Source organism: Brassica napus, chromosome C7 (genome assembly GCF_020379485.1).
Source record: "Brassica napus cultivar Da-Ae chromosome C7, Da-Ae, whole genome shotgun sequence".
In the NCBI taxonomy this organism is placed as follows: domain Eukaryota; kingdom Viridiplantae; phylum Streptophyta; class Magnoliopsida; order Brassicales; family Brassicaceae; genus Brassica; species Brassica napus.
Window position 1 is genome coordinate 26,234,417 of NC_063450.1, and position 72,089 is coordinate 26,306,505.

A 72,089-nucleotide genomic window follows, 5' to 3' on the forward strand; every position below is an offset into this window, starting at 1 on the left:
TATCTATCATTAAGTGTTCTTTGTTGCCTCCTTAAAACCTTAACATGGAAAACCTAATAGGACAAAAACCATGATAAGGAAAAATGGTACAACTACAAAACATCATCATATTTCTCCTCCTGGAAGCATCATCTTAGGGAGATGTATTCTCATCATATATATAATCCTTTTAGGAATTGTTATAAGCATATTCTTAGAGAATAAACTTGTTTGATTGTGAGATAATCTCTTAGACCATTGGACTCTTGCCCATAACATTACTTTCACACAAGATCATATATTGGTCTATTTGGAATCCATGTCCAAATTTCCTTTTTATAAACAATCTTCTAAACATGTATATTGTACATACGAGCTATTCCCCCTCTTCTTATAAAATTAAATAGTATTACCATTCATCTTATCATACAAAATCACATCTTTCAATCATGAAAGAGATCTGTAAATTTTCCAATTTCATGGTACTTCGTGAGTAAGAATTATTTCCTTTATATACACAAAATACTCTTGCGGTAATGTTCTCGAGAACTAGTATTTACTGCTTTTAGCAATCCAAATTCTTAGGAGTTTACTGCTTCTTGCAATTTATATTATATTGAATCATTGACATCATTGTCATTTTCCAGTGGTTTTTAATTCTTCCCAGACTATAGAAACTTGAAAGTTGATGCTTCCACCACATGATGATGTGTTTTTTATAACAATTTCAGGTCTTTGTGAGAAATTTTGTGCAACTACTGTTTTGCGCCTCACAATTTTTTTTTTCATCATTTCATTGATTCTTTCACGTAAGATCCATTTATATGCCACTGGTTTTACACCTTCAAGTGTATGGACTACTTGTCCAAATACTCTCTCTTTCCAAGAGATCTGCATCTATTGATTCTTTTCATTTTCGGCCATTTATCATATTGTGTACACTTTTCAATAGATGGTTTATGATCCCCATTCTCATCAACTGCTACATTGCATGCATAAATATTTAACGATGTCGATTTGATATCGGTTCCATATTGTTCAAGACATGACATATCTATTTGAGATTTCTTTATTCTCAGGTACCTGAATTTCTTTCATGTCATGTTTTCTATCTCTTCTTGAGATTCTTAATATTTCATTCCTCGATTCTGCCATTCTCATTCATGCTCCTTTTTTCAAAGATTATTATATTTGGAATCGATAGGTCTATCACGCTTCAGGTGATCTTTAGACTCATTAGCAGTTTGGAATTGTCATTCTGGGACATCTATATTAACTAGAGCATTTACAGCTGGTACTTGTGACTTAATCACTTTCTTAGGGTCAGTTAACGAGTCTGGCATCTCATATGTTAATCTTTGTAATAGAATTATCTCTATACATTTATTTTGGACTTCTATTTGCGCTCTTTAGTCCGAGGATCAATGATAATTCATTTCAACACGTTAATTCTCGAACTGATTATTTTCTTCCCCTAATGTTGGATAGACTAACTTTGAATCTTTAAATAAATCTTGTAAAATCTTCTAGATTTTATCATCAGTGGAGATTATATCCAACATATTCATAACCTCCTTTGAGGTCCCATCTTTTATTGATGTGGTGGAGTAACTACAACTTATCCAAATTTTCTAGATGGGGATCTTTGGTTTCTGACCCAAAACCAATTTGATGGGGAGAGTTCTTAGTTACTCTTTGGCATTATGCAAATCAATGCTGCTGCATCTTATGTATAAACATTAGATACAATATGTTCATCATGTATCCTCACATGCATAAACTAATCATCAAAGGCTTGTGAATTCACCAGTATTACCAATTAGTCTTGCAAACATTAGGCTGCAGATCTATGACAAGGGTACATGCGACCTTCTTGTCGATGCATTAATTATAAACATATGGTGGATGATCAGTCCACCAGTGGGTGATCAAGCCCACAACATCTCCTTGTATAAATAGACTCCAAATCTTTTGATTGGTGAAAACCGTATTCTTATATTGCCTTATAAGTAAGCAGCATATAGAAGATCATTCGTAAGAATCTTCTGGTTCTTCAATAAATGTTTATATGATTATCTTTCGCATTATTAATAAACCGGGATGGGATAACGGTCTTGCCAAACATTACACGTTCAGTAAACTTTTGGTTTACTATTACATGTATCTCCATTTTCTAATCATTGTGTAGTACAATACAATAGTGCCTTGGGTAATACTTGTGATTGAAAGTATTCAACATTTCCCTTTACTTATTGTCTCAACATTGTTAGATGTAAAATCCCTTGGTTTTATTTTATAAATGACTCCTCAAGTCTATTTTCAGTATGAACATACTTCTGGATGTTCCACTTACTAGGGATGTGAGATTCTCTAATTCTCCCCCTCGAGATGATAACACTACATTTTTGTCAATCTCAAATAGAATCTCAACTGAAAATCAACAACATACTCAACTTAAGGTCATGTGTAATATCTTAGATCCTTTTGATCTTTGAGACTTGGGAAAGTATAAGTTTTGTTCCCATAGGCATACATGTATCTGCTCTTCTAGAGGTTCCAATAATCTTGATACTACAAGACATTGTACTCACAATAATTTTCTTTCATCTTTAGATGGTTAAATCATATCATTTCTTTTTATTACCATCTTTATTTTCTCAACTTCAAGTAAGAGTAGGAGTTTTAAAAAGAAACTCTTTGGATCTTGACCTTACATTAATAACTTATTTTTTTTCTGAGTCTCAAGAAGACAAGATACAAGTATAAACTTCTTTAATCTCTTTTGTCTGTTGGACAACATTACTTGTTTGAATATGTATTCTCATCTTTGCATCATTAAATATTTTTCGAAATTTTTTACTTTGAACTGAACATCCAAAGTAGTTGAATTATATTTACAGAGTCAAGGTCTTGTAATCTTTAGATGCAAAATACATAATGAGCTTTAAGTTATCACATTCAGGTGATTATACCTCTTTGGATTTGTTTTCCAAAACTTATGATTCTCTTATAGTCAAGTCTTAAACTTAAAACTCTCACATATATAAGAGTAATAATAATAAATTATCTCAATTTATATAAAAATATGTATAATCACAAGTATCTTATTATACCAAAAAATAGATAATACTCTATGGACTAGATTATTACTTTCATGGTACTTAACAAGGTTTAACCAATCAATCAATTTAGTGATTAAATTTCATATCACTTGTACCACCTTTCACACAAATTATTTTATCTAATCAAGTTTTAGTTAACCTTGTTTATAAAGCATAAAAACAAAACACTTATCTTGGAGAACTGCAGCGAATATGGGAGATGAGATATTGTTCGCACTCCTCAAGTATTATCTTCAATATGTCTCATCTGTTAATCTTAATTCATTTAAAATTTTACTTATGACCATAGGGCATAGCACAATTTTTAGTACATTAAAATATATATATATATATATGTATAAGGTACGTCCAAACGATTGAACTTTCTATATTTACCAATATACATATATATAAAATATTATAATATTTATTACACATTCATACCAATACCACATAATAATTATTTATCTCGATTGGAATGGAGATTATGTTGGAGAGTTTCAAAACTGAAAACGGAGGCCACATCAGAGACCACGGTCGGCAAAAGTGATGAGAGATTTTAACCAAGTTAATAATCTCTAAGCAGGACTGCATGTTACTTTTGGAGATTAGTCGAGCATGCCATGAACGATGTGAAAAAAATAAAACTAAACGTAGTAGCAAAATTACGATGAATAATTAGACATGTAAAACATGACACCATAAATATAATATATCCTTTTAGATTCATTATACAACTTACGAGCACCATAATAAATAGTATAAACTAATAGACTTAAGTAAATAGAAAATATAACTTATCTTGATATAGAATCTGAGATGGTCTCGTAAAACAGAGATGGTGTACGAGACAGAGATGGTGTACGAGACGGCTTGATTAGGGTTTCTTATAAAATCTGTTTGTTTACACGGCTAGGGTTTTTGCTCGGATGATTAGAGTTTCGTGCTGATAACGTGTTGTAAATAAAGAGAGAAAGAGGGACTTACTTGTTCTTATTCATAACATAATGTGCCCTTTATATATAGGAAATTACAAGAGGTATAGACCGTCATAGATAAATGGAAAGATTACAAATCCTAAACCAATAAGAAAAAGGAAATCCTAATCATACAAAGAAAATGAAAAGTATGAGAAAAGGAAAAGTCTAAACCGCATTTGGTTATGGCATTTACTTAAACGGTTCATAACATAAAGAGGATTTTCCATAATTGTTCACTAATTTATTTATTAAAGTTTTCAAAGATTAGTGATATCTTATAAGTAGTAGAGAAAAAACTCAGAAAGAAATAGACCCCCCAACCCCCACAGGAAATCTCTTATATATTAAAAGAGAAACATTGTCATTTAAAGCTTTCACACTACATTGGACACGTGGTAGTCTAATGTTACTTTGAAAATACGGACACTGACGTGTCGCCTTAATAGAGCTCCTCGCAATTATGTTTCCTATTTTTCTTACTATTAAACGCAACCACGTTTTATCATTTAGCTTATGCCGATGGACATGATGGGAAGCTCATTTTGCTCATCCCAAGTCACATATCCAATTACTGAAAACTGAACTAATTTTTTTTTAAACTATAAATTCATTATTGTAAAGGATACACCTCAATCTCGACGAAAACATATACTCGCAACGTAGCAGCATCATCGAAAAATTGATTTCAGAAAGGTATATAGTGAAGAGTTGTACTCATGAAGTGTTGAGATGAAACCGGAATTGGTTGGTCTCCTTCTTTTGAGCTTTTACGAAGTTGTACTTCATGAAGTGAAGAGTGATTTAGACCATCCGTTTGCATTGTTGAGGTATCCTAGAACATCAGTAAGCATTAAGATAAGGAAGTGACAGTAAGCATTTACAGCCTCAGTTTTGTTATATGATCGTTACCTTGCGCTTCAAACATCTGCATCTAAAGAAAATTCTTCTACTGAAACAAGACTTGGTTGGTCTCCTTCGTTTCAGCTTTTACGAGGCTGTACTTCCTGATGTGCAATCACTCTAGGAATGTAACGGAAATGTGGGATCAATTCACGATCTTCTAGCTGAAGTGCCGTCAAACCTCTGCATTCTCCCTATGCCCCTACAAAGTTTCCTCTTATTCCCATGCCATTGACAATGTTTCATCTGTTCCAGAGAACACTAAAAGTTATTAAAAACGGAGCTCTGATTCCATTCGGTCTTAAAACAGAACACAAACATCACAAATGCATTCTAATTTGAGTCAGTTAGTAAGAGGAAACTTGCATACCTATAGTTGAGTCGAAATTCATTTGTGCTAGCCCAAGAGATCATCTGTCAACATAAGGTTTTTTTCTGATTTAAAAAAACACTGAAAACTAAACTGAGACTCCAGTTTGAGGTATGGGTTATTCTGTAGTAAGGTTAATTACTCGCCTTTGGTATTTGTTGTCATTGTATATGTTTATGCTTTTACGTTAATTATAGTGTCATTGCACAAAAATGTAAATAAAATATAAATAGCTATATCGTATAGGTTTACGCTTTTACGTTTTTGTGTTCCATAACTCCATAATTATGAACTGTGTAAATGTTTATCTCACCATCATACGTTTAATAAAGAACTTTAATAATGTGAACAAATTTTATTTTACGTATTTTTAATAAATTTTACTCCACCTTTTCAATATATTGGCGCATATTAAATTTCTCATTGTATCCATAAACGATGAGCGAGTGTCAATAAATTTCTGAGTTCTTAGCAAGTAATTAGATGTAACACAGAGATAGAAAGATTGTGGATGCTTATTGATTATAATTGTTAAGAAGAATCAATTAACAATTAGTACTTTCCGATTTTAATTTTCTACCTTATAAGATACGTATTATTTTTGACATGTATATAAGAAAGCTCTTATGTACCAGATTGTGGATAGCTCATAACCAATGGATTATAATTTGTAATCTTTCCATTTATTTATGACGGTGTAATCTCATATATAAGGAACTTCTATGTTATGAATAAAGATAGACTTTTCCATTACTTTTATAACACGTTATCAGCACGAAACTCTAAATCCCTAAGCTAATACCCACATCGAAAAACCCTAAAACCCTAACCCTAGCCGGCGATCCGACGAACCCTAAACCCCGATCGCGTCTCTTGTTCCCGCATATGTTCCAGCTCGTGTCCCCGATCAGCTTCAGCACAAGGCGTTCCTGATCCTAGCTCAGACGTTCGCGACCCGAGAGCAGCTCCAGCACGCGACCTCTTCCTCGTTCACGACAGCATCAGACAGCTCGCGTCCGATGATCAAGGCGTTCCCGATCAAGCAACAAAGGACGTCCGCGACCCGATAGAAGCGACTCGATCCATCCAACTCGCGTCCCGTTCGTGTCCAGCTCGCGGCTCAACTCTTTTGGTGGTCCGATTCAACAATCATCTAAGGTTAAAAGGTAATTCAAAACCTAAGAACCCATAATCGAACATGGATTGATTGATAAAGAATGAAACCCTAAAACCCTAATCTTTATGAATCAAAACCATAGGGTAATAGATCAAAAATTATAATTGAGTAAATCGAAGCTCTAAAAGTTTGATACCCCAAACCCTAAATCATGTTCCTACATGATTAAAACCCCAAAATCGGTTTTAACAAGTTAAAATCCGATAAACCCTAACCCTATATCTATAAACCCTAAATAACATAAGTATCACAATTAATTATACTAGAATTATCAAATCACATATTAAAACCCTAATCGAATATTTTGAAATCAAAATTGTTTTTGGTTTTTTAAATCTGATTGAATCTGATGCTATGTTGCTAGAATTGTTTGACCGTTAAATTGATAGATTTATTTTCTCATCCTGCTTGGTTAATTGTTCATCTGATTTAAAATTGTTTAAACCGACCATCCTGTTAAAACATTGATTGAATCTGATAGGTTGCTAGCTTGCTTTGCATATATAATCCGATAGGTTGATATATTGGTTGAGGTTTACTTGTTTAAAATCCGAATGATCTGATTGCATGATTCTTGAGGTTTAATATCATCTGCTAGGATTGATAGTTTTGTAATCTGGTCTGTTTTAACTAGAAACCCTAAATAATCCGTATGATAGGTTATATTGATCCGATTTGAATGTCTTTGATAATTGAGAATCTGTATGCTAGGTTGATAGATTCATGATAAAATCTAATTTCTTGAGGTTTAAGATTGTATGCTAAGTTCAATTAAATTGATTGATCTGATTATATGGTTTTGAGGTTTGATAAATTCGGATACTAGATAAATTATTTACACACGGTTTATGCCTTGAAACTGATTCATTGAAATTCATGCTTGAAATCTATATTCTAGTATTGTTAAAATCAGCCTTGAAACTGATTGAGTGATTAATAAATCTTTTTACTAGTCTTGCTAAAATCCATTGATTCTTAAACCCTAATTTCATGATTAATTGAATCTGTTTTTGCTAGTCTTGATAAACCATAATATTATGAGCACATAGAAATAGTATTGCTGAGACTTGCTAGAAATTGACTGATTGATTAAATGCATTTAAGATTGAGAGTTTCATTGTTCTCACAAGATTGAAATCCGAATTGATTGTTTTTAAGAGTAAGGCCGCATGAAAATTATACCTAAATATTGAGTGATATATGATTTGAGATGTCGAAAATCAACCTGGATTTTGCTAACCTAAATCTCTTTGAAGATAATTATTTAGGTGGGTATTGGATACAAAGATTATCCTAAAGTCAAAAAGACTTGGTGAATGTATCATAGAAAGCAATAATGCCAAATGAGAAAGATTGATACATGGCAATATTAATTATTAGCCATCATCTTATTAAGAGTCTCAAAGATCAGTATCTGGCTATAGAGAATCCTCTAGACCTTTGGACAGAGTTAAAAAATTGAGATATGATCACCAAAGAACGGTGTTATTACCAAAGGCCATATTTGATTGGAGGAATCCAGAATCCAGGAATATAAGTCCGTGGATGAGTCTATTGCTAGCTGGGAAAAATAATGGATTACTGATGAGAAACAGTGAATTGAGACCTCCTGGATTAACCCCATTACCTGATACCAATAAGGCCGCAGAAGAAAAAAAAGGTAACTACGTCCAGAATGATAGACCATACGGCCATGGCCGTGGAGGGTGGAAAGGACGTGGCCATGGCCACTATAACACATTTGGCCGTGGGAATCATTATGGCAGAGGCCGTGGGTATCAACCCAATTTTAGCCATGGTCAAGGGTGTGGCCGTGGTATATCCTTTAAACCACAAAGCTCGACAAAATCAGTATGCCATAGATGTGGAATGGGGAACAATTGGGCTAAGATATGAAGGACTCCCAAACATTTTTGTGACCTCTATCAAAGAGAGTCTGAAAGGGAAGAATCCTGAAAGCCACTTGGTCTATAAAGATGGTGAAAATAATTTCGAACATGATCAAGATGATCTTATGGAATATGAGACTTATGATTGCCTAAAATAATCAAGTTGATAATCTGATTTCGACATCAAACTTGTGTGATTGCTTGTTTGTATGCTTTCTCTGATTTTTATCTCCTTGAATTTATTTCTATTACATTGTTTGCTTAGATTAAATGAATGAATAATTTTTCTATATGAGTATACTGAAAAACGCCAATATAAGTACTAAATCAGGTATCGCCAGTCTGAAAGAAGACTATGATTAGGCTAATATATTATTGCCTAAGGGTATGCATCTAGAAATCAGTGATGCCTTATACTCACCCAGCTCTAAGAGCAAGAGCAGCCTATTGAGTTTTAAAGATATAAGAATGAATGGTTTCCATATTGAAACAATGGGCGAAGAAAACAAAGGGTTCCTTCAAATATATGTATAAAATCGCCCAAGGCCATAATAAGTCCTAAAGACTATACATGCATTCTCTACTGACCTAGACTATGCATATATCAGTATGGTAGAGGCTATAAGCCTGCGAGTATATACACTTTATGGCACGACCGGATTGGCAATCCTGGTCCAAACATGATGCGAAAATTGATATTCAAAAGGCACACATTAAAAGATAAGAAGAGTTATCCCAAAGAATATCACGTGTGTGGCATGTACACAAGGGAAACTCATTAGGCCATCACCAGTAAAACGGCTACGAGCCTCTTTTTCATAATAAAGACTATACTGGTGAATACATGTCCCAAGCGTTTAAATGATTGTGGTATGTCCATGGGGGTAAGTGTGGACAATTCTGTGATACATGTCCATACCAAGAACGACTTGGCCGAAATCTTTTAAAACGCAAATAGCTGATTGATAGACCATAACTTATGAGGTCAAAACTCCCATTCACATCTTGGGCCACACGAAATTTACATGCACCTAAGTTAATATGCATCAGGCCATTTAGTGAGCATAGATATCTCCTATCACAATTATTAACGGGTCAAGAGCCAGACATACCCCATCATAAGACATTTGGATGTGCTGTCTATGTACTAATTTCTCCACCACAGAGAACTAAGATGAGACCTCAAAAGGAGGATGGAAAAATATGTTGGATATGATTCTCCCACAATAATAAAGTACTTTGAGCCAACTATGGGTTATTATATTTGAGGCCAGGTACACGGATTATTTTAAGACCAGGAGGAGAAAAAATAATAAAGCTGGTAAAAGAATGGTAAAAGAAATAGAATGAAATCAACCATCAATGTCTTGGCAAGATCTTCGGACTAAAGAATGTGAAATAGACGTCCAAAGATTATACATTTACAAAGCTAGCTAATCAAATGCCAGACACATTTGCTGACCCGAAAAAGAATGACTAAGTCATATATAAACCAGCTTGTAAACCACCAACGAATTTGATGTCCAAGAAGAGACACAGTCAAGTAGCTACAGAGTCTAGACAACGTATGAAACGTGGTAGACCAATTGGTTCCAAAAGATAAGAATCCTCGGAAACAAAAGAAAGGTGCAGAGAATGATAATCAAAATCCAAATCCGAGGTTACTACAGGAAATGTGGTTAGTAATAGCGGACGAAAAGCGCTATCATTTTGGTTTAATAGTGTTTCCTTGGACGCTCTGACATCACCCGTTATAAAAAGTCCAACCCTTTTAATAGCGATTTTCCTCTGTGCTATTACTAAGTGTATAACAATAGCGCTTTTGTGTTCGCAATTGTTAGTATTTATAATAACGTTTAATAAATGTTATTAGAACCAAATAATTTGTTTTTTCTTAGTAGCAAAGATAACAAATGTTTCGTGTTATTAATTAGTTTTATAATTATCCCAAAATTAATTAATAATAATTATTGAATTGATTTTTAAATAATTAATTCGAAAATATGAAATAAAAACAATATAAATTATTAAAATTCCAAAAATCAATATAATTATTCAAATCCCATAACACAACATTATCACATTCATACAAACCATCACACAAGCATACAACATATCATCAATCTACCACTAATAAACCTTCACAATCATCCCTAACATATACACTATCATCATCCATATCATCACCCATATCATCAACTTCTTGGACAGGTAAAGGAGCACCACCTAAATCCTCTTCTGTTTCCAACTCATGATAACCTCTAGGTGGTGCTCTCATAACAACATACCAATTTGAAGCATCATCCTCCCTAGAGTAGAAAACCTGTTTCGCTTGAGAAGGTAGAATGAATGGATCTTTCAAATAGGCTGCTTGGTTCATATGAAGGTTAACAAGAGTGAAGCCATCTTCTTCCTTCACACCATTCGCTGTGTTTGCCCAGTTGCATCTAAAGAGTGGCACTTTGAACATGTGATAGTCGATGACCAAAATCTCCTTTATCACTCCATAGTATGTAATCATATCCGCGACCTGTCTCATATCTCTTGCACTTGATCTACACATGCTAAAGGCTTCATAAGTTACTCCACTGTTTTGTGTCTTCAGCTTGACCGCATCAGTATGAAACCGTTGGCCATTGATGATGAATCCTTTATGTGCTAAAGCAACATTTCTTGGTCCAAATGCCAACCACCTTATCTCCTTAGAATGACTATCTTTTGAGTCTAAATGAATCTGCCGCAGGAAATCAGAGGATTATCATCAAGCCGAGGTACTTAAATTATAATCAAAACATGATAATATGTACCACAAACCAATCATCAATCTACAAGCTAACCAGTCATAAAATACTAAAAATCCAGACAGTTTCATCAAGCTATAAGCTACTGAGACATCAATTCGCTAAAATATGGACATGTTCTTCAAGATACAAACCAGGCATCATGATACAAGCTAACTAGTCATCACCAAACAAGCTAACCAGTCATCACCAAACAAGCTAACCAGTATTTACAATAATAATCAAGAAAAGAATTTGGAGTTTGTAACCTTATTTTTAAGCCATTCTGTAAAGTGTTCAGTATGGTTTTTCCATAACAAAGTTTCATTTTTAGCCAATCGAGCATCCTTAGCTTGCAACTCTTCCAAATGCATCCTGATTTTAAATTAAACAACAGTATATGAAAATGAAATTATGAGTAAAACAAGTAGAAGAAACATAGAGAATTACTTACTCAAGAAAGGGATCCAAAGATGCCATGTTCATTAGCACATATCGATGTGCAATGTCTCTATCTTTATCTGACAGGGTAACCTCTATACCCTTCTGCAGAGGTCGGCCTTCAACCACCATTCTATCAGCCTCAACATCTTCATTACGATTAACTGCTTCTTGAACTGGTACTGATTCTTTAAGGAACTCTAAACAAAATGCAACACATTCTCCAGCTAAATACGCCTCAGCCATACATGCTTCTGGCCTTGCATAATTCTTAACAAAAGCCTTTAGTGTTTTCATGTACCTATAACTCAGGAAATATGAATATTAGTCAAACATCATTGTGGGAAGTGGATATATTGAAGAGAGATGTTGATCAAACCTTTCGAAGGGATACATCCATCGGAAGTGAACTGGTCCTCCCAACCGTGCCTCTCTTGATAAATGTAGTGGAAGGTGAAACATGATATCAAAAAGGGCTGGAGGGAAGAAGCGCTCCAGCTGACACATTGTCTCCACAAACTCTGTCTCCATGGATATAAGTTTCTCTGGGTCAATGATGCGCTGACACAACCTGTTGAAGTAACTGCATAATCTATTTATGGCTATCCTAGGACCCCTATGTAACAACCCTCTTAATGCAGCTGGTAACAAGTTCTGTACTAAGACATGATGATCATGCGACTTTAAACTACCAATATTTGGAGGGTTAACTGAAACACTATTCGCAATATTACCACAATAACCATCAGGGCCTCTAAACTTAGCTAACCTTTGGCAGAAAATGGTCTTCTCTCTCTTCGATAACCAGTAGGCAGCAGGAGGTAAGTATGTTTTCTTTCCCCTCACCTCTGTGTGCAAGTGCTTTCTGATTCCAATATCTTCTAAGTCTTTTCTTGCTTTCAACCCATCTTTTGACTTCGCACTTTGCATCAACAGAGACAATATAGCATCGGACACATTCTTTTCTACGTGCATAACATCAATATTGTGACGAACAGGCAACTCCTAACACATTAAACAAGAAACTGTTAGACATATTGATCTCTTCTTCCAGTAATCAGATAATATAGGTCAGTTACTATAGTTTACCTTCCAGTAAGGTAGATCAAAGAATATTGATCTCTTCTTCCACCGCCATAGTTCATTTGATTCTTCACACTCTTCTTCTTGTAACCTCTCATCATCTTCCAACTCTAGTCTTTTCCTTTTTTTTCCTTCTCTAGAGGTCTACCAAAATCATTCGTAAAAGCTTGTAGTGTCTCATATATCTCAGCGCCTGTTTGTATCCTATTAGCATTCCCTTCCTCCACAGTGTTGTCAAACCAAGCTTTTTTATATCTGTAACGATGGCCAGGCGGTAGTCTCCTTCTGTTACTCATGTAGACAAACTTGCGGCTAAACTTAAGCCACCTTGCAGGTGTATCCTTTCCACATACATTGCAGGCTTGTTTCCCCTTTACTTTACATCCAGACAGTGTTCCTAAGGCTGGATAGTCACTGATACTCCAAAGCAGCAAGGCTCTGAGATTAAAGTTCTCCTTCGCAAATGAGTCATACACTTCAATACCCTCAGCCCACAAATCCTTTAGATCGTCTATCAGTGGTGCTAGGTAAACATCAATGTTGTTACCAGGAGCAGTAGGACCAGGGATCAACAAAGTCAGCATTATATTCTCAGCCTTCATACACATGGTTGGAGGCGTGTTATAGTTCACTAACAACACTGGCCATGTGCTGTGATTGGTGCTTTGCATGGAGAAAGGGTTCATCCCATCTGTAGAAATCCCAAGTCGAAGATTCCGTGGATCAGCAGCAAAGTCTGGCCATTTAGCATTCACTTGTGCCCAAGAGATAGAATCAACAGGGTGCCGCATTGTACCATCTTCAGTGGCATTGGTATAGTGCCAACGCAGATCTTCAGCCATCCTTTGTGATCTAAACATCCTCCTAAACCTGTCCTTGATTGGAAAATATCTAAGGACCTTTGCCGGAATCCCCACCTTTAACTCATTACTGTGCTTATCCATTTCCCATCTTGAAACTTTGCATCTTGGACAGCTTTCTAGGTTCTCATACTCCTTCCTATACAATATGCAATCATTCTTGCAAGCATGAATACTGTCGTAGCCGAACCCAAAGATCTTCAGAAATTTTTTGATTGCAGCTAAACTCTTGGGAAGAACATTGTCTTCAGGTAGCAAATCCTCAAGTAAAACCAACAGCTGATCAAAGTAGTTCTCCGACACACCACTTTTAACCTTGAATCTGTAAAGTCCCATGATAGCTGAAACCTTTGTGTGCTTGAGACAATCCGAGTATAATGGCGTTTGAGCGTCTCTGAGCTTTTTCTTAAACTCAATTTCCTCTGGTGCTTCATCGTCTTCGTTGTCAGTTGTCGGGTTTGGACCACCTTCGTCCATGGAGAATATTGTCTTAAACAAATCAAACGCCTCTGTTTCATATTGAAGAACACTGTCTTCTGCAGAATCTCTTTTTTCTCCATGAATACTCCAACGAGAACTCTTATACTTCTTATCCATACCCCTAATCACCAAATGCTCCACAATTTTATCCAGTGACTGATGGCTCAGATTGCGGCAGTCTCTACAAGGGCATAGCATTTCAGACAGACTTCCCAATCTTTTTGCGGACGAATTCACAAAATTAGTTGCTCCTTCTGAATACTCGTGGCTATTCCTACAAGAATCAGACAAAAGAAGTTAGCTTTATTTCAATCGGCGAGTAGAAATGAGATCGAGGGATTTTAGGTTATACCTTGGAAGCCAAATCCACGACTTATCCATTTGAATACAGGAACAGCTGGTTTGATTTTAGCTCGAGAGATACATGTGCTTTCTTTAGGGTTTTTTCGATTTTAGATCGCGAGACAGAAAGGAGTTTCGACAGAAAGAGAGATGTTGTGTTCTGAAATTTTCCGAGTGCAAACAGAGACAGAAAAAAATGAACGGTTGTGATCAAAGATATGGAGAGAAATCGGACGGTCTATGATTAATCTGAGTGCAATATTAGTAGTTGCTCCTCATTGGCTCAAAAAATAAAAAGAATGGCTAAGATTGAAGTTGGGAAGACACATCCATCGGCATATGGTTTGCCACGTCTGCAATCTTGGAGGTTACTCCTTATTGGCTCAAGGTATTAATTTCGTTTGAAATCTGGAAATTAATATATAAATATGATTTTGAAGCAAAAAAAAATTAAATTAAATCTTAAAAATCAAATATTCAGTTTTCCAATTTTACAAAAAAAAAATTGTATGAATATAAATTTTTTATGTGAGCTTTTATAAGATTGATCAATCTAGCTCATATGTTCATAAACACTACTACTTATTTGTATGTACAAAGGCTTTAGGGTATAGGGTTTGAACAAATGAGTGTTTATAAAATTTATAACTAATCAGTTTTGTGAAATTAAGATTACAATATCCTTTTAAGAATGAACAAAATTGTGAAATCAAGTACAATTAGGGTATAGGGTATAGGTTTGTACTTTAGGGTTTAGGGATTTCACTTTAGGGTATAGGATTTTAATTTTTGGTCTTCCCGTCTGTGGATTTAATTTTTAAAGCTTATGGTTTAATGTAAAACCTTATATCATAATATAATACATAATTTTTGTTTTTTTGTTTGCTAACTGTTACATAATATCATACATGATTTCAACCGAGTAAAAAAGTACCTAAACATTCGATCACACACTAGAAATACATAGCCGATGAGAACCAACTTGAAAAATGTTTCAGACGACAATTTTAGACAAACTTGATTTTGTCATTTGGCCATGCCACAACCGAACCCATTGCATCAGATATGTATTCAATCTCTGAATTTGGCCTCCAGACTTTTGCATCACCGATCTTAGCCACATCAATCCACACCTTGCTTGCATTTGGACCTAGGGGTACAAAGTGGCACAACTCATTCGGATCCGTTGAAGCTACCCTTCCTTCAGCTACCTTACGTCCAGAGTTGTTGCAATCCAAGAGAGTGCACTTCTGCTTCGGACTTCTGGTCGAACTAGTGCTGCCTGGACTCTACAACTCAAACAAGATGACAGAAGCAAGTTCCAACATCAATCAAGGACGCAACATCAATCATCAGGCAAATAAAAAAATTTAACTTCATGTCAATTACATACCACTGCTTTTTTCTTGGCTGGCTTCGAAGGTGATGCTATTTTCTTCCCTGCACATTTAGTTGGTGTTACTTCTGTAGCAGGTGTAGGCATGACTTCAACCTTTAGGACTGGCCATGCTATTTTCTCGCTAAGTGCATCACCAATCAAGAACATATCAGCGGTTGGCCTCCACAAATATGCTTGATCATTGAACACCTTCACTACTTCGACACTAACAGCATTGGGACCCAGAGGTATGTTGTTAACCATGTCTTTGGATTTTGAAGAGCACACGAGACCTTCAGCAATGACCTCGTCCTCATCATTGGTCCAATCATATATCTTGCATCTTCGATATTCACCTTCCTTGCTTTGCTAAAACAAGATTTGAAATTAGAAATTTTAGTAATGATTAGAGATGACTCAATTGTTGTAAGAAGAAAACAAGATTTGAAAATTTACCATAGATAAATCTTCAGAACAGTTTGGATCCTTATCCAAAATCACTTTATCCATTGGCCAAGATATCTTGTATCCCACAGCTTCATCAAGAGTTAACACATCCGTAGTAGGCCTCCAGAGTGAAGCTGATGCGCTTAGTGCATACTTAACTACGATAGCCACTGCATTAGGACCAATTGGTATACGACCAATTTTGTACTTCGGTTCAGCATAGCAGAATTCTCCTTCACCAACAACAACATCCTCTGATTCAATCCAATCCAGTATTTGTACTCTGACTCCTTCTTTGAATCCACCACTACTCTCAGATGTTTCAGCATCAACATTACTTTTCTGAGAAAAGGCAACGGAAATCGTAAATGTCTTAAAACTAATTGACCAAAGGCAATGAAAAGGATTACCTTACTTGGGTCTTTACTCTTTTTTTTCTATATGAAAACAAACATATCTCACTACCATTTTAATCTAACAAGCTGATCTACAATATGTAGATGTTTGACTACTCTTTTACCATATCATCAGCTAAACGAAGCATTCCTTTGCGGCTGGTGGTGTGAGGAATCTGATTTCTTCTCATCGCTCTGTACTTGTTACTCGTTTCCTACAATATAAATATGACATTGATTATATCCATCAGACATGACCTTTAAGGATGAAACTTACTTAGTTGTAGATAACTCACTGTGAAAGATTTGGTAGTCTTACTCTTAACCCAAGTGTTCCACAGTTGAAGGGATGGGATGTTGCTCGGTTTTAAAGCTATTCTCTCAGCTGCAGTCTTCGCCACACGTACTTGTGACACCAGCCTTGACTTCCCAGCCCTCCACACATTTCCCAGCTGCTTGAAAATAACAGCTTTCTGCCACTCTTCTTGCAAGTTAAACTTCCCCTGCATCACAATAATCAAGTTAAACATGTTTATAATTTCATCTTGCGGTTAAACAAAACATACTAATATATATACAAACCTGAATTTCTTCCCACATTGTTGCTTTAGTCGCTGCATCAAGTTTTCTCCAATCGGCAAGTGTAACCGGAACATGTTCCCTCACAAGAGGACCAAGAAACGACGATAGGGTTACTGAACCAGGTCCAACATGCTCACCAATGTCATTGAATGTGACCATAATCTTATCATTGGGATTTTCAGCCACTCTACGCAACTTTGTAGGTCCTCTTTTATTTTTTTTGAAACTTCCTCCCCTGCTAGCTCAACTCCTTCAGTACTAGGAATCTCATCATCTTGCGCAGTGCCATCTTCTTCCATATCGCGAGCTTCTTCTTCGCAAGCTTCCTCTTCGTTCCCTTTCTCATTAAGAACTCCATCATCTTCCATATTGGCCGGTTCTTCTTCATTCTCTTTCCCATTGAGATCTCCATCTTCTTCATTCTCTTTCCCATTGACATCGCCATCTTCTTCATCCTCTTTCCCATTGACATCCTCTTCATCGTCTTTATCTTCTTCAGACATTGACTTCTCAGCCTGATCATCTTCTACTTCATCATCCTGAGCAGGTGTTACATCTTGTACTTCATCATCCTTAGGAGGTGTAACATCTTCTACCCCATCATCGTCAGATGGTGTTACATCTACTATGTAATCATCTTCAGCAGCCACTTTCTTGATTCTACTACTTCTTCTCGTTGGCGTTAAAACTAAATTCTTTTTAGGGGAAGTCGTTTTCTTTGCTGTTCTTTTCTTCACTTTTAGTTGCGGTGCCTTGTCCTCTTGATCTACTACCTCCAAGCCTTGATTACGTTTACTCCGACGAGAACCAACTTGTCCTCTTGTCTTTGCCATTTCTGAAACTGATAAACAAATCCAAAATCAAATCAAGCCATTAGATCAAAAAATCTAAACCCAAAATCAAATCGAAACCTTCAATCATATTCAAAATCAAACTGAAACCCACAATCATATTCAAAACCTAATCGAAACCCACAATCATATTCAAAACCTAATCGAAACCTAATCGAAACCCACAATCAAAATCGAATCATGTGTTAACGCGGACATGCATGTGAAAAGAGATTTGAATCAAAGAGAAACCCAAAATCAAAGAGATTCGACTCGAGAGAACCAGTCTCTATTCTAAACTCAGAATCAAATCGAAACTCATACCAATTGAAGCTTCGACTCGAGAGAACTCTGAAGAACTTCGATGAGTCGGTTTTGATTTTGAGGAATGTGAAGAGAGTGAAGTGAAGAGAATGAAGTCTCGGTTTCGATTAATACTTAAGTTATTTTTAATATATTTTTTCATATACGATAGCATTTAGTTTTTGATTTGCAATGGTAAGGCGCCTCCACTTACCAAATTAACGCGGCTGAATTATTTTATTTTCCCGCGACTACAAAGATAGCTTATACATTTCAAAAACGCTATTATAAAGGCCCGTGTTTATATACAATAGCAGAGAAGCAAAAAACGCTATGCTACGACGCTATTAATACCCACATAACCATCCCAGACATGGAGATAAGGCCGGCCGGCTCTACGGTACAGGTACCAAACAATGTAGCTTGGGACGCCAAGCTGCAAAGTATTAAAGGTCCTGATAATAATGAATCTCAATCGATTATATCATGTTTGGAACATAATGGAACCAATAAGGAATGTCGACATAAGATGATTTATTTGCATACAAGGTAGCACTTGAATTTATGAATATAAGCGAGGATCATGAACCCACGTCAATATAAGAGTGTGCACTCGTAGATTAGATTGGATTGAATGGAAACGTGGAGTTAAATAGTTTAAGGAAGAAATGTGTATTTGGCCATATGATTAAGACGTCATATGATGTTAAAACCAGTGGATATAAATGGGTCTTGTGAGGAATAGAAATCGTGAGATATAAAGCTGATGTTGCACAAGGATTCTCACAAAGACCGGTAATAGATTATTGGGAGACATACTCCCATGTGGTGGATGCAACTACTTTTAGATTTCTTATAAGTCTGGCTATATAAGAGAGAAAATTAGACTTGCAGGAAGTTGATGTAGTGACTGCATATTTATATGGTCCACTGGATAATAAAAGTACTAGAGGGTATTGAGCTGAAAGTACAGCAAGTTCTCGAGAACAATATTGATAATCATCAAAGTATATGATCTGAATATCCTAAGAACCTCTGGATACAATTTCCCAAATAGTTGAATATCTCAAGAAAGAGTTTGAGATGAAAGATCTTGGAAAACAAAGTTTTGTTTGGGATTACAGCTTGAGTACATTAACAATGAAGTCCTTGTGCATCAAATAGTATATACAGAAAAGGGTACTCAAGAGATTTAATATGAACCAGTCTCACCCATTATCTAGTACATGGGCGTTAGATCACTTGTTTTGGACACTGATCCATTCAGTCCAAAGGTGGACGATAAAGAAGTCCATTTAGTCCTGAGATGGACGATGCAAAAGTCTTGTTTTAGATACTGATCTGTTTAGTCCATAAGAAGGACGATGAAGAAGCCTTTGATTTTTGTTTATTTTATACTAACCAGCCCAAAGAGGGGTTATTTGGTTTTGTTAATTTGTTTTTCAGACAGATTATGTTTTACACATGGTGGTACACGCATATCACAGCAACATCATCCAAGATTTCGTGTGTGTGTATTTGAGGTCGATGACTCAATATGTTCGATCAGATTGTGGCATGGCCGATGGTAAAGAAGAACCAACTATCATGTTCGAGGACGAAGCATATTCTGCCCAAGATCTTCATCACCCACGGATTGCAGAAAATTGGAGAGGTCTAAAGGACCTTCAGTAATGTCCAAATCAGGGGGAGTAATGTGTGTTGTACTTTTTTTCCTTCACCATAGTATTGTCCCAATTGAGTTTTCCTGGTAAGATTTTAATGAGGCAACATTAAAGCACATTACAAGCTCTAAATGGTTATGGCATCTAAGGGGGAGACTTATGAACCAAATTGTGGATGGCTCATAACCAAGAGATTATGATTTGTAATTTTTCCATTTATCTATAACGGTGTAATCTCATATATAAGGAACCTCTATGTTATGAATAAAGATAGACTTTTCCATTACTTTTATAACAAAAGCCCAATATTACCTTGACCTACAATTCAAGAATAATATTTATCGCGTATACCTCTGTATATCTTTCTAATAAATATCGTAAACCCTAACTACTCTGTATATAAGGAACACGTGAGTAGAGTTTCATTCACATCTCTACAGCCTCTAAAACCCTGAAACCTATACCTGGGAGAATTATGACTGCTATCAGTTCTGTATAAACCATCCAACTCAATCTGGCCTAATGATTGAGATGACACTAACGTGAATGTCTCTTAATCTTCACCTTGTAGAATAATATAAATGTTTACTTTGGCTATTCTAGCTCCATGCATAGCAAGCTGAACCAACCCACATTTACAATCCCATTCTATATTCGATGCAGTTCTTCTTAATAAATTTTGAGCTTGAAATTTTTATTTGTTACATCTATTAATTTTCAATACGAGCATATGATAGATAAATACTGACAGATAACTTTCCCAAAAATAACATGCACACTCATAAAGTGTGTTGCTTATAGAGCTCTAGCCCATAATTTAAATGAATATACTAGCGTTTTACTACTGCAGATGTTGTTTAATGTGTTCTAAGATTATGACGAATTGAGTGGGGAGAAGGTAAACTATATTTATTTGCACTCTTTGCTATTCATAACTTTTAGTTTGTCTACCAAATTGAAATGAAAGTATGCATGTACAAATTTTTTTCTTCAACTATTATCTAGATTTGATTTTATTTTGCATGCTTTTATAAATTATAATATGAAACAATTGGTTTGACATCGGGATTCTCTAAAATTCATATAACAAGTTTTTTTTTAACTGAGAAAAAAACGAAAGTATTTTAACCAAACCAAAATTAATATCGATTTGGAATTGTAGTTATATATATAGGAGATTAAAAACCTAAAAACCCGATACGAAACTAAATAGACATCCAGATTGAACATCATTAATTTCTTATTAACAAAATAAATAATTTCATTCCGCGCAAGAGGCGGGTTACTACCTAGTAAAAAGTAAAAATCTTGTAAATACCAAATTCATAATTTGAATGAATTCTATGATCCCCCAACCCTCACATGAATTGTTTGTTCCCTCCCATATCTTTGCTTAATTTGCATGGGACACAGCTCAGTATACAGTATACAGATTGGATCAACAACAGAATGAATCTAGAAAATAACATTAAAGCAAATATAGAAGAACTACAAAAGCTTGGCTTAGGTGGAAAGGGTAAAAGATTATGAGACTTCTGTTTTTTTTCTTGGTTATGTGATACTTCTGATTATAAAATATTATCTCATTTTATAGAAGTAAAAATATGATGTGTGCATGTCGATAAAACTATAATCTAAATAAATTAAAGACTAAATCCCATGCATAAGTTAACCTGAAACTAAGAGGGTCATGATAAGCATTAAAATCATACAGTTAATAGATAAACTATTTTTCTACATCCATAAATACCCATTCCCTTGTCTCAGTTGTCCTTAAACACTAGTGTATTTTTTTTTTTGCCGAGACATGAGGCTCGAAGAAAATGCGAGAAATAAGAAATTGGAGAAAGTGGATACCTATGAAGATAAGTTTACGGAGGGCATGTATGCACATGTACTCTCTCTTATCCTGGTTCACATACATTGTTGGGACAATTTGTCTGTGCATCTTCTATCAACTCTTGTCTGTGCATCTTCTATCAACTCTTGTCTGTGCATCTTCTATCAAGCCAAAGGGCGTCTGTGCATCTTCTATCAACTCTTGTCTCTTCTAAAAATCACTAGCATCATATACTTCAACTATCATGTTGTGAATTAAGAATATGTTTGATCAGTTAATAATCCAAGTTGGCTTTTACTCAGCTAGATTTCACAAGTAGATTTCATATTCTTCTACTACCTAAACGTACATGTAATCTTTATTACTTTTAAAGATAAGAATCTGTTAAAGTATTTACTAGGGTCAATGAGATTCTTTTGCTTTACCAACATCATATTTAAATAAGACAAGACAAAAATTCAATTGGATCCCATATGAACAGAATAAATATGGAAGCGCACAGTAAAAACAGTACGACGATTGTTATCTTTTTGGCGGTATATTGTGGATAAATTTTCTACAGTACATACATAAGGTACGCTCACTATCACCTGCATGTTATAATTTAACCTAAATTGATATACAATTATGTTTTCGTAACTACCGCAAATACGATTTCCTCTTTACCTTTGACCTATTTGTTAATAATATTATTGGTCTTTTGATAATATTTAAAGGTCCCCAGATATTAAAAGGGCAGACTAGTCGGTAGGAAGACAAGTTAATCTAATACGCAAAACACTAATACACCATATATAGTCTTAACTATTGAGTAAGTCTTAACTCTTGAGTAAGTTAAAAAAGCAAGGTTTAAGATGATTAACAAAGGCTAATCACGGTTTAAAATAACGCTCAATGCTTTAGATACATATAATAACACAATACAAACATTGTAAAGGTAACCTACACGGCGGCGGAAAGTCTCTCTCCTTTGCCGGATCCGGCGCCGACAACGAAGGTAGACCTCACCAAACTCTTCTCTTTCTTCTCGTCCACCGTAATCTGCTGCTGTCTGCACTCTAAGCTACAAAACGCCCCATCTCCCCTGCTTAAATTATACCAATTAAAATCGTTAATTCCTTATTAATTACATCCAAAACCACTAGGTTAGCTTAATTATATATGAACGATTAAGTGAAAAGGTAATTTCACGCAAATATGAATACTTATACCAATTTAAATCGTTAATTGTTTATTAAATATTTAAATCCGTCTAAAACCATTAGGTTAAGCTTAACTAATGATTAAGTAGAAAGATAATTTCACATAAATATGTGAAAGAAATAAATACCTATACATATAGATGTCTCGGCGAGGAACAAGAAGGCGTTTACAGAGGGAGCAGGATCTCAGAAAATCTGCTCGGGCGTGAGTGGAGTGATCTGCTGAGTGTCTCCTCTGTGTACCTCTCGGTGAGACCGTCGCTAAGAGCCGTTGATCTAACAGTCCATGATGAACCTGGCGCTGTTCATCACCGGTCACTAGCTTACCTTTCGGATTACTCAACATCTGAACTTGATGATCGGACGGCTCCTCTGGCTCGTTAGGTAAGTTCAAGTCGAACTTTATCTCCGACAGACTCGTCGTTCTCTTTATCTGTGGTCTCTGTCTCTTCCCTAACAACATCTTATTCTTGTTTTTTGATTTTTTGTTCCTCTCTTTTTTAGGGTTTATGCTCTGAGTGAACAGAGAAAAAGCTTAAGAAAAAGTGGGAGGAAGTGAAAGAGAAGACTAAAGAAGATAAAAGAAGAGCCATAAACTGAGGAGTAAATCTGAACCATTGATTGTTTCTGATCTGATTCTTTTTTCCCATCATGTTGACGACACGTCATGATTCGGATTCTTATTCGTTATTATTACATTTGTCGTGTTTCACAAAATATTTTGCATTTTTTTTCAATTATTTCGTCTAACTTCTAATACTCCCTCTGTTCCCTCCGTTTTTTTCATGTAGGTAGTTTTAAGTCACAAATATTAAAAAAATTTATTAATTTTTTTAAAAGTAGCATTTGATATATAAATGAAATGTAGTTAAATCAATATATATTATTTGAGTGGTTACACTATACCTAATAAAAGTAAAAATTACTTAAAATTATAAAAACTACTTATATTTTGAAACAAATAAATTTTACTTAAACTACTTACAATAAAAAACAGGAATATAATTTCTAAAAAAGAAAGTCGAAAATATTGGTTTTTAGTTCCCAAGAGCATGATTAACCCTGTAACTCCTTATGGTTTTCTTATTTTTTTAGTTTTTTTTTTTTTTTTTGTCCGACTAAATAAAAAAAAGAGAGAACCAATTGCGGATCACCACGTATCAGTGGGACCCGCGAACAGTACAAGAAACACCCTAAAACCATTTCTTATTTCATACTAGGGTCGGCCCGTCCTACGGACGGGATATAATTTACTTGTAATCAAGATTATTATTTTTATATGATTTGTGGTTTGTGTTTTAGTTTTACATTTGCAAGAGATGTATATGAGATATATTATTTTCTTAAATTTTAAATTAACCAAAAAAAAACTAATTTTTACTATTAGCATAATCTCTCTCTCTATATATATATATATTTGAAACTATTGTTTTTCATATCGTATTAGTTCTAGTTGTTTTTATCCAAAATTGGAGGTGCGGTTGGACAAATTTTCTTTCAAATGTGTCAACGCTGTGATTGTTTTTTTATTAGGTTAGCATGTGTCATTTGTGGAGAAGAGAGTACATATGTTATGGGAAGTGAGTGTTCTAAATAAGGCATAAGTTAGTGTTTGGACAAAATTACAACGCTTCAATTTCATGTAAGAACATGTTTAGTATTCCACACTCAGCTCATTCGTCCACCGTCCTCATTTTATTGCGATATATGCAGACTCAAACTTGGAAGTATAATAAGAAAAATGCATTCTATTTATATATCAAAACTCAGCCAATTTTGGAGACACAGAAGCAACCAAGTTAAATAGAATTCACAATCCAGTAGCCGGTACGGGAAATATGTAATTGAAATATACTCACAAATCACAATCATGCATACTCACACAGGATTATATATCCATAAGTGTCTGCACTAACTGTTGTATCATTGAGATCAGGGCTAACACCCTTTTAGGGAGCCACAGTAATGAAAAATCAACACCAAAATGTTGAAAATTATTATGAGCTAAAGATAAATAGATCTTTTAAGAAAAAGTTCACTAAAAAAGTTATCTTCCTTCTTCTATCTTCTTCCTCTTTTCTCTTCTTTTCTGTTTATTCTGTTTCTCATCTCATTTTTTATGTTTCTTATCACTTTTCTGTCACAATCCGTCAAGTACAACGATGGGCTTAACAAATCTTTTTCATCACCTTTTTGTGTTGTTTATTAAGAGAAATGAACTGATGATTTTCTTAGAAGAAAACCTTCATATTTATAATGGAGGATAACATAAAGAAATGAATGAGGAGATTCATTGAATGCGAGATCGTGTGAGAAGTAGAGAGTAGGTATTAATGTGAATGTTAATGAAGATGCATGAACCAAGTTAATTTCCGCAATGGCTCCAGATTAAAGAAGCATATTCGGCTTCCGACTGACATTGATCGGAATCGTTCGTCACCGGTGAAACCGTTGGATTTCTATTGACAGTTGACTGAACGGAAATTGTTGCTCGACAGCCACTTTCCCTAAGTTTCATATACCGTTTTTATTTTTATTTTAGAGAATATGTATTTGGACCGTAGTAAACACATAAAACCCATTAAATTCAAGAATTAATGAAACATTGACTTTTGATTGACCGTGACACGTGTCGGCTTCTCAAGACTCGAATTAGTGATGTGTCCGCCTATGTGGACAGCCTCGGAGTGAAGGAAACCCTTCTTTATATATATAGTATAGTATACTCACAAATCACAATCATGCATACTCACACATGATTATATATCCATAAGTGTTTGTACTAACTGTTGTATCCTTGAGATCAAGGCCAACAACCTTTTAGGGAGCCACAGTAATGAAAAATCAACACCAAGATGTTGGAAATTATTATGAGCTAAAGATAAATAGATCTTTTAAAAAAAAGTTCACTAAAAAAAGTTATCTCATTTCTTCTATCTTTTTCCTCTTTTCTCTTTTCTCTTTTTATTCTGTTTCTCATCTCATTTTTTCTGTTTCTTATCACTTTTCTGTCACAATCCGTCAAGTACAACGATGAGCTTAACAAAACTTTTTCATCATCTTTTTGTGTTGTTTATTAAGAGAAATGAACTGGTGATTTTCTTGGAAGAAAACTTTCATATTTATAATGGAGGATTAACACAAAGAAATGAATGAAGAGATTCATTGAATGTCAGATCGTGTGAGAAGTAGAGAGTAGGTATTAATGTGAATGTTAATGAAGATGCATGAACCAAATTAATTTCCGTAACGGCTCCAGATTAAAGAAGTCTATTCGGCTTCCGACTGACATTGATCGGAATCGTTCGTCACCGGTGAAACCGTTGGATTTCTATTGACAGTTGACTTAACGGGAATTGTTGTTCGACGGTCACTTTCCCTAAGTTTCGTATACCGTTTTTTTTGTTTTTTTAGAGAAGATGTATTTGGACCGTAGCAAACACATAAAACCCATTAAATTCAAGAATTAATGAAACATTGACTTTCGATTGACCGTGACACGTGTCGGCTTCTCAAGACTCGAATTAGTGACGTGTCCGCCTATGTGAACAGTTTAGGAGTGAAGAAAACCCTTCTTTATATATATAGATAGATAGATATATCTTTGGAAATCGTTTCTTGTGTTTTTTGGTAGGATCCACCCGCAAAATATGGCTAAGAAACCTCTCTGTATCTGGGCTACCTGGGTCCACTATACGTGACTGATATGTCTCTTTGCAATAGTATATAGGCCTCCAACGTTTCACCACTCCCCAAGCCAGTTTCAATATAAATATAAATTGACTTATTTATAAATAATAACATTTAAAAATTTATGAGCTAATAAAACTAATATTTGAATATGATAGAAATAAAAAGTTAAACACAGAAAAACGTGAACCAACAATCTTCTTTTGATTGGTGCATTGGGGGCACTAGTTTGCAGTACAAACAGAGTGGAACATTGTACAAAAGTGGTCGGTCTCAACGTCCATGATGATTTTAAGACGCCAACCAAATACTAGATGACTACTAGATGACTCAACCAAAATAAAAATAACATAAAAAGTTCGTTAATTAAAATAAGGACACCAAAATCATACAATAATACCTTAATCATATATACCAAATTTGTCAACACTGTTTTGAGGTTTAATAGTTTAGAAAGAAAACGCACACACAACGATTGCCAAACCTATCTAATTGGTACATAAACCACCAAACTAGTTCCTATTGTCTAGAAATGATTAAAGAAACCTGATATATAGACAAGGATGGTGTGAGCCTCCCCTTCTTCTCTTTCTTCTCTCTCTCGAACAAAACTCTTATCCTCGATCTGTTTTCAACCTCCAGCGCTTGCGGTCATTCTAGACGTTGCCGGAGGATCCCCTTCTTCTCCTTCTTCTCATTTTCCTTTGCTCCTTCTCCTCTCTCCTTATCTCCTTCCGATATGTAGGTTATTCTAGAGGAAAAGACACGCCGGCGACAGACTGCAGCTAGATCCGGCGTTTACCTTGGCTCTCTGGTGTCACCACGAGGTCGGAGAGACAGAGGCGAAGTTAGGGGTCGGCGTTTAGAGCTTCCGCGAGGGCCTCGTTTTTCCCCTTTTGTTTTGGCCCTCCTTCGAGACGGTGGCGCGTGCGGGGGAGATCCACCTCTGCGCCCAGATCCGGTGTAAGGTCTTTCAAATCTTATATAGTTTGGTCTTTGTGAGGAGTTTCGTCGGGTTTTGGTTTGGTGATGTTCCTCGGCGTCTTGGAGCTTCCCGGTCCTCTGTTCTGTCGTTCTGAGGGCTCCGGAGGATAAGTCAACCTCGGAGGCGTGTGTTTAGCTGGTGGATTACCAATGTGTGTTGGTGTCTCCGGCCTTGGCGTGTTGATATTGGAAGTGTTTTGGCTTGGAGTGGTCGTCTATGGCCATCCCGACCCAACTCTGGTAGTCTCTCTCTCAGCGGTTCCCTCTGCTCGGTGTCCTCACCAGTCCCCATTGATTTCAGCCGGTTATATATCAATGGGTTTTGCTCTTGGTTCTATTGTGTTTGGGATGTTCTGTTGTCACCAGAAGGTCCTATTAACGTTGTGAAGATATCCGTGCTCCGGTCCTCGGAGTCGGCAAGTAGCGAGGTGGTTCGAGGCGTCGATTTGTCTCTGAGCTTCGGCTTCCTCGGTGACACCGCTTGGGATTTCAGCGCATCCCAGTGTCTCTGGTGTTCACTTGACTCCATAGGCAGTGTTGTATCTACATCTTTTGAAGGTTTAAGAGCTTGGACTGGTGGTTGATGCGGCTGCTTTATCGGGCTTGTCTTGTCCGTCTAGGGAGAGTGAATCTGTGGCGTCTTTGGTGGTTTTTACTGTTTGTCCTTTGTTTGGGTTCTGCAACGGTTTAAGTGGTGGTATGATGGTGGCGTGGTTGTGTGTGGTGAGCAGAACAAGCCTATTGTTTCTTCAGAAGTTTCAAGTTTCTCGTCACCTCTCTATCTCTCAGTCTTGAAGGAGTCCTTCTCGTGACCTTTTAATAAGTATGTTCCGGTTGTTCGTCTTATTCGCTCGTCCCTCGGTGGCTTCTGATGAAGCAGTATAAGGAGGTTGGGGTTTTAGGCCTTCCGATGAAGGTTTCGCTGGAGAAGGGGGCTTTAGTTTCCGGTGTCGGTCTCTCCTATTTTTGGAGTTTCGTGCTAGGCGTTTTGGTTCTGGCTTGGTACCATGAACGGTGGGTTCAGGTATGTTCGGTCTTGTGTTGTTGTGTTGGCCACTTCGTCGCTTACTCTCTCTTGTGCTTGGTTGGTTCTTGGCAAGAGTGCCGGCAGTTCAAAGATTTTTGGACTTACTGCTATTCCCCTTATCAAAGATTGTCTTCAGATTCAGATATATGAATGTAAGGTTTATTTAAGTGGTTGTATGTGTTGCCTTTTGTTTGGGCTCGAGGTTCCCTTGTATGGGCTATGTTTCCAGGGATGGTAATCTGTATCCGCCGGCTGTTGAAGTTCATCTTGTATGTTTTAAATTTCATCAATCAAATTCAGACGGAAAAAAAAAGACAAGGATGGTCTAACTAACACCTAGATGCATAAACCATTATTAAAAAAATACAGGTCCTAATCCCATATGTATTGTGGACCCTCTTTTCCTTCACAAATGGGCATCAACTTCTGTTTCATACATAATTTTGTAGGGAGAAGTGTTATTCATATTTTTAAGTATTATTAGTTAGGCGTTTTGTCAATGTTTCCCCACCAATAATCATGGCCAGAAAATCCATATATAGTCGTCTCCCATTGCTTTACGTTGATCTGATGTTAATGTTTGGATTCCGACTTTACTTGACTAGATCAACATTATATGTATAATTTGTTTTGATCTGATCTGCATAGTTCAGTGTCATTGAAAAGAATGACTAAAACTAGTTCTTGTTGAAAATAAAAAAATTAGCAAGTTAATCAAATCATGAATTATCGATATATAAGTTACAGCTCTAGCAAGGAAAAATATAGAAGTTGCACGAAATGTGAAAGCGAGTTTTGATTTCAGCGAGCACTAACGCAACCTTTCTCATTAACCCTACCATGTTAAATGCTTTTCCCGTTTCAAAAAATGAATATATATATTTTTTTTAAATATCCTAAAATATAAAATTTTAAAGTTTTTAATCTATTTAGACGTCTATTAAACAAGATTTGAAAAGATAACTTGGAATCACTAGAGAATTGGGGGGGGGGGGGGGGGGGGGTGGTATATGGGATTGTATCTGGGAATGTATGAAAAGATTTGTGATTCTAAGATTCAGGTAGTCTCCTTCATACAAGAGCGTATGAATGGAACGATTGACAACTGGTCGAGCAAATTACTATCTCTTCGAGGCAAGGAAGTGCAGATTAAATCAGTGGCACAAGAGACTCCAACATACGTGATGTCCTGCTACTTATTGCCAAAAGGAGTATGTTAAAAATTATCTGCAGCTGTGTCGAGGTTCTGGTGGAGTACAAAAGATAATAATCAAGGAATCCATTGGGCAGCATGCTCTTCTAGCCAAAAAGGTGTGCCGCCTTCTTGTGTATCCTAACTCGCTCCTGGCTCGGATTCTTAAAGGTCGATATTATGACCGTCTTTTGGATGGCAAAGTCTGATGGCGGCAAAACATGTCCTAGAAGATGGGGTCTGCAGAAAAATTGGAACAGGGGCATATACGAGTGTTGTGGAGGACGTTTGGATACCATCCGAAATAGCCAGACCAGTGCGACCAGGTCATTTGAATTTCGATCCAGACCTTTAGGTTCATCATCTTATAAACTATGAGAATTTCCTCTCTGAGGTGATTCATGCTGGGAACATTCCTCAAATTTGATCAACTAAGATCAGTAAAATATGAAGTCAAGATGGATACTTGGAAACACTCAAAGTCAGGTCATTATACTGTGAGATTGGGATACGAGGTGGCTGTGGAACAAAGGCAAAATCAGGTTCACACTCCGATGATAGAACCAAGCATAACAGCCTTGAAACAAAAAGCATGGAAGCAAAAGACGGCAAGGAAAATTTAACATTTCCTATGGCACGCGTTATCTGGTTTTGTTTCATCGGCATGTAAACTGGCCGCGAGATATTGCGAAACAGATTCAACTTGTCATTGGTGTGGAGCTGAGGCAGAAGACATAAACCACATTCTGTTTGAGTGCCCATCGGCTGCTCAACATTATTAACAAGGAAGAAGCTAATAGATTGCCAATCAGATGCGCACATAATAATGTTTAGCACCTGAACTGGATGATATCAAAGCTAATAGTGTGGGATTTCATGATATTGTTTTCTCTTCTATCCTTCGATCTCGAAACCTCCGTGCGGACTCCTTAGCGAAAGGGGGACGATCACGTGCTCAATGTTTATTAAGTGTAGACGTATTCGTTCAAAACAGGCAAGCTCATGCAGCATGTCTTAACGAACCAGAATGATATATTAATGAAAGTTTGGTTGATGAAAAATAAGAAAATCTATACAGACGTGATCAAAAACAATCCATGAATCCAACTCTCTCTTCTGTTGTTGTATTTATTTTATGTGCGCATCTCTGTCTGAGTGTTTCTATCAGAAACTAGTTGGGATATTGTGACAATCTCAATAATATTATTTGTGTTGTGAACGAAGGGTTTTTAGACTGAATATTTCGTGTGTCTCTGTATATTATTACTCAATCAAAGTGTTCCCTTATATAGGGATTACAAGGAATAGGAAAAAGGAAATTATCCAAAACCTAATACAACATGAAATAGGAAAAGATCTAAAACAGATAAATGGAAACTTCCTAGATCTAAGGTCGGCCATAGGATAGGCCGACTCTCTCTCCTCAGCCACCGTCTCTCTCTCCTCTTGGACACGGCTGTGATTGGGCCTGGTCATGGCTGGGCCTGGTCGTGGCCTGATGGGCCCTCTCTTCTTGTCTTGGTTAATGGCAATCCACAATGTTCATAACACTCCCCCTTGGATGCCATAACCATACAGGATTTGTAGTACGCTTAATGTTGCCTCATTAAAACCTTATCAGGAAAACCCAGTGGGACAAAACCATGATGAAGGAAAAAGAGTACAACACGCACTACTCCCCCTGATGTGAACCTCGGTGTAGGTTCTACATACTACGCATCTTGATGCCTGATCTATCATGTCTGTGTAGGAAGGGAGTAATCGGCCAGTTTCATTACTGTACCGTAATTAAGACCACTTAGACCTCTCAGGTCGTTTCTCATGTCCTTTGACATTGAGTGTCCCGTTTAAAGCATGTGTGCTAAGCAATGTGAACCACATTGTCCTCGGGAGTCACATATTGGTCTTTGCAAAACGTGTTTGCATCTGTCCATAGTCTAGACGTGACTGTCTACTTATCAAACTCCTTTACTTAGGTCGGACAGACCAAGTATTTATGGACAGCATACTAAATATGGTTTATCATTCGACCATGTTTCAATCTGGTCGATCTATGTCCAGGTCATAGACCTTGTCTATACATGTTCACTACTTGTTTCATGAGTGTTCAAGATCAATTATTGCTGTGGCTCTTAGGCCAAACACACTCATGGATGTGGACATTGATTCCTTTGCCTTAGGTAATGCCATATGATGGCGTCTCATGACCTTAGTTGTTGTGGATCATATCACACGCTTACTATATATTGTTAGTTCATGGATCTTGACTCCACAGACTTACAATACTTTTGGTATCCGACCGGGAAAGGTAGATCAAATATCTCCTATTATCCTCACGACAAAGTCTTGTGTAGGTTACACAGCAGCTGTAAACTATTCTGCTATCCCGGATCCTTAAGGGATCTGATGTCGGATTACAACCTGTTGGTTGATCTTTTATACTAGCCGTGATCAAAGGATATGAGTCGGACATCCTTGGTAGAAGGGGCCGAATGCTTACAGCCTGAGGGCTGGACGCTTTTGGTCAGAGAGCCGGATGCTCTTAGCTGGTGTGCTGGACGTTTTTAGCCAGACACCCGTATAGATTTCATTCTATATCTACTAACCTCTTTTAGGTTTAGTATAAGCACAAGGAATTTCTTTATAAATTCTCATATATATATGGACTGTTATTGGATTGTCTTTTACACAACTCCAAGATCAATGATCATGTGTGATCAATTTCTTTTACATACTATATGCAGCTGCTTTTGCTTCAGTCCATGAATCAGCTTAGGAACAAAGCTGTTCTCTTATCTTATCCAGTGATCCATATGCTGCTTACTACATTTAATGTATCTATTTTCTTTCTTATGACCAGACTTGGTTTAATATCGAAAATCTGTAGCAGCAATCACCACATAGGAGTTCATCTCCTTATAATTTGTTCCTTTGATCTCTGTGAGTACCTTGTGTAAATAAGCTATGATCTAATGCTGTTAATATGAAGACATAGACACTCTAGGCCACGTGATCATGTGTCCTCTCTCACGGTTTCTTTATCTCACAAGATCCATCTATTTCACTGGTTTATCAGATGGCGTTTCTGTATATGTACATGGCCAATACGCTCATCTCTCTTTAGATACTTTGAACCTCCACGTTTATCTTTCTATTTTTTTTATAATCTTTATGATTCTATGATTGTATGATGAGTACTCATTCGTGGGTATAAGATCCTCGTTTATGTTCAAGTGCTATTCTCTTATGTATCTTTATACAAATGTGTGTGTCGACACTTTCATGTGATTCCACTATGTTCCAGACATGATCTGATCACTTTGAGATTTCATTATCCAGGACCTTTGTTACCTAGCAGCTTGGCGTCCCAAGACTACTTGGTTTGGTACCTTAGATGTGTAGCTGGCCAGCCTTTATCTCTATGTCTGGTATGGTTTCTCTTATCATGACTTCGGATCTGTCTATGCACCTTTTCTTTCTATCCGAGTTTCTTTATTCTTATGGAACACTTGGTCTATCTTGCATAGACTCTATAGCAACTTGATTATGTCTCTTCTAGGACTTTAAATTTCGTTTGGTGCTAAGCTGGTTAGTCATTCTTTTTCGGGTCAGTGTCTGGCATTTCGATTAGCTTCTCAATTGGCTATCTTTATATTATCTTTCTTTGGACGTCTTGTATCATAATGTATAGTCCGAGGATCTTGCCAAGACAATGATGGTTAAAACCATTCTTATCATTCATTTACTCTTTCTTTATCCAGCTTATAATCTTTCTCCTTTAATGTTTGGATAGTCGGATCCATTTGATCATGCAATCCGTACTTGGCCACTATTTTAATCACCCATGTTTTGGCTCAAGCTTTCTTTGAATTCGTGGGAGAAAGTATTACTCCTATCCAACATATATTCCCAATCCTCTTCTGAGGTTCCATCTTAGACGGCACATATATGTATGTGGTGGTTTTATCTCAGAATCTCTTAAGATGGTTTGTCTGGTTTTAATGACCCGTATTCATTCTTTAAATGGGAATATCTATGCTCACTTATATGGCTTGATGCTTATAATCATTCTGTACATGTATATTCATAATGTCCCCAAGCATATAGGTAATGGCCGAACCTTTCATAGGTAATGGTCTTTCCAGCCGGTTATGGCCTTTGCGGCCAGACCGTTGTCTCTCATTGTCTCTTCGGCTTCTTTGGCCGAGTCATGGACTGTGTGCGGACAAGCCTGCACTATTCAGACAAGTCACGGCCAAGTCATGGCCAAGTCGTGTAATGGACAAGTCACATGCCTCTTTGGTTTCGCCGTTTGTATCATGGCCTCTCTTTGGCCGGGTAATGGCCCTTTATGGTCTAGTAATGGCCAAGCCATATATCATGGTGTTTAGACCATAGTACACGAACTTGTAGTATTGATCATGGGTTTATCCTCTCTCTCCCCCTCATGACCATACTATAAGGTCGTGGTGCTTTGGGATAATTAAGCCTAATGAGTTTCCCTATGTGTACATGTTTCACAACGTGAGATCTTTACGGGATAACTCTGTGCCTTTTCAATATTAATCTTTTGCATCAAGTTCTATACTAGGATGGCTAATCCTATCATGCCATATAGTGTAAAATTTCGTGGTGTTTCTCAATATGATCACCACATCTCTTGCCTCTTATCATACTGATCCTTAGCATAGTACAAATCAGTAGAGATCATCGGTATAGTCTCGACCACTTTCTTTCAAAGGTCTTAGGCGTTTTATTCTTAAAGATCTGAAGGAACTTTGTTACCTTTCTTGCCCATTGTTTCTTAGTTGGAAACCATTCATTATAACTTCAATGGACCACATTTCTTTGGGTGTATATAATTCCTTATAGGCAAATGCCTTAGCCATAGTTTCCTACTAGACTTTCTATACCATTCATGATTTCTTACTTGGTTTTATGCCCTTTAGGCAACTCTTTAAAACATTCATATGTTTAAGTAAGATCAGGCAAGATTTAATAAACTTAAAACCAATTCCATATAAATCGTGAATGATCCTTAGGTTAAGGTAAACACGAATGCAATCATAAAGCAATAAGACTAGTCGTATCGAAATTTGGTCCTTTTTGAAAATCAGATCAGTATAAGTGGCGAAGCCTTCTACAGTATGACTTTCGACACATGGAATGTGGAATAAGACTTCTCTAGTAACTCTTCCTTGGTTACTACTTCACCACAAAGTCTCAGCATCGAGACTGTCTTAAACAAGACTGAGTTTTACTCATCCATGACTTTGTAATCCAAGAATCTTAGATTCTTCTAGTCATTTCTAGCTTTTGGAAGCAACACCGTTTTCTGGTGGTAATTTCTATGCTGTAAAGCATCCCCAAAGTCTAGTGGATTTTCCATAGTGATGTACTGATCTTTTAGACCTTCAATGAGATGATGGAATACTGTACCAATTCATTCTCATTGTTGTCCTTGGTGATTGTATCACCAAGTCCCTTTTCGATATCTGAGTCACATTGTCATTTAAAATTTCAGTTCACAATGTGGTCATGTAGCCGCATGATATTTAACAAGCTCGGCCACAAACAAGTCTTACGCATCTATGAAAACAATCGATCATGGTGTGAGTCAGGTCACACGGCCATGTCTTGTGATACAACGATCTCAAAGATCGGTTCATGAGATATACAAACAAGGTCGCATGATCATTCAGATATGATGTCTCTTTAGACCATACGGTCATACATTGTGATGCCTTAAGCTTCACGGTATTTATGTGATACAACAATCCTAAGGATTGGGTCATTATGCAATCCGGTTTCTATAACCATCCGGATGCTTGGCCATACGTCTTTGCCTTAGACTTTCACGATTATTATGTGATACAACGATCTTAAGGATCGGATCATGATGCAGTCCGGGTCGTATGACTATCCGGATACTAGGCCACTCGGCCTCTTAGATGTACACTAAGCCCCACGGCTTTTAATCAACCAAGGGCAATGGCCGCAAGTGTGTACAATGTATTAGGCCATATGGCTATATACAATAGGGGATTATTAATCTAAATGTATTTAATCCTATTGCATAGTTGCATTTCTATTAGGTTTACTAATGTCAAGGTTTAGTAATATTCAGCTAGATTTTAGAATCAATCAATCTAGCAACCTAACTCTCATTCAAAAACCATTTTTAAACTTTCAATCTTTTAAAACTTTTATTAGATTTAAGATTTCAAAACCTTTAGGAAATCAAAACGAGATTTAGGATCTTAAAACTTTCAAGTAGCCGATTAAGGGTTTCAAGGCCTTAGGATCTTTAACTTTGAAATTAGAGTTTCAGTTTAAACAAGATTCAAATTCAAGTTTTGAAACAATCCTAATTACAGCTCTAGGTGATCAATCAAAAACACTCAAGTTTCAAATCCAATTTTAAAACCGATTTTCTAATTAGGGTTTTAGGGGATTTCGAAAACTTTGATCTTTGATCAAGGGGATTTGAATTGAGATTCAAAAACCTTTAAGGCTCTGATTTTAATTGATCAATGGATCAATCTCTTTCTTAGGTTTAGATCGAACTTATAGAGCTTCGATTTACTCATAGGGTTTTGATCTATTATCCTATGGCTTTTAGTTTTAGAGATTATCTTTTAGGGTTTCAATCTTTACAAGACAACCAAATTCGATTCTTGTTCTCAGAATTAGGATTACCTTTGTCTTGCAGATTGTAGAACCCGGACCTCCAAGATGGACTGATAAACCTCGGACGCGAGCTGGACAGGCGCTGTCTCCTATCGGGTCGCGAGTTGGACGGTCGCGGGCTGGAGGCGTCTCGGCTGCGAGCTGCACGGAGATCGAGCCGTCTTTGATCGCGTCTTGGGTTTGGTCATGAGCTGGTTGATTGTGAACTCGAGCTGCCTGTGATATGAACTGGAAGCTGCGGTCATCTAGGATCAGGAACACCTTATGGCTGGAGCTAATCGGATGCTAACGAGCTGGAACGCGAGCTGTCCTGATTGGGTTTGCGTTTGATCGCGGATATGTGCTCTCATTGTTGCACCAATTCCTCTCAGCTCATGAAACAAAACAAAAGGGTATTAGATTACATGAACACCATATTCTAAACAAGGTATCATCAAATAACTGAGGTATGATAAACTTATCTTTCAACATGATTTGAAATTGGCTAGAAAACTTGTAGGTCCGGATTAGGGTTCCAAAGAACTAAGTCGGCGTCGTCTGTTGTTTCTGCGATTGTGGGCGCGTCTGAGATCGGATTGACGAACGGTTTTCGCAGATAGATTCGCCTCGTCCAGAGCTTCAATTTGATATGTGGCTCGTCTTCTGGTTCCCCGGGGTTGGAGAGATACATCGATTTGAAGTTCCGCCTGATTTAGGGTTTATGTGTGACGGATTTTAGGTTAGGGTTTTGTCTCAGGGTCTAGAGACTATCGTGCTGATAACGTGTTGTGAACGAAGGGTTTTTAGACTGAATATTTCGTGTGTCTCTGTATATTATTACTCAATCAAAGTGTTCCCTTATATAGGGATTACAACGAATAGGAAAAAGGAAATTATCCAAAACCTAATACAACATGAAATAGGAAAAGATCTAAAACAGATAAATGGAAACTTCCTAGATCTAAGGTCGGCCATAGGATAGGCCGACTCTCTCTCCTCAGCCACCGTCTCTCTCTCCTCTTGGACACGGCTGTGATTGGGCCTGGTCATGGCTGGGCCTGGTCGTGGCCTGATGGGCCCTCTCTTCTTGTCTTGGTTAATGACAATCCACAATGTTCATAACAATTTGAGAATTTATTATGCACTCATGTTAATTCTTAGAATGGTTAATTAAGTAGGTACTTTTAATAAACTAAAAATATTTTATATGATTTCCATCAATATAACTACTATTTTATTTCTTTTTTCTTAATAAAATTTAAATAAAATTTTAAACTAAATTTTCTTTTTTTTTCAAAAGCACATAAATAAGAAAAAGGAATATTTGTAAAATATATACGTATAGTTTTTATATATAAACGATTTTAAATTATATTACCTTTTCCCAAATAAATAAATAAAAATAAAATATCTAGAAATTTTTAAAATGTATTTACTTATGTACATAAAACACAACTTCACAAAAAAAAATTGAAAAAGTAAAATAATTTAGACATTAATTTATATAAGATAATAATATTTTATTATGATTTTTCTATCAAACGATTAATAATAAAATAATTCAAAAAACATAAATCCTCATCTAATATCATATGTTCCACTCATTTAAAGGTAGATTTATTAATTTTAGATATGTATTTTGGTGTGTTCTATAAAGGTAGATCTATCTAATCTTCCACTCATTTTCTTTGTTTTAAGTCATTTGAACGTTTTTGGAGATGCAGGTTTTTCAGATCTGGATTTGGATATGCAGGTTTTTCATATCTGGAAAACTTCTGGGCTAGAAGACTTCCAGACGACTTCCAGACGACTTCGAGGAAGACTTCCAGACGACTTCGAGGAAGTCTTCCAGACGACTTCCAGGAAGTCTTCCAGACGACTTCCAGGAAGTCTTCTGACGTAGTCTTCTCTCATGTCTCCCTTTCATAATAGATCTGAGCGTTTTGGTAAGTTTTTATGTATGATTTTTTTTTCATTTTGTAACCTCCTGTTGCATAATGTTCATACATTTTTTCCTAACTAAAACTCCCCAAACCCGCTCTAGTCTCTTTGACTTGAAAACACTAAACTTTTTATGAATTTTTCATTTTTGTCTCGTGTCTTTCTCACTAATCTATCTTTTTGTTGCAGGTTTTTAATCAGATGGTTCTCATCTTCCACTTGAATATGTACTTTGTGTGTTCTATAAAAGTATGTCTATCTAATTTTCCACTCATTTTCTCTGTTTTAAGTCATTTGAACGTTTTTTGATATGATATGCAGATTTTTTAGATCTGGGTTTGATAAACATGTTTTCAGATCTGGATCAGACTTTGGAACACCTATGGGAAGTCATCTCGGAAGTCTTCTAAAATATAATGCGATAGAAGACTTCCAAGAAGTCTTCCATACGACTTCAAAGAAGTCTTCTTCCAGACGACTTCATGGAAGTCTTCCAGACGACTTCAAAGAAGTATTCTGACGGGGTCTTCTTCCATATCAAATGGAGTCTAAGCTTGTCTTTGTAGAGGATGATCTACTCCCTCCGTTTCTTATTGTAAATAGTTTAAGGAAAATTCTTTTGTTTCAAAATGTAAGTAGTTTCAAAATATCTAGATAACTTTTACATTTATTAGATATAGTGTAACCAATCAAATAATATTAATTTTTTATAATTGGTTGAACTAATTAATTAAATATTATTTTTCTTAATATTAGTGCTTTTAATATAAACTACTTACATTGTGAAATGGATGGAGTATAATAGTTTTGTTTGTGGCGTGTTTTGTGATTTGCAAGTGTGCTCCTTTAGTTGTGACTTTTTTTCATAAATTTGAAGAGATATTAATGAAAAAGTTTGGTAAATATGTTCATTTTCCACAATATTATCTTGCCAAAATTACTTGACATAATTGAAGTTATTGATACAACTTTAATAGCAAAACACAATAACACAAAAAAATTAATCAAATTACTACAACTAAGGGAGAAGAATTCTCAAGAAAACTTAGTCAAATTCACAAATGATAAAACATTACATAAGTTCAAAGCTAGAACACTTTCATTAGATACATAAGTAAAAAGTATATCTTATGATCTGAGAAGACACATTAAACCATGTTACTTGATATTCTTGAAGTTACTTAACAATTTTGAAAATTAAATAAACATATCTTAAAGTTACTTAACAAATTTACAAAAACTAATGTAGACTTCCACGAATGTTGGTAACCCCATAAATATCACCAACTAAGTTATAAATTTCATTCAGTAGCCCCAATATTGACTAATATACATGAATTAACAAAAAAAGATTAAAAAGTTTTTATAGTCGTAGAGAAAATGAAAGTTTATTAAACATTGACGCATACGACTTCCACGGAGGTCGTCTGGTAGACTTCTAGGAAGTCGTCTGGTAGACTTCTAGGAAGTCGTCTGGTAGACTTCTAGGAAGTCGTTCATTTAGGTTAGTTTAGCAATTGATTTTTAATCTAGACGACTTTCATGGAAGTCGTCCATCTTTGTTTGTTAAAAAAAAAACTCGAGACGACTTACATGTAAGTCGTCTCGGAAAACGGGTTAGTTATGCATTTGACCGGATTGTGTCAAAATTTTGACTTTTCCTGGACGACTTACATGTAAATCGTCCAATAAAAATTAAAAAATCAATATTTTGTATACCTAGACGACTTCCATGTAAGTCGTCTCATGTTAGTTTTGCAATTGAAAGATAAAAGAAAAAAAATATTTTTTTCTAGACGACTTACACGAAAGTCGTCCGTCCGACGACTTAACGTCCAAGATCAGCAAGGTTTGACCAGAATCTCGGAATAAAATCTTGGACGACTTCAATGTAAGTCGTCGGACGGACGACTTCCGTGTAAGTTGACTAGAAAAAAATATTTTTTTTTTGTTTTATTTTTCAATTGCAAAACTAACCTGAGACGACTTAGGTATAGCAAAATATTGATTTTTTAATTTTCTACTAGACAACTTACGTGTAATTCGTCCAGGAAAAGTCAAATTTCTGACAAAATCCAGTCAAATGCAAAACTAACCCGTTTACCCTAGACGACTTACGTGGAAGTCGTCTCCAATTTTTTTTCAACAAACAAAGATGGACGACTTCCATGTAAGTCGTCTATAACAACACATTTAAAAGTCAATTGCAAAACTAATATCTGCTATGACCATAAGACTTCATGTAAGTCGTCTGGACGAACAGATTTGAGAAAAAAAAACTAATTTCATAGTTTCAACCAGTGAGATAACTTGTTTAGCACACATAAGTCTTCTCCAAACACCTATAATCTCAAACACAAGTGACCCACCAAGAATCATAAGCTTCAATGGCTTTATGAACCATCAATATTTTAGAATCAAAATCTTGGGTTTTTTGGATGAATATTGAGAGAAAGTGAAAGAGATGTTGTTTTACTTCTTAAGAATTGAGAAAAAAAGAGCGTAAATCGATTTTTAGGTGCATTAAGAGCTTCAAATTGGTTGTTCATGGTGGTTGGTATATTGATGGCAATGACAATATTGTGAATACTTGAGGAAGAAGAGGGTGATAGAGTAAAATATGCATTTTCGAAAAGAAAAAAAAGTGATGACATTTTCGTGAACAATCTGAACTTTGGGGATGAAAGAGCCAAGTCAAAGTTCCAAAAAAAACATAGGTTAGTTTTGTGTTTGGATTCAAGTTTTGAGACATATTTGCAAAAACCCCAATATAAAAAGATAGATTATATAAACGAAATTTATTTTTCTTTATATTTGTCCAAAAAACATAAACAAAAAATAAATATCTATAAATTTAAAAAATTAAATATATATTTTATCAAAATTACATATATAAAATTATACAACAATATTTTTTATCAACCTAAGGAAAAACTAAAAAAGTTATAATTAACAATATTATTCTTATTTTAGTCTAATTATAACAAAAAAATATGATTCATTTCAAAAAATGATATAACCCAATATACCAAAATATAAATAACGAAACCAATCAAAATATGAAAAATTAAACAAACCAATTATTATGATTTATCTATTATATGGATATATATATATATATTCATATATGTGCATTAATTTTCATAATATTACAAGTTATGTTTATTAATGCATTTCTGATTTGGTAATTCTCTTTTCCATTTTTAAAACAAGATATATCAAACCATACAAAATTTTATAAAATATATTTACAAATATAAGAGGATAAACTGAACTACCAACTAATAAGTCAATTTTAACCTGATTACAATAAAAAACAAAAAATCATCGTCAATTTAAAAAAATTAGAAACAAATCAACATACCGTAAAGAATAGTTAAACTAATACAAAATATTATATTTGAAATCACATATCTAATTAAGATGGTGACATAAAGATACTTAATACAATTTTTCATCATACATACAAATTACAAAATTATTTAAAACCTATAAACAAACAAAAGCAAATATTTTTAATATTATAGTTTACTTATTTTGTAAATTGATGTTACTTGTATCCAATAAATTTTAACTCAAATATGGACATACTAATATAAACTTGATTTAGTACCTTGCAACTCCATTGTGATAAGATACTTGAAAATGCATACTTCAGCGTTCAAGAAAGCATGATAGTTAGTAATGAAGCCCTTTCTTTTATCCAAATATTTAAAGAAAAAAAAGTAAGCTTAAGAGATCTCCAAATGATTAAGTGATATAAGAGCATGATTAATCCATGCTCTTAATTTGGGGTTCTTAGGAGCTGATTTGACATTTTTTTTTACATTTTTCGGCTAAGAGTCGGTTTTTATATCTCTTATTTAAGAGATGGTTCTTAACTTTTGTTAGTTAAAAGCTAAGAAACGGTTCTTAGCCGAAACTAAGAAGCCTACCATAAGAGCCCGGGTTAATCATGGCCTAAGGCTTTAAGGGTTTACAACCAAACAAGGCACGAGGAGGAAACTTAGTCAAACATTCTATTTTTAGTTCCTCCGGAATAGCCTAATTCTACGTACCTTCTCCCACCTTCCGTATATTAACAATATCCTCTGCCAACAAGTTTTTTTTTTGGTGATTGCTGATTAGCATTACACCCAATTCGATTTGCTTGAAGAGAAATATCTTTCTTGCGTAGTCAATATGGGTCGGGTGAAATTGGAGATCAAGAGAATCGAGAACACAACGAACCGACAAGTTACGTTCTCAAAACGTAGAAATGGTTTGATTAAGAAAGCTTATGAATTATCGATTCTCTGTGACATTGACATTGCTCTTATCATGTTCTCTCCTTCCGATCGTCTTAGCCTCTTTTCTGGCAAAACTCGGTATTATCATTACACCCTATTGACCTTAATTAACATTTTCAATTGCTAGGTTTCTTGGATTTGAATAGAGATGAAATATGAACTATATATTATAGACCATGCATATGATCATATCTCTTAATTATCTCTTCAGGATCGAAGACATTTTCGCAAGGTTTATTAATCTTCCTAACCAAGAACGAGAGAAGTAAGCTAACACTAGTTTCCTTTCATTTTTTTTTTTTTTTGAATTCTCGATTTTAATATATTTGATTGCTATTAGGTTTTGCTTATGGTTATTTATTTGTTTTTTTTTTCTTCAGTGCAGTCTTTCCGGACCAGGGTAGACGCCCGTATGTATCAATTTCTTCTTGCATTACATAATCATTTGTACATAACTTAAAATTAAAAATCAATTATTTCACATATTGACCTCTTCCTGTTTTTTTTCTTTTGCAGGGATATTCAAAGCAAAGAGGTTTGACTGATCCTACTGATTAGTTCTTTTCTCAAAAATGTGTTATGGTGTGTTATATATCTATTGATCTAGAATAATTTTGTTGCATGACAGTATCTACTGAGGATTTTGCAGCAACTCAAGACCGAAAATGACATCGCTCTTCAAATTACAAGGTCTGGAACTTTCTTTCTTCTTTGTCTTTACAATCGATTTATAATTTCTATAGTTCAACATACACACTTTTCGATAAAAATTTAAACTTTTCAATTAACTTTGTTTTGTTTCTATATTTGAAAGCCCGGCAGCCATTAAGTCCGACGTCGAGGTGATTAATATTTATTAACTTAAACATTATATTGATATAAAATTTTTTTACGTAGTAGCTTAGCCGCTTAATCTCTCTTGTAAACCGAATATCTAGGAACTTGAGCAAGAAGTCTGTAGGTTACAACAACAACTCCAAATGGCAGAAGAAGAACTAAGGTTTTAGTTCGAAAAAAACAAGTTCTATATGTTTATAATTTATAAACGATGTTAATTAAATTAATGATCCCTTTATATAACCTAATTTGAGCAGGAGATACGAACCGGATCCAGTAAGATTCACTAGCATGGAGGATTATGATGTTTGTGAGAAGCAACTTCTCGACACGTTAACACATGTTGTCCAACGACGAGAGAATCTCTTAAGCGGCCATTTACCTACATACGAAGCATCTACTATGCAACAAAGCATTGTAGGTCCTTTCTTAAACGGAGTCGTAGAAGGTTGGTTGCCTGAAAATGGACCCAACCAAACCCATTTATTTGATCCATCGGCCCATTCTAATCAACTCAGGTATTTCATAGTTTTATAAGCTTACTCTAAGTATATCTTTGTGTTCAGATCAAAACATTTACATTAGTACAGTTTCTTCATAAATGGTTTTTAATTATTTTTGGGTTAAAACAAAAATTGGCAGAGAATTGTCATCGGCTATGTATGAACCATTGTTGCAAGGGAGTAGCTCAAGTTCTAACCAAAACAATATGAGCGAATGCCACGTGACAAATAATAACGGTGAAATGTTCACTGAGTGGGCTCAAGCGTACTCATCCTCGGCGTTATTCGCTTCTATCAACCAGGTCTTTGATATTTTTAATCAATTACTACACTAAGTATTAGTAGCAATATAAATATTTAAAAAAACAAATAATCAACTTTGTGATCAATACCAGCATGGGAATGTGGGACCTAATATGGAGGAGATGATGCCAGTTCAACAAGGTGAAATCCCGGCAGTGACGACGGAGGCACAACAAGCTGAGCATGAAGTCGCCGCTGAATATAAGACAAAAGTTCCTCAGCTCAGTAGCCAATAATGTCAAAACATGATTCCAATGAATTATTTATTTACGTATACCGATTTATTTTGTTTTATTATTTGTTCGACCTTTTTTACAAGAGACGTTGATGAAAAGACAAATCGTGTGCTTTGTAAACCATTTTTTGTCAGTAAAAAATAACTTTAGTGTTGTAAAAAAAAAAAGTAAGGATCTGATGTTATTCTTCTTTCTTTATATATATATATCGGTTGATCGGTGGAGAGAGGGATATAAGATGGTGACTTTTATAATATATGTATTACGTAAGAGAGAGTCAAAGGATGAGTCTTTTTCTTCTTATTAACTTAACTTTTACAAATGAACATGAGAGCAATATATATAAGGGAAGAAGTCGGTTAGATTGACCGACTTAATACAAAAAAACAAAACAAGATATTTTGCTTAATGGATAATCATTATCCAAAGTTAGTCTTATCTCATAATACTCCCCCTTGATTATCCATTTTGTATTACGTAGTGTCTCGTTAAAAATCTGGTCATTGAAAAACCCATTGGGACAAAAACCATGTCAAGGAAAACAGAGTACACTGCCGTAATCTCCCCCTGAGAATAGTGGACATAGTTTTCTCGTCACATATCACGCAAATGTTGCATTCTGGAATGTTGTAGTCGGAAGAGCTTTTGTGAACAAGTCAGCCCAATTATCGTATGACCATACATACTCGATGTCCACTTCTTTATTTTTTTCGAGTTCTCGTATGTATGAGAAAAATCTTGGAGGGATGTACTTCACTCTAGTTATAGCTTTCTTTGAGTTGAGCGACCCACGCCGAATTATTCTCAAATATTTTCGTCAGCTCTTTCTCGTTAACTATTCCGCTTAATTCTTATATGTGGTCACTCATTGACCGAAGCCACACATATTCTCGACATGCTTTGAAGAAGTCGAAACCTAGGATCGTTTCTCGGAACGCTATGTAATCGCGGTTTCACCAATTGTAAAACCATATCCAGTTTGTGTTCGACTTTATAAATAGCATGTATCTGCAAAACCATACCAAACTCGGGTTTTCTAGAATAAATCAACCCTAATTTAAAACATACCTTGGAGAGAACGGATATTCTCGACACCGTTCTAATTTTCATGAATAGGAAATGAGCAGGATCTTGCAAAGACATTAGTATCTAAAAATATATTTAATCAAATACAACTCGCAAGATATATAAGCTCACATATGCTTTATTACCATTAGCATCTCCAAAGTACTTATTTATGTAAGATCTTACAAGGATCTTTTAAACATCTCTTTCAACATCGAGAGATCTATTTATCATTGGAGTACTCAAAGGAGTCGCTTTATTCATACAAAAGCGTTTTAATAGCCTTTTCGTATGATTTGATTGATGCACAATTATTCTTTTTCGGAGATGCTCTATCGGGAGCCCAAGACAAAACTTTATCTTTCCGAGATCTTTCATTTCGAACTCCTCTTTCATATGAGTTCGAGCATCATCAATCTCCATTTGAGTTCCAATTATGTTCAGGTCATCTACATATACATCAATGATCACAAAGACAGATGACGATTTCTTTATAAAAACGCATGGACATATCGCATCATTCACATATCATTTACTCAAAAGATATTCACTTAAGCGATTGTACCACATGCGTTCGGATTGCTTTAATCCGTAAAGTGATCGATGTAACTTGACCGAACAAATCTCCCTGGATTCTTTTTTCTTTCAATGCCCCTGGCTTTTTCAATCTCTCAGGGAGTTTCATACATATATCGTTATCCAACGATCAATACAAATATGTAGTCAAAACGTCTATAAGATGCATTTCAAGATTTTTAGATGCCATTAGGCTCATCAAAAATCTAAACATAATTGCATCCATTACCGGAGAATACATTTCCTCAAAATCAATTTCCGGTCTCTGAGAAAATCTTGGGGCAACTAATCAGGTTTTATATCGTGTTACTTTTCTCACGAATACCCACTTATACCCAACAAGATTTATATTCTCAGGCGTTATGACTATAGGTCCAAAGACATTTCGTTTATTCAGGGAGAATAATTCAATTTGAATGGCCTTCTGCCACTCCTCCCAATCATGTCTTTTTAACATTCCAAAATGGACCTTGGATCAGGATCATCACTTTTATGATCGATCTCTTTGGACAGAAAAGGAGAACATTCCATCAACATCTTTTATCTTATAACTCTTTCATCAAGGGTGTAGTTGATGGAAATCTCATATTTTTATGTTCCCTTTTCGTCATCTGGATCATCTTTATTTGGTTCATCTTGACCATTTTCATCTATGCCTTCTTTCAGACATTTTTCAGTATCAGGTTCTTCTGGAACCTTTCCACTTATGCCTTATTTCAGACATCTTTCAGTATCAGGTTCTCTTTGAACCTTTCCACTTATGTCTTCTTTCAGACATTTTTCAGTATCAGGTTCTTCAGGAACCTTGCAACTTTTCTCAACCAATTTCTTTCGGGGATTTTTATCTCTAGAACCCGCTAGTCTCCCCCTCTTTAACTGAACCCTAAGTTCATTTATTTTGTTACCATCACATTGTTCTTTAGGAACATCAACTCTTGATAGAACATTTTCAGCGGGTATATCATGTCGTATCTGTGAACACATCTGGTAACTGGTTTGCCAAATTATGCAAATGCACAATTTCTTGAATTTTCAGCTCTTTTTGATTCGCAGGGGGATCAAGGTGTAACAACGACTATGTACACCATGTAATCTCTTTAGGAATTTTTCTAATTCCTCCCCCTAACGCTGGAAATTCATCCTCATTAAATGGCAATCGGCGAACTGTGCCATAAACATATCACCAGTTACTGGTTCAAGATACCTTATATACGGCGTGTTCTAACTCTTCCAGAGTTTTATACATTCCCGAGAGCATCTTTAACTCTCCAGGGACTTCTAAATATCAAGATGCAACTCAAGTCGTTTATGTCCTGCCAGACATTTTAATATACTGCATCTATTTTTAAATATTCTCCAGTGACCTTGGAACAAGCCATTTTTCATACCGCAAGGTCATCTTTTATTTCATTCTCTGGAGAAATATATACCTTGGACTTTTGGTCCAAAAATATCTCGTTTTTCTAACGAGCTTTATATCGAATTGATGGCCAATCAATTCACTCTACCCTCATACATAGAGGTAGATTCATAATCCTTATTTATATAGCGCTTTTTCATTTATTGTCGACAATCTATTTTCTCTTTGGTTCCATCTTTTTATTCGTACTGATATGGTTAATCGAGATCTCTTTATCATCATCGATGATTTACCCAGGTACCTGACTATTGTATTAACCATATCAACGGTCTCATCATGAGATTCACCCTCTATTTATATTTTTTCTCCTTTTCGAGGACTCTTTGGAACCAAAGATGTCTATCACGTCTCCAGTGTGTTATAGACTCATATATCGTCCTTTTAGGACACATTTTCTTATTGGAGCATTTTCAGCTGGAATATGAGATTTCATTATTTCATCAAAATGTCTGGCAGGCATTTTGTAAATGGATTATTCTACTTTTCATTGTAATCCATTTCACATATCTCATTCCATCAACTTATCATATGCTTCTAGCAAATTTGCGAGCATATTTTTAATTATCCATATACTTTATCCCTCTGGATTGTATATGTCTTTATTACATGCACAACTGCATGTTTACACCCGATCATGGGGATCATCTTACTTGAGTTTACTTTATCAAGTTCTTTTTCGAGTGCGAACATAATTTTTTTCAATGTTCCACTTACTAGGATTCTTTAATTCTCCCCCTCGAGATGATGACACTCCATGTCTAAAATCTCGTACTGAATCTCACTCTAGAACCAATAACATATTCAGTTTTCTCATTTGGGAAGAATTATGTTTCAAATCCTTTTGAGTGAGATCTTAATTTGGGGTCTGCTTAAAGAAATCACATATTATGAACTTGTTTGATGATTCAACACCAATGATGGTTTCCTTTATTTTCAGTATTTCACAATAATGTGGATAACATTATTGGAGATGGCTATATATCAGTAAACTTTAGGTTTACCACTCATTTATACTTTTGCCATCCTTTTCTTATGCATGTCTTTTCATCATAAGCTCCTCTAGAGCCAATAATAATTTTTACAGTAATAGATATTGTACTTACTTATTTTGAGAGAGGAGAAATATTTGTTACCTTTAGTAGTCATGTACGATGACCCAATATCTGCCAGGTACATCTATCTCCATCCTGAATCTCAAAATCTTATTCAGGAAGATAATTCTCATATCACATCGATATTTTATTTTTATTTTCTGGACCAACCAGAAAATCTGAATCATCAAGATGAGTGTTCAAGCTATGAAAAAATGGTCTGGGCTCATAAGAGATGAAGTTTATTTCACTTCCTCTCTCTTTTTCTTTTTGAATCTCGATATAGATCGGCTAAATATTTGGCGTACGAAAAATACGTACCTAATTTTCTTTCTGGCCGTATCTATTGCAAACCTTTTCTGTTTGCCTTTTATTACCCGACCACTTTCATTTTTCGTGGAAGTTTCCATTATTCTCATAGGGATGAAATCTTCTTCTTCGTCCTCTTCCACAACCACGATAGCAGTTTCAACCGCATCCACACCCTTGTCCTTTTCAAGAAGGACCGATTTGATCGTTTAGTATCATGAGTTTCTTTTCTTTTTCAATTCTCACGGAGGATTTACATCAACTCCAAAAATTTGGTGAATCCTTTCTTTCAAGGATTTGATTATTCAAAGATCTTCTAGATCTTTCTCATGATACACCTCATCTTATAAACCATCATTAAAGTGGTGTAAATTATCATGGCTTTATCTTTTTCTCATCCGATATAGTTTCAACTTATCGATGATTTCTCAAAGCTCATTTTTTCTCAGGTGCGTCTTTGCACCCACTGCCCAGGTCATATAACTATTTCCCGTAATATCAGGGGCATTTATTTTGAGCTTTGTCAAATTTGATATGATAACCGAATTCATAGAATAATAATATATAAAGACGGAAATTGAAATGCAGAAACTAAAGGTATGAATTTAAATTGCAGAAATTTAAAGAGCATAAATAAAATTGGAGGCTTAGCCTCCCACATGATCCGAGGAGTCTTAGACTACCATATTGATCATTTTTCAAAGTTCGAGGAGTTATGGTCTACCAGTTTGACTTTTACTTATTTCAAGGTCCGAGGAGACTTAGTCTGCCATTTTTGACCTTTATTTATTTTTATTCATGGAGGCAATGCCTACCACGTGTTTCTCTGATCGTGAAGGCATAGCCTACCATAACGATCAGTCGGGAAAGGCAACGCCTATCATCCCGAAAATAAACGGAGAAGGCCTAGCCTCTCACACCGGAACAATAATAAAATTTAAATAAATTAAGTATATTGAAGCACAAAAATTTAAACATTACCTCGACTGGTTTAAGAATTTTCGGATTGATAAACTTTAGTTGGTCAGAGCTTCGTGCTGATAACGTGTTGTAAAAAAAATAAGTAAGGATCTGATGTTCTTCTTCTTTCTTTATATATATCGGTTGATCGGTGAAGAGAGAGGGATATAAGATGCTGACTTTTATAATATATGTATTACGTAAGAGAGAGTCAAAGGATGAGTCTTTTTCATCTTATTAACTTAACTTTTACAAATGAACATGAGAGCAATATATATAAGGGAAGAAGTCGGTTAGATTGACCGACTTAATACAAAAAGACAAAACAAGATATTTTGCTTAATGGATAATCATTATCCAAAGTTAGTCTTATCTCATAATATTTAGAAGATAAACATTTTCATAAGACGACAAAATACATTTTTATAATTTTAAAGTTCTTCTAAAAGTACTACAACCATGTTATTCTTCTTTTCTTGGTAATGTTAGTTTAGTGAAATGAAAGTTTTACTAGTCATTTTCTGTTTATCCTACCATTTTTATAATGTTTATCCCCTGTTCGGAAACGAAGGAAAGATGACTGGTTAATCGCCGGAAAAGCGTAAATCAGTTTGAAATCATGGAGTTTTAGAGTTACTCGGAGAGTTAAGAAGAAAAGTGAAAGAACTCGTAGCTTTTGTAGATTTTAATTAGGTATGGGAATTTTATGGATCTGAAAATCCTAACTAAAACCTTCTTTTTTTTTGAACAACTGATTATATTAAAAAACTAAAATCCCGATGGGCGATTACATAACTCGACGGTAAGCTGAAATGCGAGAATAAGCAAAACATGACAAATGATAGAGATGGCTGAGAAGAGAAGAGACCCATGGAGAAGCTTTCACTTGTAATACTCGAGCCTGCATTCGAAGGAACGCGATGAATTCGAATTCGACGTTGAATTGAGAGCAGCTGAAAACTATCTCTGGAGATGACTGGATCTCCCGACGTTGCAGTGAGGTGTGGAGATGCTGCCGGAATAAGACTACACACAGAGTCGTCGACGGTACAGCCTCTAAAAGATAGCAGTTGACAGAGTCAGGATATGCTGAGTTTAGGTCACGTTGCAGTGGGATGTGGAGGGGAGGCGACGGAGACAAGAGTCTGACTCGAGACAGAGACGATACCGAATTCATGCGTGGAACTAGCCGACAACTCGTCGCTAATGCTTCTTCAGACGATGAGATCCTCGTTCTGACGAGCAAGGGTCCCAACACGCAAGTGAAGACTCGATGAGTAGAGGTACGACATGAGCAAGAAATCTGAGAACATCCGTTAAAGATAATAACAGCTCCGGTTTGAAGGTCGCATAGTTGACTTTGTGAAGAACCGTCGATGTTTGAGACGGCGTAATGTGATGGAAGCGCAGCGGTGATGAAGTTAGTAAATCTTGCGAATCCACACTCTTGCACAATAATAGTTCCAGCGACGAGGAGATTGGGAGGGCCACAGATCCGGCAATGTGAAGAACCGTCGATGCTTGAGACGACGTAGTGTGATGGAGACGCAACGGTGAGAATGTAACGAGCAAATCTGGCGAAACCACACTCTTGCACAATAGATCCGGCGGTCACTAAGAGGTGGAGATTTAAATGATATAGCTTAGCTCCATAGAAACGAGAAGTGACGATGGCAGTAGCGTTGAAGGAGATGCGATGACAGTGGGGTTGAAGGGGAACAAGTGATTGGACGGGATTAGAGAACAGTCGCAGACCGGACGCAAAAGAATCACCGGAGATAGTGGAAACCACCTCGGACCGAAGAGTGAAGTACTTCACGACTGTAATGGGGAAGATGGAGGTAGCTTGTGACGTGGGAGGGAAATAGTAGCCAACAGATGCAAGAGGCCTGAGCTCTCTGTGATAATCGGAACAGTAGATAGATCTGAGGCTAGCGGAGGCGACAAGAGGACAGGATAAGGCAGCTCGTCGGTGCCGGAAGGAAGGTCTTGTAGGAGAGCAACGCAGACGCAAACTCTTCGAACTATGCAGTGGCTGAGCACCAGAACGAGTCTCAGTTAGCAGATCCGGGTCAGCGGGAGAGAGGCCGAAGTCAGAGGTGGATAAAACGCGACCAGAAGCCGTGTCACCACTCGCCGGAGGCCGCTTCCATGGCTCCAACTGCAGCTCGAGCAGCAACAAAACAAAAGCGAAAAGCATAACAGAAGGAGGTAGATGGGACATAGCTGAACACGAGAGAGAAAGAAGGTGACGCCGGCGAGCAGGGGCTCCACCGGCGCCGGAAGGAGAATGAAGATGCGGCGCCTCGATCTTAGTGCCTGGGAGCGACTGAAATTAGGGCACCTCCTTTACTAATTCATTGCTCGCCTGTAATCCTAACTAAAACCAATCTATAAATTGCCGACCAAAACCGAACCAAAAAATTATAAGTATTTAGTTGGGTCCAAAATTCCTCATTTCGAAAGAATCAGAACCGAAAAGAACCAACCTGAATAGACTGGATCTGAAAAGAACCAATCCGAATAAACTCAACCCGATAAGAATCGATTCTACCCGACCTAAAAACATGAATATTCAAAGTTATTATTTAATGTGCTCTATTTTCTATATTTTACCTGATTTAGTTGAAATTTCTATTTCTAGTAATATTTATTACTATTTTACAACATTTTAAGTAATGTAAACTGTTAAATGTCGACGTAAAAAAAAAACTGTTAAATGTCAAATTTAGAGTTTTAAATGTGTAATTTCAATTATTAATTGTTCATATTTGTTATTTAATATGACGAATTTTGGGTATATTTTGGATAGTGTTAAGGTATTTTCTAGTCTTTTTGTATCATAAAGATCCGAACCCGATCCGGACCTAGTATGGACCCATAAATTACAGGTATTTTACAGATATTTTAATTATAGACTTGAATTAATCCGGACCCAAGAGGAACCGATCCGAACCCAAACCAGAAATTTCCAAGAACCTAGTTTGGTCCAAATTTCGAGGATCCAAAGGACTCATACCTAAAACGAACCGAACTTAACCCGATCCGAAAACCCAACGTGCAAGTCTAATTTTAAAATTTTAATCATAAAATGATACGTGTGTTTTAGATTTATTATATTTTGATTAAACTTAATAAGAATAACAGGAAAAATCATTAAAGTCGCAAATATATAATTTAAAATAGTTGGAACTATGTGACAAAAATCGCAAGTCAAAGGAAAGAAAATACTATTCTTGTCATTTTCTAATCTATGAACCCTAAAAATGAAGAATGGCAAAATTCACTTTGTGCTAGGAGTGAGACGGGTCCGAATATCTAGAAGTTTTTTGCATATTTGGATCTGATTTATTGAATCTGTAATGGATTTGATGTATTTGATGTATTTTTATCTTCTACAAATGGGCCAACATTTAATGTGGGTCGAAGCGTATAGTTGCCCGACTGGTTAAATGCTACTAATGAGAATAGTAATTCATTATTCTTAACAATAGGTCCCGGAGATTTCTTGGTTCATCATGGTATTGCTTTAGGTTTACATACTAATACATTGATCTTAGTAAAATGTGTTTTAGATGCACGCGGTTCCAAATAAATGCCACATAAAAAGGATGTTGGGTATAGTTTCTTTGCGATGGTCCAGAACGAGGTGGTACTTGTGATATTTCGACTTGGGACACATTTTATTTGGTAGTTTTCTCGATGTTAATTACTATTGGATGAGTTAGTTTTTATTGGCATTGGAAACACATCACATTATGGCAAGGTAATGTTTCATAATTTAATGAATCTTCCACTTATTTGATGGGAGGGTTAAGAGACTATATATGGTTAAACTCTTCATTAACTTATCAATGGATATAACCTATTTGGTATAAATCATTTATGTTTGGGCATTGATATTCTTATTTGAGCATTTTGTTTGGGCTACTAGATTTATGTTCTTAATTTCCTGGCGTGGTTATTGGCAGGAATTGATTGAAACTTTAGCATGGGCTCATGACCGTACACCAGTAGCTCTTTCAATTGTGCAAGCAAGATTAGTTGGATTAGCTCACTTTTCTGTAGGATATATATTCACTTATGCGGCTTTCTTGATTGCCTCCACATCCGGCAAATTCGGTTAATTATTTATGTATTCTATCCGCAATTATAGTTTGTTTTTATTTTAATAAAAAATATAGGTATACACTCTTGTATTTACTTCTATATCTAGGCTTCAATTTGTATCATTATAATTGATAATAAGAGGAATTTAAGCATTATGGCAAAGTAAATTTTGATTTATAGGAAGAAAAAGAAGCAAAAATTAGAATAAAAATATCATTTGATTCGTCGATCCTTAAAAAGGAAATAAATGAGATTTTGTCGCTAAGTAATAAACAAAACTAACCTATATGGCTGCAGGGGTTATGTAATTTGAGCCACCACTTATCGATACATGGTGATGATGAGAAAGTGTATTCACCGAATGGACACTTCTTTTAATGGAGACTAGATACCGATCCATGCTGTGCGCAGATATTATTTTGTAAGATCTTGTTTAAAATTATCCAGATTATATTCTACGGTTTTCGAATTTGTCAGTTTTTTTATATTATATAATATATGTGGATGTAATAAATATTTTTTGACGTCTATATAGTATATTGTCTTTATAAGTAATTGATTTGTATTATAACATTGTATGTTGTACTTTGTGGCAGTTTGTAATGTATAATGTTTCAAATGTAGTAGGGGAGAGGGTTTATCTACTCATTCGGGGTTGGTCCAGCTCTACTCAAATTTTGGGTTTTCAGGGTTAAATTTTGTAGCTCCATTCGGGTATTTATAAATTCAGGGTCGAGTTCGGTTTGGATCTTTGTGGGTTTGAATAACTCATGTAAATTATTTTAAAATTTTAAAATTCATATATACTTTAAATTTCTCAAATCTAAAAATAAAAATATATTACATATAAATTTGAATAATGTATGCTGAAATACCTAAATTTAACATATAAAGTAGTTTGGCTTATATAGTTGGATAGAGAATCAATAGATATTTCAACTATTTTTAGCGTTTTGGTTATTGTTTGGCTATTTTAGACATTTATTTGATAATTTTTATATATTGTAAAATATTTTGGACAATTCCAAAATATTGTAAAATATTTTGGACAATTCCAAAATATTGTATATTTTAGATATTTTTTATATATTAAGTCTATTGTTTTGTTAGATATTAGATTTTGGTTTTTGGATTTTAGTTTTTGATTTTGCAGTAGATTTTGGTTTTTTGAAAAACTTGATTGGTGGTTTTAGATTTTGGTTTTTGCGTTTAAAAATAATAAAATTTAAAATATTATGAATAGTAAAATATCTATTTATTGAAAAATAAAAAAAAATAAAATACTATCATCAAAGCATACATAAACTTATTAAAAAGTATTTTAAAACAAAAAATTCGAATATAAAATAAAAATTATCTTGAATCCCATAAAGATGGAAAAATTTGATCTCGAATGTCTTCCATATAGTGCACATGAGTGTTATTATGTTCTTCGCCTTCATCTGAATCGTACATTACCAGTTGAATAGTCTGAATCAAAATCAACATCTCCTAAATTTGATAGCCTGATATAATTATGTAGAGTTATTGTAGCTGTAACAACTCTTCTTTGAACATGTATGTTGTATCTTGGCTTATCTCTTAAAACCCGCCATTTTTTTCACACACCAAAAGTTCTTTCAATAATAGATTGTAGCGAAGAATTTCGTTTGTTAAACATTTTTTTATAACTACTGGGCGGACTAACTCCATCGTATTGGTTAAGATGATATCTTTCCCCTTTAATAGTAACATCATAGATAAGTTAGTCAATTAAATTATATAATCAGTCAATTAAAATAATTTAGTTAGTAAATAAATATCTCTTTGCCATTTGATGATTGCCCTTGCTGTGCCATACCTATAAGAAAATACACCATTAATAGTTAAATTTATGTAACTATTATAAATAACTACTAATAGCTATAGAGGTAAATTCCTACGTATTGTTATCATAATTATAGAACAATGCATGTATTTATGTTGTAACTATATTTTAGAATAAAATTTTAATTCTCTATGTAGACACAAAATTTTCAAATATATAACTATAAATGTATATAATAAACTTGTAGATATTCCCTAGACTATATTTGCGAAGTGATTTTGCCACATGTCCTATCTACAATCATTTTTACAAAAACAATGATAACATGGCTAACAAGATTGATGACATAGCTTATATTTAATATTGCATGGACAATCACATTTATTACTGACATATATTTTTGGTACACTTTATAGAATATGACAATAACTAATACATTACATTTAATGTTGATTTATATTTTTATTAAACTTCTTAAAATACGGTAGTAATTCATAATCATCACTAAAATAAATATATTAAAATATGCATTTTAAATTTCGAAATACATTATTTAATTGTATTTTTACAATTATACAATTTTTATTACTAATATTTTCAAAATTTTCTACATCTTTTTTTTTAAATTAATAAATTGTTAATCGTAATTTCATTAGTTTCTTTTAGACATCTACAAATTTTATAAATATTGTTTAGTTATAATTTTTAATAACTATTCAATTTTTATATGATTTTTAGTAATTTTATACAAGTTGATTTAATACATTTAACCAAAATAAATCGATAAAAAAATTTATCTAAGATTCAAATTTTAAATATATTTCATATACATTATTAAATGTAATTTAAAATAAACAAAAAAAAATTTCTTAGTTTTATGCTTAAATAATCAACTTTATATTAAATATTAGTCAGAAATAATAAAATATATAATATTAATAAATTTCATTTTAAATATAATTTAACTTTTAAAAAATTTATCACTGCACATGGTGCAGGAAAACACCTAGTAATATATATAGAAACCGTACCTTTAAAACAATAAGTAAAATCGGTAGATCCATAATTTTTAAAATAAAATTAACCATAACTATATTAAATATATTAATTAGTAGATAACTACAAAAAAATATTTTCAGGGAGCAAAATACCTTCTAGATTGGACGTAGAGAAGAGGGTTTGAACCAAATGTGTATGATTAGCAGGCTTCCTAAAACTAGAGACTTGGGTGATGCATTATTTAAGGTTTACGTTTGCTTTGCTTCCTGTGGTTGTAGTGTAATAGCTCTATGTCTAATATGGTACATTATTTAGCTAAAATTAGTTAACAAAAAAAAAATCATGTTTTTGGTTTTGGTCGTAGCTTTTCCTAGGGAGAAGCTCATAAAATAGGGACTTTGGTTTCTAAGAAGGAAATAATAAAAAGAAACAAAAACCAGTTTTCCTAAAAAATAGAAAATCTATTTTACCAGAATCATGATTGGATAAAAAGTGATTTCTGGTAAATCAAAAACTAAAAACTAATGTAGAATCTGCAAACAATCAACCTATCAGTATCACAAGAAATAGAAAGTACTAAATAAAAATGTCGGTTCAAAATATTAACCAACCCAAACTAATAATGGCTCCAAAATGGAAATACTCGAACAATACGAATAGTGAGTATAGTTGATTGGTTTAAAGACATGTCTCAGATAGATAAATATCATTGTCTTAACATAATATAATAAACCGAAATATCAAATCAAAATATTAACTATAAAGCATATACACTTGGTTGATTGTTTCTAGCTTGTATAATAGTTTTTGGTTTTTGTTTTCCAAAAACCATTTTCATCCGATCAAACTTTTTGAGAAATAACTAGTTTTTAGAATAACCGTCAATTTGTAAACAAAAACCAAAAATCAAAATTTTCTAGTTTTTTGCTTGGAATTTTTATTACATTTATTAGGCCTAGGCGTTCGGATACCCGTTGGTGTTCGGATCGGGATTTTCGGATTTCGGTTCTCTTTTATAACACATCGTAGGTCTCATTCTAGTAAATTTGCAAGTACGGACCGGGTTCGGATATAACACATCGGGTTCGGATCGGTTTTGTATCACATCATAGAACCCATAAAGTAATCATATATCATTCGGATTCGGGTTATATTGGATCGATTCGGATATACCTGAAATAAAATCTGAAAATTTAAAAGTAAAACATAAGAAATATATATTTATTTATATATATAATTAAGTATTTAAGGTAGTTATTTAAATTTTAAATACTTATTGTTAGATAACATATATATCAAAATAAATATGAAATTGAATATTTGAAGTACATATTCATGTTTCATATAATTATATTGTATATTATTTTGGACATTCGGATCGGTTTCTTCGGATATTTTTTTGGATTTTTCGGGTTTTTCGGTTTTTCGGGTTACCCATTCGGGTTCAGTTAATAATACTTCGGATTCGAATATGTTTTGTACCACCTTACAAAATCCATTCGGATATCTTTTACATTTCGGACCGGATACGGATCGGATTTTTCGGTTCGGGTTTGGTTCGGATTTCGGGTTACGGATATTATGCCCAGGCCTGTCATTTATTATTAATAACAAAATAACTTACGTAATACATTTGTTTTGGTGTAATACGTACGTTAGACATTTTGGTACTAGGATAATATATTTGTTAGTTTGTCTAACAAAGGAGTAAACCTAGCCATCATTTATAAAGTATGAGGCTACTTATCCCCTGTACTTATCTCGCTGATTATGACTGAGTTACGAGACGGAGACGTCACCGGTTCAGTTTGCGAATGATGCAAAGTCCAAGACATTGGGAAGATGGACGAATTTTGATTGGGACTAGATATACGTCTCGGAGTCGAAACGGAAACAACAATGGCAAAGATTTCAAAGCAATCAAAGCAATGGAAAACCAAATAACCAAATTTTTTTTTTGTCAACACCAAATAACCAAACCCAGCATAAGATAGATATCATGTCAACTTATAATTTATTGAACATATACAATAAAATAAACGATGATGGCACATGGAGTAACAATACACACGTAACATGATTTTATCAAAGGCATGTTGTATGATTATATTAAATGACTATTCTTATCTTAGAGCCGTTCCTAGAGATTCTTATGCCATATGCGAATTTGTTTTTCGTAAAATTTTACCAGAATGATTTGCAATGAAATAATACAAAAAAAAATTACAGAATAAAAGTTTACCCAAAAAACTTGTTATTTTATGGTTTGTAAAAGCTGCAACACACAATATATATCATCTTTAAAAGTAATAATCATATTGATTTTCATTCACAAAGCTTACTTTACAATTTTAAAATAAATAATAATCATATATAAAAAGAAAGTGGTCTAAGGATATTATATAAAAAGTAATTAACGAACTCAGAAAAATATAGAGATAATAAAATAAAATAAAAACTAAATGTAGATATAATTGTAACTAATCTTATATATTAAAACATAAGTCACAACTTTGATTCATGTGTGATTTTTTAAAAAATTGACCTAATGGACCTAATTCTATAAGGTCATGTTACATTTAATCTCTAATCTTATCATTTAAATTTTGGGCCTACGAAAAATTTTTATTGGGCTATCAATAAATGGATTTAAACAATAGATATAATTTAATATTGTAATACTATACCTCTATATGTTAAATATTTAAATATTTATCGATGTTAACTTTTAAAATTATAAAGATTTTTTTTTAAATAACAAAAATCATATTATCTAACAGTGATTAATTTTTACTACCTTAAACCAATGAAAACAAATTTTAAACTATATAATTTATTTTAAAAATTAAACAAAAACTAAATGTCTAATTATTTACTCGATAATATAAAACTATGAAGCAGAAAATTTAATTTTTTAAAAACTTTCTAAATTTGTGAAATGTTACAATATATTTTAATATGACAGTAAAATAATATTTTACTAATTTTTATATATATAGCTACGATTTTAATAATAAAATAATAATCCGAAAATATATATATAGAAGAAGATACAAATACATGTGAAAGTTTGAAACAATGTATTCAATGAAAAAATATACCGTAAACTTATTATGTTTTAAAAATTGATAGACACATATATATTATAATATATACCAATTTAGAATTGAAAACAAAATACTTATATAAAATAAATAAAAAAAAAATCCGCGCGGATGCGCGGATCGAGATCTAGTTATTTTTAAAAACTAAATTGCGATTGTAGAAAAGAAATCTTAACAATATTAGTAGTCATCTAGGTTTAAGTTTAAGAAAAAACTCACGCAGAAATGTTTTACCAATTGACATACAAAATAGTGTTTGTATAAATATGCCCTACAAACATAAAACTGATGCCCTAAGCGTGCTTTAAATTTTCTTCACCAAGCACGGCTCTGCTTATCTTACGTATAAACTGAAGTACATTGTAATGCCATTGAAAGTAATATTAATAGTACTTAGAGCATCAACAAAATAAACTATATAACTTTAAATATTGAGTTTTTTGCTCTAAAAAAGAGCTTCAAAATCAAACAAAATTTTAAAATAAATTTTATAATATTTTAAAACTCAAATCTGACAACAAGAATATTACAAAAGAAACTTAATATTTTCTTACAGTTTTTAAAATAAAATTTATAATATTTTAAAATTATAATTAGACAACAAGAAAGTGGTATTTTGCTTGTATTTTAATATTTAATTATAAATTTGTATTTATAATTTTATATTTTAGTGTAAGATTTTATTAATTAATATTGATGTAATATTTGTATATATGTGTTTGTTATTTATAAAAGTTTTATAAATTTATATTAATTATGACAAATATAAAGACCATAGTACAAAATACAAATAATTTTGAAGTTTTAAAGTCATGCCACTGGTTGTATTTAAACATATGCTTTTAATTGTATAAATATATTATTGATAAACCTTTTAATCCAGCTACAATTTATTTCAAAAGTTCCTTTCCCTACGGAATAATCTAATTAAAAAAAAAACATGTCGATCTTCATCCCTTATATAATAAATCACAAGTCACCTCACCAATAAAATTCTGACATGTGGAATTTATTTTACAAATTAAAAATGAAAATACAGATAAATCAAAAAACAATTGCGTATGTTTGTCTATCAACTATTTTCTATTTTTCCTATACAAAAAATCCCTGATATTTTCCACTACTCCCATGTCCTCACGATTTTTGGAGCAGTTTTTCTTTCTTTCTACAGAAGATTTAACTCACTTACTAGATTCTGACCCGCCCTTAAATATATTTTTTTATATTTTTTGTTTTACATCTTTTTAGGTCTTTTCAATTGGTAATTTAAATATAAGTCTAATGGCATAAAGCATAATAAATAATATTCTAAATAGTGATAAAAATAAAAGAAATAATAGTTGGACCATACTTTTATCAATGGGTCATACTGCTATTTTAATAGAATAGATTATTCTGGAAACTGTAATATTCCAATATTATTTGCAAGGGCTAGGCACCTAACTCTCTTCAAAGTGTGGTAAAAATTTCAAATCCCAACCAGATAGATTGAAAACTTCTATTGGCCAAAAGTTGCATAACAATAGTCTTCGAAAAAAATCCTTTCAAAGACTTGGGGAAAACACATTTGTTGTGGATGGCGGATACGCGGTACGCCAAAGTTGCCAAATGAACGTTAAAGTCCATGTTCGTAATTCTAAAAGCCTAAATTGTTCTTGCTCAAATTATAATTTCTGTCATTTGATTTTTCTTCATAGACAATTTTCTCTTCTAATCTGTTTATAGCTTTCTTTTTTTTTATCTTACTTTTATAGATACAGGCAAAAGCTACATAATGCATCATGAAAAAGATAAACTGTGAAGAAAATAAGTCAATAGCATTTTGAAAATAGATTAAATCAAAATTTTCTTAGCTGAAATGTGCTTTTTTGTGTGATGATGATATTTTAGGGAAGGAGACTGTAAGAGAGACTCGCGTCAAAGCATACATACAACCGTAGAAGGCCCTTAAGAGACATGAGACGTCCCACAAGAAAAAAAAGCCATGATAATTAGAAGGCAGTAAATGGGAGTCAAAAACACTCATGTAATAAGGGCAACGTCCAACAAGAAACACTCATGTCTACTATCTATATGAAGGCGTAATCTGATGAGGTTGGTAATCCTTTTTGTGCTTATAGTTTTATAGAAATGTGGTGATGTTATTTGTTAACTTTTTAATCGTTACGTACATATTTTGTTATCAGATTTGTAGTTTCTCTTTAAAACAAAAATCCCTGAATCTAAAACTACAATAGCAGTATATCAGGACATAAATTGTGTGAAGGATCTCATCAGTTACCTCTCTGGATCTAGAATTCTACATTATCTTAAAATATATCGATCTAACTAAGTATAAGTATTCAAGTTTCAAAAGGTACAATATACACCAAAAAATAGTTTTAATACATTCTAATTTTGATTTGAAAAAACTTTACCCGTACGTAGTACGGGACTGATCACTAGTTCCTAATAAAGTAGCTTCGATTATATTTTAGCTATTGAAACAAAAAATCTGGTGGCTACATCAACACTCACGTTTTAACATATGAAATGTTTTATGTACAATCTCTATCACATTTTGGATCCTGCATTCTTCAACATTTCAACTATACATTAATATACACATCAGTGTTCCAACCATTCATAGCTGGCAAACAATGTTTTAGGGACAATCGATTACAACATTCAACATTTCAACTACACATGATGTCCTATTCTAAACTATGAATATCTTACATATATGAACAAAATCGTTTATATATTTATTTGGAAGCTTGCATTTTAGATGTATATTATGAAATAGAGTCAAACTCCTAAACCCCAAATACTTTTTTTTTAAAAGCTGAGAAATCAGAAAAAATTATTATTATCTTAATAATCAATTTTTTTTAATATAACGAAATTAATAACTTTGCAATATACACATGTAATCTTTATAGTTGCAAATATATGTTCAAATTAAGAACAAAAAAAATAGAAACCAAAAATATCGGAAACAAGAATATTGGAATATAAAAAAAATGGCGGAAGTTTAAAACACAAAAATCGTATATACTACAACATAAATATCCAGCCAATCAATATAGTTGCAAATCTTCTATTTGTTTTTAACAATAAATCAGTAAATCTAATTTTCCATAAATAAATTTGATGGTCAAGATATGAGATTATGACGGTATATTCTCTAACTGTTTTGAATTGGAATATGCTAAAGTTACGGCCTAAACCTTTCTTATATATATTGCAATCGAAACCTCCAAAGCAAACATTATTTTCTTAAAATCTTTGATACCATGTCTTCCAAGCAAAATATATTGTACCTTGATAGGCCATGGAAAACGACACAGTTGATCCAAGCCAAAGAGATACACAACTGAAAAACCAGCCAGGTTTGGTGAGATTTTGGAAATCATATTTACAAAAAGGTAAATATATTGTACCTTGATCAGGTTAGGCCATGGAAAACGACACAGTTGATACAAGCCAAAGAGATACACACCTGAAAAACCAGCCAGGTTTGGTGAGATTTTGGAAATCATATTTACAAAAAGGTAAATATATTGTACCTTGATCAGGTTAGGCCATGGAAAACGACACAGTTGATCCAAGCCAAAGAGATACACACCTGAAAAACCAGCCACGTTTGGTGAGATTTTGGAAATCATATTTACAAAAAGGTAAATATAATTCATCATCTGAATATAGAAATGATTTGATATTGTAGCGGTAGCATAAAGATCAAAAACTTTTATGTTATTGTTAATTACTTTGAAATGTTTTTTGATATGTTTTTGTGTTTCGTCTATGTTTGTTTTCGTTAAATCATGGTTAAATGTTGTTCAATTATACCTTTGAAGTATTGGTGTCCATACGAAGTTGTACGACATGAACTTTCAAGAAGACATATTTACTTTGAGGTCATCACAACACGTTTCCATATCATGGCAATAAGTATATAAGTCATCACATGCAACGTAATTATTTGATTTACCTTTACGGATTAGTTTAAGTGCTTTCCTCGAAAATCACCATCTTCATCTCTTAAGCAAAGAAGAATGGACAGTTGAGAAAGAAATTTTTTTTTTCAGTCGAATAGTTATCTAAAAAAAAAACTATTAATTCGGTTCATTTAATGGGCTTGAGACCATATGTATACTATTAAAAAAAATAAAGGCAAAGGGCCCAAGCACAAAACCCATATCTAACATATAAAACAATACATTATATTTTATAGCAATTATTTATGTATTTTAAGTAATTATTTAATTGTATTACTTTAATGAAAAAAATTAAATTGTATGATTAAGCATATGGAAATGATATAAGCTTCTTTAAAGTAGCTATTTCAACATAATAAAAAGTAACTGTTAAATAATAAAAATGTGACAAAGTACGTTTAAAATTATATTAAAAGAACCTGAAAGCCGATTAACAGGAAAACAAATATTTTCATTTTTTTTGTTTTCTTGCAACAAAAAAAAAGTAAATCAATTAGAAATGAGGTACTGAAACGATTTAGACTATCTCCAATGTATTTCTCTATTTTTTCTCTATAATAGAGGAACTTTATAATAGAGGTAGGTTTCTCTCCAATGTATTTCTCTATTTTTTATAGATATATTCTTAAAAGATTCTTTTTTTATTTTATAAATAACACATTTAACTTATAAATGTTGCAAATTAACCCATTTATCATAACTTTTATTTTTTTTTCATAAAATTGCAATATTATTTAAATTAAACATTTTATTACAAATGACATTAGAAAATAATAATAAAACAAAATAGACATTATCTAAACATCTCATTACTATATTTTTCTCATAAATGGTCAATTAATGCATTCCGAAGTGAGAAATGAGCTTCTTTATCTTTGATTTTTCTGAATCAACTTAGAAATTCTTGGAACCGATTATCTTCATCATCTGGTATTTGGACTTCTGGTGGTGGAGCTTCTCTTCCAATACACTAGAATAAGGAAATAAATAATTCTTAGAGAACCTAAAGAAGTCAAGTGAACAAAGACAAACATCAGTTGGAGATTCAAAGACAAAATTTTGCTTTAAAACATATGAAGGAAAAAAAAATTTTATTTTGTGACGTAAATTCCATAGAATATCCAAATGTCAGTGAACATTTCCAAGTAAAGAAAGCACATATTTTACAAAAGCGCAGTCACTAGCAACAAAATCAGCAAACTCCTCCTCCACCCACGTCGTTTGGACAATATTTTAACAATTTTTGTGGATCCGGAAGTAATTTACCGGAGTATTAAGTTGTTTCAACATGCTGTATTGATTAATATTTAAGTATTAAGTTGTTTCAATATTTAAGTTTAATTTTAATATGTTATCAATATGTAAAATTATGTTAAACTTTTAATAATTAAAATTTAATTAATAGTTTTAATTATCAATATAAAATTTTAAATATCATTCATTAAATAAAAAGTCTGACTTTAAAATAAAATAATTATTATGTAAACATAAAATAATTAGATATCTTTTTATTTATTTTATTTATAATTATAAAAATTAAAAATTAGTATGTAAACAAAAATCTGTGCATTTATATGTAAAAAATTGTATTTCTTCATAAGCATGTATTTTAGTTATAATCACAAAAATTAAAGGACTATTTTGTAAATAAAAAAGTACATCTCTATTAGAGAGGAATGCTATTTTTTCCCTAAATATAGAGGAAAAATAGCAATTTCTATTATAGAAGAAGAAATAAAGGTGCGTTGGAATAGATTTTCCTCTATTATAGCATATAGAGGCAAATATAAGGATGGGTTGGAGATGCTCTGACCATCAATCGAAGACAACCCTTTGGAGTTTTTCTCAATTGAATACCAAATCGAACAAGCTCACCAATACCTCACCGGATTCGACATGCAAATCTTTTAAAAAAAGGAAACGATATTCAGTTGGTCAATAATGATTTTGATGAACATACGATATGTGACTGAAGATGAAAGTAAATGATACCTGCGTTTTGATTGGTGATGATTGAGCATGTTATCTTTGTTTACTTTTTACAGAGATAGAGGATTTTTTTATCCAGATTGTATTGGAAAGAGTCAAAAAGATATTAAACGTTTTTTGACCAAAAAAAAAAAGATATTAAACGTTTTTGTCACTTACTCCTAAAACTCTATATGGGTCTGGGTGTGTGTAAACATATATAAATAGGAATGAAGGCCCAATTTATCGGTTCTAACATAACATATAAATTGGGTATCATTTCTTAAGTGTATTTATTTCTTTTGTGACAACATAGGTATTTTTGTTTATATTTAGAGTGTCTTTGTATTTATATCTTTTTAAACTGCAAAATTGAAATAACGTGTTTAAAAGAAATTATATTGTAGTTTTAAAAATATAAATATGGGTTGATATATAATGACTTTTTATTGAATAGCTCATAAAATATATTATTACATGTCTACACAAAACTCCTCGTATATATACACATCTACACAAAATACCTCATATATTTGATATTATAGTCTATATTATTAAAAATGAAATACATTTTTTGACATTCCATTAATTTTCTTTAGATATTACAAGTTTGCCATTACCATTCTTAATTTTCAAACAGTTTATTAAATACATTCTTAATCGTGGGTCATGGTATTAAAGGCAGTCTACCATTTCCAATCTTTCTACGGTGTGTTTATTTCAAACCAAAAATAATAAATAGATAAAAAATAATGCCAATTTTAACCAATGTTTATGGGTCGAGAAGGAAAACAAAATTATTAGCGAACTTTTTATTTCACGGCCCCATTACTAATAACACTAGGTGGCTACACTCCGCGCAAGCGCGGGGGTTGGTGTGTTCTTTATCATCAATAATAGTGAGTGCGATCTTTTGGATGTTATTGTTTTAGTATCACCTTATCTATTTTGTTTGTCTATTAAGTCTCATATTAAGATTACCTCTATTAATTTGTCTATTAAGTCTCATATTAAGATTACCTCTATTAACTGTCAATTTTATTTGTAAAATTATAACTATTTATTTTTTGTTTTTGTTAATTTTGTTGATTTTCTCATTTCTTATCTGATATCATGAATTTTCATAATTGACGCCCCTCTCAAATGGAAAGTGTTGACTGTTGTCATTGTTAATTGTACATTTGTAATCAATCACTTGGTTACAACTATCAATTGTCTTCAACGTGTAGGTGGTTTCTATTGCTCTTGTTGTTGAATGTCATCTTCATGTTTGTTATTTATGCTTTCGCCTCCGTTCTATTGTGACTTTACGTGCAGGAAAACCATATTATATACACGTATTAAACTTGTATTTTGTATGTTTTCCAGTATTTGTGATTCAGTGGATTAAGTGGCTGCTAGAAAAACATTATCGAGATAGTTTAATACTAATTGATTAGTAGTCTATCCTACCTGTCACTATGCTTGTGTTTTCCAGCATATTTCGTCAGTTGTTTGATCTTAACTCATACATGGTCTCAAACATCTCGAAAAATAAATATGCCTTTCATATTCACATTTTATGGAACCAGCTCTGGCCAATAGTAATGCGAGAAGGTTCAATCCGAACTTCCTAAACAAAAAACCTTATTTGCAAATCCAACATATAGCACATGATTCAGTTACTATGTTGAATAATTGAAAGAAGTAACATGTAAAATATTGTACTTTTATATTTGCTTGGTGATGGATATGACTCGAGTAAAGAGTTCATGTTGTTATCAAAAGCAACAACCTGTGAAGAACAATAAATTATGATCAATGGCTTGTAGCTTTATTATTAGTAGATCACAAAGTGTCAGTCAAGGAGACTGAAACCAACATCAGAAATTGCAACATATTTGTTTGCATCCTCTACTATGAATAAAGTCAAGAAAGTCATCGGAATGTTTGTTTTCTTACCTCGACATATATAATATAACCATAAGCTGGAAAGAAAAGAATACACGTTAAGAGAGAAGAAAAAAGACTAAATATATCAAGCAAGATTCAATATTGTATAATACCTTTGATATAAACCTAAATCATCAGTCTGAAATTCATCAGTCTTGGCAAAAATGACACCCTAACCAAGGAAGAAAAAATAAGGTGAGACTAAATCATCATCAGGAAAAAGTATCATCAAACTGGGGAAATGTACAAACTGATATGACTAAAACATAATAATCTGAAACTGAAAATGACACAGTAAACCCACACAAAATTTAAACATAATACGATGAAAAAGTAAGGAACCTAATAGAGAACCTTAAAAGCAACCAATAAAACTGAAAAAAAAAACAGAGTCCAAAACTGAAAAAAAAAACAGAGAGATAGAATTTTGTGTACCTTATACAACGCATGGCATTGCATCTAAAGTCTATGTTCTTCTTGGTCAACAATCTCCAGCGTTCACTTAAATAGATAAATCTCATTCAAAAGCATTTTGGACATCATAAAATTACGGTACCAAATTCCTAATATCAAAAGGAAAAAATTAAACATACAAAAGGTTTTGTTGAATGTTGACATTTGTATTACGTGAAAATTTTATTTGGTTATGACGATAACGTTACGCTGAGACCCCACCATTCAAGAATCGCTATCGGAGATCTGAAGGTTCTCAATTGATCCACATCTTGCGTTCCTCCTCACTTGCTATCTTTGCTGAAAATTTTCCTGAGCTATACAAATATACAATTGAGTAAACAAAAATCTTAAAATTAGATTACTGGCTTTAAAATATGAGTCGGTGAGTGTGATCCAGAGATAGCTATAAAAATCTAGGAGTTTGAATATGAGAAGCTAAACTGAAATACACTAACAAAAGAAGGAAGAAAGTAATGGTGGCAATACACTCAACGATGTGCATCAACGATTTGCTTTGAACTCTCTATCTTTATTTATCAGTAACGGTTTTATATTGAAACACAATTGATCTGAACTAATATGAATGTATCTTACGGAAGTATTTGGTTTTCCTCGAACAATCTGAAAACGTGTTTACGATCAAGGTATGACAGTGTTCAATATCTCCTTTAACATTATCAAGCATTCTCCCAGATGCATCACTTGGATCAATCTTTGATTCTCTGTCTATAACCATGAAAACGGATGTGTGAATGTTAATGGTCTTGCGTACATGATGCAGCTGCATTGGTAGCTTTGCTGGAATCAGGAGACAATGAAATCGAATGAGAAATAGCTGCAACTGCTATGGTGAAGGCAAAGAAAACCTTTAAAAAAAACAAACAAAACAGATTATCCTTTAGAAGGGTTAAGACAAGAACCGTTTAAATTTTCTGAAATTTTTTTTGGTGTGTTACCTTGAAAATCATAATCGAGTGTTGCTTTTCCATTATCCTTGCACCTGAATATAAATTGTCGGTGTAAGAAGCGAAGAGGATGAAGAAAGAATCAAAGAAAGCGATACCGCGATACCCCTAACGATTCATTTTTCCATCAGATTTATTCTTATCTACTTTCATCACTTTCACCTTTGCGCAGAATAAAGCAAATGTTCTTATGCTCCCGACCGCCTCGTTGGCTACTTGGCTTGATATACACTTTCATCTGACAGTGACAACTTTGTACTGAAAGTTACTCCAAAAGTGTACATAAGTAGGATATTTGATGTCGTTACCTTTGCATATGCGCTTACGACGACCATGAACTTCTTGTAGATATAACCACAAATCCCGATCACGGAAGCATCGCTAGAACAATGAAATCTAACTGCTAGCTCGCCACTAACGGGATGACCACATCAGCCGTGACAAACGCAGGATTATTTTAGGTTTGAGCCAAATGCATCTCCGGCTAAACCACGAACCGTAGTATCACAGAAGAGAGCTTGGCTCCAATAGCAACACTTGAATTCTAATTCTCATCGACTGATCCAATATCCACGTCAACCCCTTTCTCATCAGCTGCAGATGCTTACATCCGACAATAGAGAGGAATATCGTTTGTGCCGGGCAGACCACCATTGAAACTACATCAAGAAGAATCGAGATCGATTGCCTAAAATATTGTATCGGGTTTTAATTGGTCACATCATTTGACAAATGATTCTGTCACGGTAGAGATAAGAATCTCAGAAGTTGTTGCTAGATGTAACGGTGGATGATCGGCTTCCTTTAATATAAAATAAGGGATACACTGAAGCGTCGACTGGTTTGAGGAGAGGTAGAGAAAGAAGAGGCCGGTGAGTAGGAAAAAAATATATTAAAATGCCGGAAGGGGAATCGCCAGCGACGAAGGAGATGGTGAAGATGTCAATTAACCTAATCTTCCTATATGTCTGTATTAACAGACTGGGCCAGATACTAAGCCCAATAAAGTGAAAATCAATTAGCCCAATCTTTTCTCGAAGCCCATGCGTTACCATCTATTTTTACATAAACAGACACACGGCGCAACTCTGTAACTCAGACTTATCTGAGACAATGATGAAAAAAACCCTAACTCGTATTAAACGAAAACAGTTTACAATATGGAAAAACTATAATTGTTGTTTTTTCATATAACGTGATGAACCTCATTTAAATATTAAGAAGCAAAGGTTTCCAACCTTCATAAATATATATTAGTTTCAGCGATCAATGTACAAAGTATCCTTTAGTTTAATGGTATAAATGTTAGTGTTTGTATCTCAATAACCCGGGTTCGAGCAACAGGCTTGTCACTTTTTCACACTTTTTAAAAGTGGGACCCACCAAAATGCTGACGTGTCGGCTCAGGAATGAGGCAACTGCCTCATTATATTATAGATTATTATTTTATCAAAACCCAAATTAATTATTAAAACACATTATAAGCAATTAAACCTCATTAAATAAAAAATGTTTAATTAGTATAAAATGTAGTGATATTAGTATATATTAGTTAATGAATAATAATGTTCTAAGCAAAATTATTTTTTATGCAAAAATAATATAAATAATACGGGTGGGCGTCTGGGTATTCATTTGGGTTTGGTTCGGATCTACTCCGGTTTTGGATTTTCAAAGTTAAAGATATCAGTTCCATTAAGGTATTTATACATTTTGTTTTGAATTTTGCGGACTCGATTAGGATAATCCATTCAAATTATTTTTAAAAAATTAAATTCATATATACTTTTATTTTCTCAAAATATAAAAATAAAAATAATATATTACACATAAATTTAAATAATGTATGCCAAAATACATGAACCTAACATAGAAATTGGTTTGGCTTGATTTAAATAGAAAATTAATAGATAATTTAAAGTATTTTTGGTGTTTTGAGTATTGTTTAGCTATTTTTATATTTTATTTTTGACTTTGTATATATTTTCAATTATTTTAGATAACTTAAAAATATCTTATATATCTTTGATATTTTTTATATATTATAATTTTAAAATAATTAATATATTTAAGTATATAAATTTGATTTAGATATATTCAGATATCCAAAATACTTCAATTTGGATCTGGTTCGGTTCTAGTTATTTAGATAGCAAAGGTTTGAACCCGTTCGAATATCTAACCAATTTTAGTTATAGTTCAGTACTACTTATTTGGATCAGATTTGGGTCACCTATATCACATTCGTATGAAATAATATTGAAAAATAAATCTCGCGCTTTCAAAGCGCGGATCAAAATCCATTATTAAAAGTAAGTTTAAATCAGTTATTTATTAAATACAAGACAAATTGTACAAAAAGAATTAAGCTTTGGCAAATAAATTGAGAACGGAAAATCGAACCGAAATAATATAAAAAACAAAACCAAAACTAAATCAATGTTAACAAATATCTTAACAGTTCCTATATCGCTGAAATAGAAAATCTGAAACCAAATTGAAACTAAATCGAGAACTGAATGGGTATCTGAATATATTAAATACAGTTTATACACCTTTAAAATATTAATTATCTTTAGTTTTAAAATTATCAAATATTCTAACACTAATACATATAACCGAACAACTCAAAAATGGATTGCCCTATTACTTT

The 72,089-nt window shown here is 33.9% G+C and overlaps 5 protein-coding genes across 11 annotated transcripts; 1 reads left to right on the top strand and 4 right to left on the bottom strand.

Annotated features, from left to right (window-relative positions):
• Positions 1-10,405: 10,405 nt before the first annotated feature.
• Positions 10,406-11,953, bottom strand: LOC106399046. Its single transcript, XM_048762732.1, has 2 exons — positions 11,446-11,953; positions 10,406-11,130 (listed from the first exon to the last, which is right to left on the bottom strand). The coding sequence occupies exons 1-2, from the start codon at positions 11,548-11,550 to the stop codon at positions 10,516-10,518; spliced, it is 720 nt and encodes a 239-aa protein (XP_048618689.1). The 5' UTR covers positions 11,551-11,953; the 3' UTR covers positions 10,406-10,515.
• LOC106399047 lies at positions 11,947-16,609 on the bottom strand. 3 transcript variants are annotated; one of them, XM_022711493.2, is made up of 3 exons: positions 16,217-16,429; positions 15,776-16,129; positions 11,947-15,671 (listed from the first exon to the last, which is right to left on the bottom strand). In XM_022711493.2, exons 1-3 carry the CDS (start codon positions 16,268-16,270, stop codon positions 15,390-15,392), a joined length of 690 nt encoding a protein of 229 aa, XP_022567214.2. In that variant the 5' UTR covers positions 16,271-16,429; the 3' UTR covers positions 11,947-15,389. The 3 variants fall into 3 exon arrangements, with proteins under 3 accessions (XP_022567214.2, XP_048618687.1, XP_048618688.1); XM_048762730.1 differs by having other exon boundaries at positions 11,947-16,129; positions 16,217-16,609; XM_048762731.1 differs by lacking the exon at positions 16,217-16,429 and having other exon boundaries at positions 15,776-15,937.
• Positions 16,610-22,616: 6,007 nt separating this feature from the next.
• Positions 22,617-23,602, bottom strand: LOC111202553 (FCS-Like Zinc finger 5-like). The gene is made up of 2 exons (XM_022695387.2): positions 23,152-23,602; positions 22,617-22,905 (listed from the first exon to the last, which is right to left on the bottom strand). Exons 1-2 carry the CDS (start codon positions 23,484-23,486, stop codon positions 22,764-22,766), a joined length of 477 nt encoding a protein of 158 aa, XP_022551108.1. The 5' UTR covers positions 23,487-23,602; the 3' UTR covers positions 22,617-22,763.
• Positions 23,603-42,365: 18,763 nt separating this feature from the next.
• Positions 42,366-44,861, top strand: LOC106399504 (agamous-like MADS-box protein AGL104). Its single transcript, XM_013839982.3, has 10 exons — positions 42,366-42,893; positions 43,027-43,080; positions 43,196-43,225; positions 43,332-43,350; positions 43,444-43,505; positions 43,630-43,657; positions 43,754-43,815; positions 43,910-44,170; positions 44,295-44,457; positions 44,551-44,861. The coding sequence occupies exons 1-10, from the start codon at positions 42,709-42,711 to the stop codon at positions 44,692-44,694; spliced, it is 1,008 nt and encodes a 335-aa protein (XP_013695436.1). The 5' UTR covers positions 42,366-42,708; the 3' UTR covers positions 44,695-44,861.
• Positions 43,731-52,994, bottom strand: LOC125589977. 5 transcript variants are annotated; one of them, XM_048762735.1, is made up of 3 exons: positions 50,137-52,994; positions 44,548-44,653; positions 43,731-44,109 (listed from the first exon to the last, which is right to left on the bottom strand). In XM_048762735.1, exon 1 carries the CDS (start codon positions 52,337-52,339, stop codon positions 50,903-50,905), a length of 1,437 nt encoding a protein of 478 aa, XP_048618692.1. In that variant the 5' UTR covers positions 52,340-52,994; the 3' UTR covers positions 43,731-44,109; positions 44,548-44,653; positions 50,137-50,902. The 5 variants fall into 5 exon arrangements, 3 of the variants coding, with proteins under 3 accessions (XP_048618692.1, XP_048618691.1, XP_048618690.1); XM_048762734.1 differs by having other exon boundaries at positions 43,731-44,459; XR_007326163.1 differs by lacking the exon at positions 50,137-52,994 and adding an exon at positions 44,766-50,128 and having other exon boundaries at positions 43,731-44,653.
• Positions 52,995-72,089: the final 19,095 nt, after the last annotated feature.

Excerpts from the sequence above, each read along its gene's own strand:
- LOC106399047 (XM_048762730.1), bottom strand. The coding sequence starts at position 14,238 with ATGCTATGCCCTTGTAGAGACTGCCGCAATCTGAGCCATCAGTCACTG.
- LOC125589977 (XM_048762735.1), bottom strand. The coding sequence starts at position 52,339 with ATGTCCCATCTACCTCCTTCTGTTATGCTTTTCGCTTTTGTTTTGTTG.
- LOC106399504 (XM_013839982.3), top strand. The coding sequence starts at position 42,709 with ATGGGTCGGGTGAAATTGGAGATCAAGAGAATCGAGAACACAACGAAC. Across the intron at positions 43,081-43,195 it reads CCTAACCAAGAACGAGAGAA|TGCAGTCTTTCCGGACCAGG; the intron begins GTAAGCTAACAC and ends TTTTTTCTTCAG. Across the intron at positions 43,506-43,629 it reads ATCGCTCTTCAAATTACAAG|CCCGGCAGCCATTAAGTCCG; the intron begins GTCTGGAACTTT and ends TATATTTGAAAG.
- LOC106399046 (XM_048762732.1), bottom strand. The coding sequence starts at position 11,550 with ATGCATTTGGAAGAGTTGCAAGCTAAGGATGCTCGATTGGCTAAAAAT. Across the intron at positions 11,131-11,445 it reads CAGAATGGCTTAAAAATAAG|ATTCATTTAGACTCAAAAGA; the intron begins GTTACAAACTCC and ends TTCCTGCGGCAG.
- LOC111202553 (XM_022695387.2), bottom strand. The coding sequence starts at position 23,486 with ATGTTGTTAGGGAAGAGACAGAGACCACAGATAAAGAGAACGACGAGT. Across the intron at positions 22,906-23,151 it reads CGAGACATCTATATGTATAG|GGGAGATGGGGCGTTTTGTA; the intron begins GTATTTATTTCT and ends TAATTTAAGCAG.